At 41.4% G+C, this 72,089-nt stretch overlaps 2 protein-coding genes across 2 annotated transcripts; both read right to left on the bottom strand.

Annotated features, from left to right (window-relative positions):
* Positions 1–47,609: 47,609 nt before the first annotated feature.
* LOC137806749 (uncharacterized) lies at positions 47,610–48,131 on the bottom strand. The gene is made up of 2 exons (XM_068607017.1): positions 48,024–48,131; positions 47,610–47,936 (listed from the first exon to the last, which is right to left on the bottom strand). The coding sequence occupies exons 1-2, from the start codon at positions 48,129–48,131 to the stop codon at positions 47,610–47,612; spliced, it is 435 nt and encodes a 144-aa protein (XP_068463118.1).
* Positions 48,132–48,563, bottom strand: LOC137806742 (uncharacterized). The gene has a single exon (XM_068607006.1). It carries the CDS (start codon positions 48,561–48,563, stop codon positions 48,132–48,134), a length of 432 nt encoding a protein of 143 aa, XP_068463107.1.
* Positions 48,564–72,089: the final 23,526 nt, after the last annotated feature.

The following is a 72,089-nucleotide window of genomic DNA, read 5'->3' as shown; positions in this document are numbered from 1 at the left end:
AAAAGTGTTTTCAGTTATGGGGTTCTAATGATATTGAATGGGTCGAAATCGGCTCTATCAATAATGCATGAGGGTTAATTACGATGTGGAGAAGGAATTGCTTTCATTTATCTAAATCCTACAATAGGAGTAGTTTTTCTGTTATTGAATGGGGATGGAAGATTGGCGGTGGGATACAAGTTACCATAGTAAATGTTTATTGTTGTGGCTCGTTGAGAGAAATAAAGCGTATTTGGGATGAGATTAGAGAAATCAGGAAGTCTCAACTGATTAGGGCTTGATGTGTCCTAGGGGATTTTAACGCTATCAGAAGAAAGGAGAGAAAAAGTTTAACTTTTATGTCAGATTATAGCAGAGAAATAAGTGGGTTTAAAAATTTTATTGAACAATCAAATTTGTTGGATATTTCGATGATTGGTAGAAAGTTTACTTGGTATAAACTGAATGGGTCTGTTAAAAGTATAATTGATAGGGTTTTGGTTTCAAAGGAATAGTTGCTTTTAAGCAAGAAGTTGTTTTTCATCAAAAAACGTGCCTCAAATGGTTGAAATAAGGTGATTTAAACACTACGTACTTTCATTTGACTGTAAAGTGGAGGAGGGTGAAGAATAGTCTTAACGGTTTATTTGTTAATGGTGTGTGGTGTGAGGATAAGGAAGTAACTAAGGATAAGGTTAGAGATTTTTTCAAGACCAGGTTCGACCGAGTCGATGGGCCTCAGGTTAGGTTGGATAATGTTCAGTTTAATTCTATTTCTATGGTTGAAAACATTATGTTGGTAGAATCTTTTTCGGAGGAAGAAGTTAAGAATGTGGTTTGGAGCTGTGATAGTTCGGAAAGTCCTGGTCCGAACGACTTTAATTTTGATTTTATTGAATTTAACTGGGATGTTATCAAGAAGGATATCCTATTGGCTGTAAATGATTTTGCGGATTATGGTAAGTGGCAAAGGGGCACAAATTCTTTGTTTATTTTTTTAGTTTCTAACTTAGATAATCCTCAACAGCTTGGTGACTTTAGACCCATTTTTCTAGTCGGTTGCTTGTATAAAATTGTTTCAAAGCTTCTTTCTTTGAGGCTGAAAAAGGTAATCAATAAAGTTATTGACTTAAGACAGTCTGTTTTTCTTGAAGGAAGGGGGTTAATGGATAGTGTCCTTGTGGCCAATGAGGTACTAGAGGAAGTAAAGAGGAAGAAGAAGTCTTGCGTTTTCTTCAAGGTGGACTATGAGAAGGCTTTAGATTCTGTAAAGTGGGAATTTATTTATTAGATGTTAGGTAGGTTGGGATTTTGTGATAAGTAGATTCATTGGATTAAAGCTTGTATGGAATCTGCTACAGTTTTTGTTCTTTTTAATGGGAGCCCGACTAAGGAATTATCTCCTTTGAAGGGTTTGAGGCAAGGTGATCCTCTAGCCTCATTTTTTGTTTCTTATAGCGGTTGAAGGTTTGACGGGAGTCTTTAGGAATGCTGATGAGATTGGTCATTTAGAGACTTTAGACATTACAAGAAGGTCAGGGTTAATATGCTTCAGTATGCAGATGATACGTTGTTTTTTTGTTAGGCGAATACTAAAAGTGTGTTTATCATTAAGGTTATTTTAAGTTGTTTTGAGTTGGCATCTGATTCAAAGGTGAATTTCTTGAAAAGTTGTATTTGAGGAGTGAGGGTTGACCCGCTTGAGATTCGAGGTTTTGCGGCTATTCTTAATTGTGACGTGATGAAAACACCTTTTGAATACATGGTATGCCGGTAGGGGGTGTTAGAAGAGGGAAGCCTTTTGGGATGGCGTAGTTGAAAGAGTTAAATCTAGACTGGGACAATGGAAAGGAAGATTTAATTATATGGCTGGGAGAATCTTCTTGATCAAGTCGGTTTTATTGTTTATCTCGTTGTTTTATCTGTCAATGTTTAAGCTTCCTTCAGTAGTGCTGAAAAAGATTGTGAATCTTCAGAGGAATTTCTTATGGAGTTGGGGTTCGGAAGGGAGGAAGATCGCGTGGGCCTCTTGGGATAAGGTTTGTGAGTCTCGGGAAGCTAGCGAACTTGGTATTATTAATATCAAATTGTGTTGTTTGGCCTTGTTGAGTAATTGATTTGGCAGTTGGGTACTAACAAGGGTGGTTTGTGGAAGGAGGTTTTACAGTCTAAATATGGTGGTTGGAGAAGCTTGAAAAAGGTTGGGCTACACAACAAAGATTCCCTTTGGTGGAGAGATTTGAAGGGGATTTGGAAGTTGGAGGACTGGGGTAGGAATTTTGAAGATTGTTTTGTTTGGGATGTTGGCAATGGGAAGTCTAAGGACAAGTGGGTGGGTAATGAAGCCTTAAAGAGTATATTTTCAAGGCTATTCTCTCTTAGTGTATCAAAAGAAGCTTCGTTGGAATGTTGTGGGACTTGGGTCAACAATGGGTAAGAGTGGCGTTTGGATTGGAGAAGAAACCTATTTGTGTGGGAGAAGAACCAAGTCAATTAACTTATGGAGGTGGTGATTGCCTTTGTGCTTGATTTGGAAAAAGTTGATAAGGGGACCTGGAATGAAGACACAAGTTCCAAGTTTTCGGTAAAGTCAGCTTATGGTTTTCTCAATGGAGATTCTGAAGGGGAGCATTTACAAATATTTAAGGCCTTTTGGAGGGTTAAAGCCTTGCCTTCGGCTTATTTCGTTGCTTGAAGGGTATTGGAAAACAAGATTGCAACCAAAGTTAATTTGGTCAGGCGTGGGATTGTGAAGGAAAGTATTATGTGTAGCTTGTGTGGGGAAGAAGAGGAAAACTCTTTCCATTTGTGTTTTGGTTGTCATTTTGGTTGGTTAGTGTGGAGTCTCTACTACGCGTGGTTAGGGCTAAAGTCGGTTGACTTTATTAACCCTCACTCACATTTCTTACAGTTTAACATATGCAGTGCTTCTAATTCTGTTAATTTGGCCTTGGGGAATGTCTGAATTGCGGTGGTTAGTGAGATATGGTGCGTTAGGAACAAGGTCATTTTTAAAGGAAGTGTGGCAAACCATTTAGAGACTTTCTCTTTGGTTCAATGAAGGTTTGGTCTTGGATTTCCTATAAAATTCCATCTGCTTGCTTTTCTTATTTAGATTGGTGTTTGAACCTATGATTTGTCTAAACTCGATTTAGTTCTTACTTTAGTTTATTAGTTTTTAGTTTTGGGGTTTCTTGTTTTAGAGTAGGTTGGATGACTTTTGTGTAGTTTGGTTAGTATTTTGTTGGTTGATTGTTTTTGGTAAGTTGTATAAGGGTTGGATCACCCCTGAAGTGATCCATATTTATTTATTCATTATTGTTGATAAAAGAAAAGTCACAGCAAACAGAGTTATCCAGACAAAAATTCTAAAAACTGGGTAAGCCTAACTAGAAATGCACACAAACATTTTCACCTACCTTACACAAAAACTTTTCACCTACCTTACACAGCCGCACACTTCATTGTATAACATTTGCTCGCAGCACGCAGGTAGAAAAAAACCCTAAACCTGGGAAACTTAGTAAACCTAATTATGTATCCACACTAACATACCTACCTTACATAGAAAGTTCAACTACTTTAACCTACCTTCGACGACGCCATCCACTTTATTGCAAAGTTTTTCACAGGTTCAACTATTTTAATATACCTTCCATGGTGTCATATGTAAGAATTACTGGCTTAAACAAAAGGGGTGTGAATTGTTTATCAAAAGATTTTCACAAAGAATGAATAAGAATGTAGCTTTATCACAATTCACAGATTAAGCAATCAAACAATGAAAGAAAAACTGTTTGCAGAATTTCAATCGGTTGAAACTTCGTTTTAACCGATTGTTTATGCCAGCAGGAAAAGCAGAATTAAAACAAATAGTTTATAAGGAGTGAGAGAGAGAGAGAGATTTACTTAGCCAATTTTATACTGGTTCACTCAACCTTGAGCTACATCTAGTTCCCAGAACAACCACTGGGTTCCACTAGTAACCAATCACATATTACAATCCACACAACTACAAAGAGATGATCTTGAAACCACAAGAACCACTTACCCTCTTTGCTACACATACCTCTAGTCAGAACACCCTTTGACTTTACAAAATTTCAACACACTTTACAAATTTATGAAAGAAAAAATACAAGAATCATGAAAGGAACAGATTACACCTGAGTTTACAAGAATAAAAAAGCTCATATGACCAGACCTTGAACCACTTACACAACTATTCAACAATCTTGCAAACTTTTGAAAAACTTCTTTCAAAATCAATCTCAATCTCACTGTATTTGATCTAACTTGTGTTTTTGGTTTAAAACAAAAGTCATATTTATAACCCTCAAAACTAGTCGTTCTTGTTGAAGATGGTTGTTGCCCCTTCAAGACATGTGTTTGATGAAGCCATTTGAGTACATTTCATGTATATTTACATTTGCTTTAAGAATGTCTTAGGTAGAGTTTAGAGGTTGTTTAAGAGTAGGCTTTTTGCTGAGTAACTCACCTCTTAACCCCTGGCCATGTGATAAGAGCAAGCACAAAATTTCTTAAACTGGTTTTCACATGTTTTGCAAAAAACACCTTTACTGCATAAAAATAAATCTGTTCTTTTCTAAATAAACAGATTTTTTTTTTAAATTGATGCTTTGGCTAAGTCTTGTGAAAATCAGATTTTGGGCATCAAGTATTTTGACTAAGTGTTCTCCCTTTCAAAATGATCGTGTTTCAATAGTTAAGTTTTTTATGTTATCGTTTTGAAAAATAAATCTGTTCATCTGTAAATGAATAGATTCTTTTTAGTCTGGTGCAATGTTTATCTTAAACGGTTTTTCATTTTATCCCTGCACCAGAATGGTTGACTGAGTCTCCTTCACATAACAGAATTCTCTAACTGCTTTTGAAAATAAATCTGTTCATTTTATTTTCAATCTGTTCTTTTTATAACAGCTTTAACTGTTTTTTGAAAATTTGTTATAAGTTGTTTTTCTATAAAAAGAAAACTTGTTCCTGCGTTTAAACATCGATCATACAATTGAGAAAACAAGTTTTGCATCAGAGAATTAAGGATTTACAAAGAATTAGCATGTGTTCTTGAAAGATTTCAAAAATCAAAAGTGTGTTTGTTCTTGTTTGGTTCCAAAGCTTGGTGAGAGGTGCTGCTACTGTTCAAGCGATCTGTTCTACTGGTTTAAGGCAGATTTCTGCATCCTCTATCAGGTGTATTCGTTTCTCATTTCATTTCTTGTAAAAGTGTGGTTGTAAACTCTTCTTGATAGGGTTTCTTGAAGAGTGTGTGTGCTGAAATAGTGTTTTTCAGCAAGTGTACCAAAGTTCTTGTAGGGTTCAAGAACAGTGGTGTTTGTGGTTGTTTGAATTGTGATTTAGTGAATTTCACCTTGGATTAGGTGAAAACTGGATGTAGCTCATTGAAGTGAACCAGTATAATTGTCTTGTTTTCATTCTCCCTTAATCCCTGCACTCAAATTCACGCTTATCTGTTAATGTGCCAGAAATTGAATCGGTTCAATTAAAAATAAATCTGTTCTTTCTGGGCTTGTTCATACTGTTCTTATTTTCTGGGAAAACAGTTTGATTATGAAAAGAAGATATATAATCTGTTAAATACCACTGAACAGGTTGATTGTGATAGGTTACCCAATTGATTGTCAAGCTAATAATTGAACCTTAACCACTTGCTTAAAATTGAAGGTTGATGTTTTTGTGATTCACTATTTTGCTCTTAAATATCAGTGTGTGTGGCTTGAAAATCAATATGTATAATCATGAGAATAACTTGGTTGATATAAACGTTTTCAAACATTAACAGTGCCAAAATAAATCTGTTCATTTACAAATAAACCGATTTATTTTCTGTATACTGTGATAAATACTGGTTCTGCGAAAAAGTTTTAAAAGGTCAATTCACACCCCTCTTGAACTTTGACACTATTAAACCCAATAGTTCTAGGAAACATTTATGAGCCAAAACAGATTAACAGGTTTTCAAAAAGTTGTTATGAAATGTTACAATCAACCGGTTGAAAATTCGTTTTAATCGGTTGAATTGGTTAGGCAAATATTTAACCAAATCAAAAACAATTTTAAAACCTTCAAACAAGAAAAGTGACAAACAACCGATTATTTTGAGGTTTCAACCGGTTGTTTTTCTCTTTTCTTAGGAAAACACTTTTCTCTTTTAAAACAGATTGTGCAAGCTTGTGCAAAGAACTACGAATGATCTTTTCAAATATTCTAAACAACCTAGACTAAACCCAAACTAAAAGTAGCATTGCTTCAACCTTCATCATAGATTTGAAACATCAAAGCTCCCATGTTCTACAATCTTCGCCTATTTGATGGAGACAAATCCTTGGGATACTTTTTGGAATGTTCTTTTTTAGAATCTTGTATAACCTGCATTCACATGAAAACATAGACATACAAGATAATCTATTCCAATCAAACAGGCACCACAAGCCAATTCCCGCTAGGTGATTTCAAAAGAGGAACATCAACCAAATCAATGTGCGAAACCAGTCAAACATACAAAGGTGCAGTACAGATAAACAATTGGTTATTTCGCATGAATAACCGGTTGAAATTTTGTATCTGAATTTCAATTTTCAATCATAAACCAGTTATAGCAGTTTATAGCATAGATAGCAATTTTCAAAAGAAGAAATAAGTGTAGATATTAGAACATTACATATCCCAAACACTTCTCCCCCTATTTGTCTTCACAAATAGACAAAAAGAAGGATAAAAAACAGCATCAAATGAAAAGAGAAATTGTTCAAAAACATTAACCAACAATTAAAATGAAGGACTGTTATCCCCTCAAACTTTAGTTCCAGAAGCTGATTGTGAACATCTTCTATCTAATCATCCAGGGTTTGAAACCTTGAGTCCATATGATTAAACCTTGACTCACACAGATCATGGAGATTTCTCTGATTTTTAGCAAAGGTGTCCATGCGGTTTATCATTAGCCTTTCAAAAGGAGACATTGAAGTCATCCTTTCTCCCATGTAACCATCATTAGGACCAGCTTCATGAGTCTCAACAGTAGGTTCCTCTTGAGTTGATGCAGCTTCAGGTTCATCACCATCATTGGTTCCACTACGGTTAGCTGGTCACCATCCTTGCTAACCCATCTCCCACCAATCTTAGTAAATCCCATCTTGCTTAGGGATCCACTTTTAATCTCACTTGAAGGCCTGATAATTTCAGCCAGCTCTTCTTCAATATCCACTTCAAAATAGTGTAGAAATTTAGAAATCAATATTGCATAGGGATAGTGGAAGTCACTTAACCTTATGGATTTTTGCATATGATCCTTGATGATGTGAATCCAGTTGAGCTTCAGTTTGTTCATGATGCAGTAGATTAACAAGTCTTCTTCAGAGAGAGTAGAGTGATTCCTCCCCTTTGGTGTGATAATCCATGACATAATGAAGGCAATGAGCCTTTCATCAAGTTTCAGCCCTCCAACAGACAAGTTTATTACCTTTGAGAGGGGGTTCTTGACACAACTCTTGTAAAATTACATCTTGTTGAACTCTTTTATCACTCCTAGGTTGCCTTTGTTAATCCTTACTCCAGAGAACTTCAGCCTACACATCATTGTTGTTAAGTCCTTTGATTCTGAAATGGTAGTGACATTTGGCTACCATGTCCTATGAAGACACTTCAAGATCTTGATGTTTAGCTCCTCTTTATCAAATGACTTTCCAAGGCTCATCAAATGATTCACAATATGAGAGAACTGTTTCTACACATCACATATGGTCTCCCCTTTCTACATTCTGAAAAGCTCATACTCTTGAATGAGAGCATGCTTTCTTGCCCTCTTAACATCATTTGTTCCTTCATGTGTGACTTCAAGAATGTCCCACATCTCCTTTGTTGAATTGCATTGTGATACCCTGAAAAAATCATCACAACTCAAAGCAGAGGTTATTATGTTTTTAGCAATCCAATCAAATTTTGCTTTCTTGCTTTCAGCCTCAGTCCATTCGGATGAAGGTTTATCAATTAAAATATCATCTCTTTTAACTTGAGGAATAAAGGGACCATTTTCAATTGTTTCCCAAATACCCTTATCTGTGGAATGCATAAAGATCTTTATCCTTACCTTCCAAAACTGGTAATTTACACCACAAAACAGTGGTGGTCTGTTTATGGAAGCACCTTCCCCAAAAGGCAACTTGTCAGCCAATTAAAATTGTTTTCAGAAAAACAGAACTTGAATATTTTTCAAGAACCTAGCTCTTGATTCCAATTGTAAGAATTAAAGGCTTAAACAAGAGGGAGGTGAATTGTTTATCAAAAGATTTTCGCAAAGAATGAATAAGATTTTCTCTTTTAAAACAGATTGAGCAAGCTTGTGCAAGGGACTAGGAATGATCCTTTCAAAGATTCTAAACAACCTATGCTAAGCCCAAACAAAAAGCAGCACAACTTCAACCTTCATCATAGATTTGAAACATCAAAGCTCCTATGTTCTACAATCTCCCACTATTTGATGGAGACAAATCCTTGGGATGCTTTTTGGATGTTCTTGTTTAGAATCTTGTATAACTTGCATTCACAAGAAAACATTGATGTACAGGATAATCTATTTCAATCAAACGGGCACCACAAGCCAGTTCCCACTAGGTGATTTCAAAAGAGGAACATCAACCAAATCAATGTGAGAAACCAGTCAAAGATACAAAGGTGCAACACAGATAAACAATCGGTTATTTCGCAGGAATAACCGATTGAAATTTTGTATCAGAGTTTCAATTTTGAATCATAAACCAGTTATACCAGTTCATAGCAGAAATAACAATGTACAAAAGCATAAATAGGTGTAGATATTAGAACATTACATATCCCAAACACTTCTCCCCCTATTTGTCTTCACAAATAGACAAAAAGAAAGATAAAAAACAGCATCAAATGAAAAGAGAAATTGTTCAGAAACATTAACCAGCAATTAAAATGAAGGACTGTTATCCCCTCAAACTTTAGTTCCAGAAGCTGATTGTAAACATCTTCTATCTAATCATCCAGGGTTTGAAACCTTGAGTCCATATGATTAAACCTTGCCTCACGCATATCATGGATATTTCTCTGATTTTCAGCAAAGGTCTCCATGCGGTTTATCATTAGCCTTTCAAAAGGAGACATTGAAGTCATCCTTTCTCCCATGTAACCATCATTAGGACCAGCTTCATGAGTCTCAACAGTAGGTTCCTCTTGAGTTGATGCAGCTTCAGGTTCATCACCATCATTGGTTCCACCAGGGTTAGCTTGGTCACCATCCTTGCTAACCCATCTCCCACCAATCTTAGTAAATCCCATCTTGCTTAGGGATCCACTTTTAATCTCACTTGAAGGCCTGATAATTTCAGCCAGCCCTTCTTCAATATCCACTTCAAAATAGTGTAGAAATTTAGAAATCAATATTGCATAGGGATAGTGGAAGTCACTTAACCTTATGGCTTTTTGCATATGATCCTTGATGATGTGAATCCAGTTGAGCTTCAGTTTGTTCATGATGCAGTAGATTAACAAGTCTTCTTCAGAGAGAGTAGAGTGATTCCTCCCCCTTGGTGTGATAATCCATGACATAATGAAGGCAATGAGCCTTTCATCAAGTTTCAGCCCTCCAACAGAAAAGTTTATTACCTTTGAGAGGGGGTTCTTGACACAACTCTTGTAAAATTACATCTTGCTGAACTCTTTTATCACTCCTAGGTTGCCTTTGTTAATCCTTACTCCAGAGAACTTCAACCTACACATCATTGGTGATCACAATGTCTACCCCTTCACATGAGAGTTAAGAGTGTCACCATTGAATTGAATGTTAGTATAAAATACCTTTTACCAAGTTTGAATAGATGTTTCCAGAAAGCTCAAGAAATCATTTCAGCCTTTGCTCCATGAGAAGGCTTCTCACAACAATCAAGTTTTGTTGCTTCATCCATGTGAAAGAGACAAGCTTGGGTCTGTTAAAAATCTTCCTACTTGTTTCATGTAGGTACTTGTCAATGAGTTTTGATTCTTATGAGAACCAGCCTTCCAGCTTCCCTCCACTCTTTACAAATCTTGTTTTCATTCTCTTAGAGGATGGAGGAGTTGCAGCCATAGCTCATATTAGAGAAGGATAAGCACAATGCAGAAAAAGACTTAGAGTAGAGAGAGAAAAAAAATGAAGAAAAACAGATTTTTCTTTGTGAAAATAACAACTAATAGCTTCACTTATATAACCACAACATATGGTCAAAGTTGCCCTTTAGTAGGTTGTTTTCAAAACAGAAAAGAGAATCAAATCAGAACCATAAAGCAGTTTTTGTCAGTCATAACAGAAAGTACAGAAAAACACATGCTGATTTGACCAGACTCTAAAAGCAATTTTAAATTTCCAAGATTTAGAGAAATCAAATTCATAAAGAGCAGTTATTACAGAGCTACTTTGTATTCAAGAAAGTAATTAAAGCATTGTTGACCACAACCATCATTGGGTTTGAATAGAAAAACATATTAAAGCACTTTGAATCAAAGATAGATTTGACCAGTGCAAACAGAATGAAATCAATCGGTTGAAAAGTTACAATCAACCGGTAGAAAATTCGTTTTAAGCGGTTAAATTGGTTAGACAGTTATTTAAAGTTAAAAACAGTTTTAAAACCTTCAAACAAGCCAAGTGACAAACAACCGATTATTTCGATGTTTTAACCGATTGTTTTTCTCTTTGCTTAGAAAAACACTTTTCTCTTTTAAAATAGATTGAGCAAGCTTGTGCAAAGGACTAGGAATGATCTTTACAAAGATTCTAAACAACCTAGACTAAGCCCAACAAAAAGCAGCACAACTTCAACCTTCATCATAGATTTGAATCAAAACTCTCATGTTCTACATCGTACACTTTACTGCAGAGCTTTTCACAAATTCAACTATTTTAACATACTTTCCACAACGTCGTATACTTCCGTTAAGAGCTTTTCACTCACAACACAGATAATTATCTGTATCTTCTTTTTGTACTTTCATAATTTTTTATAAAAAGTTTAATTTATCATTTTTAATTATAAAGTTTAAAAAAATATTTTCGAATCTAAAAATATAATTTTATATTTTAAGTTATAAAAATCAAAAGATATTTTTAACCTAAAAATAATTTTCAAACTCTATAATTTAAAATACAAAATTAAATACCGATTATAGAATTTGAAAAATATTTTCTTCATTCAAAAATATTTTCTAAACTCTGCAATTCAGACTACAAAATTATATTATAAATCATCTCCAAACTCAGAAATTTATAATATAATTTTATATTTTATATTTTTGAGTTTGGAGATTGGACACAATTGAAAATTTGACCAAGCTGAAAGTAGTTTTGGCATTAAAAGAATTAATGAGGTGCGGAAAGAAATTATGAAATTGCAAGAAGAAAACACCAAACTTGGATTGCAAAAGTCCAATATCTAGGCATTCATTAGCCTATTTTTATGAATTCTATCCTAGTTCTAGTTCTAAGGTTCATATTATAATTTTATATTTTAAATTCTAGAATTTGAAATATCTACCAGTTTACAATTCACAAATCGAAAAAAATAAACCCAACACCTCTTTTTTCATAAGGGTAACTTTAGAATTAAAAGAATTATTGAGATGCAGAAAAAAGTTATGAAAGTGGAAGCCCAACTTGGTTTGCAAAAGTCCAATATCACAATGTATTAGTCATTATCTTCCTACCTTCTTGTGCCACCTCTATATGTTTTTTATATTCCAAAAATACCATTTTTTAATATTCTGGATTACATAATCCAAATGTTTTTTCTATACATAAGATTAGCTTCCGGATTATGTAATTTGGAAGTCTTTTTTTCATATGTGTGATTAGCTTCTGGATTACATAATCCAGAAGTGTTTTCTAAATATGAGATTGACTTTCGGATTATGTAATCCGGAATATATCCAAATTACATAATCCATAGGCCTATTTCAAATGCAAAAGAGTTCTGGATTTTATAAATCTCAAGAATACTTCCAGATCGAAAAACAACTTCTGGATTATGTATGAAAGTGGCACAAAAAAGGAGAAAATGGTATTTTTACATTTAGTATGGGGTGACAGAAGAAGGTATGGAGGTGTAGGAAAAAAAGAGTCCAGCCATTATTTACTTGACTTTGGGGTGGTCCACAGCCCGAACTGAACTTTTGATAAAAAAAAACAGTATGTTTTAAATCACATAACTTTAAATTTTTATAATAAAATAAAATTGATTTACTTATTAACATTATTAATTAACTTGATGCTTTATTACTTGCATACAACCTTTTTTCTATTAATTTTTCATATAAAATAATATACATTAATTAGTTTTAACTTTATATATTATAGAAAAATGTTAAAAGTTTTAAAATGTTACAAACAAATATAATTTTAACATGAACCAACACTTAATTATTATGAAACATCAAATATTTTTTCTTAAGAAATAATAATTTAAAAAAATATATCAAGTGGATCATATATTAGTGAAAATCTCTAAACTCATTTTAATCCCACACTAACAAACCTTACCTACACTCTAATTAGTCATACACACTTAAAAACCCTACACTTATTTTAATTACACATTATAAAATCTAAATACATTTGTGCACAAACATTGATGGTAAATAAACAAATAAATCCTACACATATTCTAATCGGTCAAGAATAATTTAAAAATCCTAATTTAATTTTAACTACACATTAAATATCTAATTACATCTGACACAAACATTCAACGACTTTGACCTATTTTACACATAAACCTCAATGATTTTCACCAACCTTACACATATATCGTACACTATATTAAGAGCATTTTTCAATCACAGCAAGCAGATAGTTATCCATACAAAAACCCTGAAAACTGGATGAAAATTAGTAAACCTAACAACATATGCACACAAACACTTTCACCTACCTTACACAGAAACCTCAATGACTTTCACCTACCTTACACAACCACACACTTTATTGTAGAGCCTTTTCAATTGCAGCAGACAGGTAGTTATCTAGACAAAACTCCTAAAAACTTGATAAAAATTAATAAATTTAACTACATATGCACACAAACAATTTCACCTACCTTACACAAAAAGCTCAAAGACTTTCACCTGCCTTACACATAGTCGTACACTTCATTGTTGAGTCTTTTCAGTTAGAACAGACAAATGGTTATTTAGAAAGAAACCCTAAAAATTGAGTAAAAATTAGTTAACAAAACCACTAAGTAATGTGAGTTGTACACCCATTTATATTGAATTTACTGTCATAGATACTTTTATAATTTCTTTTCCATGGACAAAAAAAAATAACTAAACCCAAAGACAATAGTCTCAAGGGAAAATCTTAGAAATTTCCATTTCATGTAAAAAGGTGCTCACAAAAAGGTAACATCAAAACTTTTCAAACTAAATTTGGACCACAAGAACACAAACATTAAAAAAAAATATCATTTAATGTTAATCAATCAAATTAATTAAAGAAAATGTTGTTTCAATTTTCATTTTAAGAAGTCATATTACAATTAATATAATATATTAATGATAAATTGAATGATTGATCCAAAATATCAATTATTACATATAAAAAAATATGTTATTTCAAAACAAAATTATACGACCATGTGAAATATTGACCTATATTTTTAATTAACTAGAGTAGTAAATAAATTATTCATGTTTTTTTGTGTTGAATCAAGTGTGTTCAAGCTTTGAAGAATCCAAATCCTTTGAGTTTGATGGAAGGCTGGATTTGCTTGCTGTTGCTGAGGTGCTTTAGAATAGGATGGGAGGTAGATTATCTGTGTAAATCCACTCTTGATTGAATCCAAAGCTTAAGTATCTTCAAACCTTTTTGAATTGAAAGTTTTTTTCAAACTAAGTGAAAAATTACCTGTTGTCGAAACAACTGATTGTTTTACTCTTAGGTGTTTTGAGAAAGGTTGAAAACTGTTTTTGGTGGTTGACTTGCTGTCAAACCAAAACAACCGATTTATTCGCACATTCAACCGATTGTTTGTTTTCAAATCATAACAGAAAACTATTTTGTGTGTTGACTAAGCTTTAAATGATTTTATAACTAATGCGCTCCTATTTTAAATGCTTTGACCATTTTTTGAAAGCTGTAAAGAGTTTGTTCAGCTTTTGTAACAAACAAGAACTAAGATTTAATCATAGAAAAACATATTTGAGTTTTTCACTGATTTTGCTTTCAAGAGTTAAAAGTTTGCTTTGAGATTGCTTTGATTAAGAGAGAGTGGAATAGGATTTTCATTTTGTATTGATTTCAGATCATTTTGTAACAAGTGTAATCCTTTTGTACTTTGTGTAAACTCTGGTGTGATAGGCCAAGAAGTGTTGTGTGCTCTTGAGGTTGTCAAGATCAACATTCTTTGAGGTGTATGTGTTGAGCTAAAGGAAGTGTGTGTCTTGAGGGGATCAAGGTCACTTCTTTGGTGGTGTGTGTAAGTAATCTAGGTTTGGTTACTTAGTGGATTCCCCAGTGGTTTCTGGGAAGACTGAATGTAACTCTTGGTTTAAGAGTGAACCAGTATAAATTGTGTTTGCAATCTCTCTCTCCCTTAAACTCTTTAATTTCAGTTTGTATATTTTTAACTGGTATAAACAACCGATTATTTTTCTGATGCTATGTTAAATTGCTTTGTGTTTTTGGCAAACTGAATTTTGAATCAAGTTTTCTCAAAGAAATTTCATTCTAGACTAAAAAGTTTGCGAAAATACTCTTTAAACCATTCACCCCTCTAGTTTAAAGGCATACATTCTAACATTTTGAAAACTAATATGTAAATAAATGTTTTACAATGTGGAAACTTTAAAATTAATCAAATTACTAGCTAGTCTTTATTTATAGAGACATGTTAGGATTTAAAAAAAAATCTTAAATACATTTAGTTTAAAAATAATTTTCTCATGCAAATAAAATATATTTATTTTCTAGGAAATTATTTATCCACATGTGTACACATTATGTATTATATTTAAACAATAAGTTTACTGCTTGTGAACATTTTATTAAAGTTTTTTATTTTTCTTGAAGTAGGATTAATTAGACTATTTAATAAATCATTCTTAGTAGAACGGAGTCGTTATAATACTCTCTCAAATATTATATTTTTTAAAATTAGTTATAGTATTAGTTGTTATTTATGAAAAGGTTTTAAATTTTGTGGTTTATTTTATTAGATAATTTGAAAATTTAATCTTCTTATTTATTCTTCAAAATTCACAATTTTAGATCAATTGTTAAATTATATATATATTATTTACAACACCTTAAAAACTCTAATATTATTTAAACAACACACTGCAAAATCTAACTAAAGATGATACAATCACTCAATAACTTTCATCTATCTTACACAAAAACTTCAATGACTTTCACCTACATTACATAAAACTAGTACACTCTATTAAGAGTTTTCTAAGTCACACAAGATAGAGTTATCCAGACAAAAATCCTACAACCTGGGTGAAAATAGTAAACCTAACTACATATGCACACAAACACTTTCATACCTTACACAACCACACACTTAATTGTAAAACATTTTAAGTCACAACAGACATGTAAACAAACCCTAAAACTGAGCAAAAGTTATTAAGCCTAACTATGTTACACAGAAAGTTCAACTACTTTAACATTCCAAAACGTTGTACACTTTACTGCATAATTTTTCACAAGTTCAACTACTTTACCTTTCATGGCGTCGTACACTTCATTGCAGAACTTTTCACAAATTCAACTATTTTAATCTATCTTCCACGATATCATACATTGCAGAGTTTTTCACTCACAACACATATATAGTTATCCAGACAAAAATCTGAGAAAAGATTAATTCGAAAGAAAATAAGGTGAGATGAGTATTGTACCAATTTATTTTAAATTTATTCTCATAAATATTTTTATAATATATTTTCCTCACGTCTCCGTCAAAAACTATAGTTTGAAAAGTGACCTTGAAATAACCTCAGCTGGTTCCTCACATGTCCTTACAGAGAAAATCGAGTGTAATAAAACATGGGTTCTTCTTCTCTTATGGATTATTCAGAACCAGGTCTTGAACCATATTATTGTTGTCCTTAATATTCTTATAAATTTCTTTTAGCACCTCAGTAATTCTTTTAATGCCAAAACTACTTTGTAAATCTAATATTCAATTTTATTTAAATTGAAGCTTTGGGAACTTTAATTAAAAAGACACTAACAATCGAATGAATAAATTTAATGGACAACTTAAACAAACAAAAAAAGTCCATTCAATTTAGGTAAATCTAAAAAAAAGTCAATGTTGGAGTTTGCACAACAGGGAAGTGGAGAAAGGCGTATTTAACGATGTGGGCATGCAGGGAGTGAACAGCGCATGAGTCCGGGCATGCTTTGAGAGCGCGGGGGAAGACGAACTGGTTGGGGCGGGTGCTGTAGGAGCGTAGCATGTGGCGGAAGAGGATGAGGACGGAGGGGTGGTTGGTGGGGTTTAGGGCATAGATGAGGTGGGTGTTGGGTGGTGGAAGATGAGGTGTGCATAGGAGAGGTTGGAGCGAGTGAGGGCGCAGAAGCCAAGGAGATTAAAGGCGTAGAAGTGGGTGTGTGCGTGGCCTGAGAGTGGTGAAGTTGTTTCAGGTGGTTCACATGATTGCACTTGCTCAGTGTTTCCAACACATGTTCTTTCAGGTTTCGCTTCATTTGCTTTTTTCTTTTCTAAGACCAAGAACGTCAAATTCTTATAAACCAGTTGGTCACGCCGTTTCATCAACAGCAATCTCATTTTAACATTTTTACAATTCCATTCAATTTCACATATTAATTATTAAAATTATCAATATTTTAAAATATTATTAAAAGTATCTAAATTGTTACTTTAGTATCTAAATTGGAATTTTTAAAAATACTTTTGTAAACTAAAAGAATAGTAAGTAATTAAGTTAAGTCTCACTAAGTTATCACTAAGTAATGAAGTTCCAAATTTAAATGATCTGGATAAGGATCGAGAATTTTATGCAGGTTTACAAGTATGTGTATTATTTGGTATAAGTAATAAATGAATGGGTTTAAATAGATAATGGAAATTAGATAGTTAATTTTTTGCTTTAACTAAACTTTTAGTTAGTTTTAAAAAAATGGAATGAGAATAAAAAATATGAGTGGGGCTATGATAAATTAATTGGGTATGAGGTTAAACAAAACCTACTCTTATATTAAAATCTTAACAAATAAGGAAATGTAAATAGAAATTTGAAATTTTCCTTCCTTCACATATTTTCAAATTATCTTCTTTTACATTTCTTTTGCATCTTTTAAAATTATAATCTAAATATTTTTTTTATTTTCTTTGATAATTTTTAAATATAGAATCTAACACGATCCTAAATAAGTCGTGTTCCATGGATTGTATTTTTTGTCTCATAATTTTAAATAGAGTTTGATAGAAGAAGTATGACTTTATGATATAGGCTTCCTGATTATCGACATTTGTAGATGATTATTTCGGTTTATATATGTTTATAATTAGAATTAATACTTTTATGTTGGAATCTTAATATGAAATTTTAAATTTAAAAGGAATTGAAGTAATTTGGATTTAATTGATAGGAGATTTTGTAGAAATTGAAATTACATATGGACAAAAAATTGAATTCTATTTGGATATGAGATTTAACAAAAATGTTTCAAAATGGTTTTGATTTTGAATTGAAAATGATAGAGTGGTATGTGGGAGTGAAAAATGAAAAGTTTTGTAATTCAAATTTTTACATAAGGGGCTATGGAAAGAAAAACTAAAGGACTTGCCTTGAAAACAAGTGTACATAATGATAGCAGTGAGGAAGCGGAGAATGTTGAACATGATGAAACATTAAGTCTACTCACAAGAAAGTTCATCATATTTTTAAAGAAGAAAGACAGAGATAAGACTCAACAAAAGAAGAGGTATCCTAAACCGAATGAATCTAATTCTTCTAACTACACTTGTTTTGGTGGTGGTAAAACAGGTCACATAAAGATTGATTGTCCAAACAATCAAACAAAAAAAGAACCAGCCAACAAGAAGGTTCAAAGAAGTAAGGGTAGAAGAGCCTCCTATATTTCTTGGGAAGAAAATGAAGTTTCTTCAACAAACAACTCCTCAATAGAAAGTGAAGAAACAAACCTGTGTTTCATGATGAAAGATGAAGGATCAATATCTGATTCAGTTAGTGACTTCTCTATAGAGTCTGACAATTATGATCAATTGTTAGTTGCTTTCAAAGAAACTCATGATGAGGCAAATAGGCTGGCTGTCATATGCAGTAAACTGCAAAAAATAAATAATTTTCTTGCACCTAAGGTAAAATATCTTGAGGAAGAACTCCATAAGGCTAAAACCGATATTGTAAGTCTTGAATTGACATGTTTGCATGCTTCTATAAAGACTTGTGAAAACTGTAAAAAGCTGGAAAAACAAGTTGAGTATTTGCAAAACACATTATCTAATTTCACTAAGGGAAGAGATAATCTTGAGACTCTTTTAGGGTCACAAAATGTTGTTTTCAACAAAAATGGAATTGGTTATAATCCTGGAAAAGAAAACAATGTTAAAAAGCTGTCAAGTTTCTTTGTTCCTTCAAAAACAAGTTTTTCCTGTTACTTGTTTTTATTGTATGAAATCTGGACATACTTCTAGAACATGCATTTCTAGAAAATACATTGTTCCTAAAAGCTTGGCCAAATGCCTTCCAAAGGAAAGGTATTAATCACTGCTGGACTCTAGACTAAAAAGGGTACCATGTGTATTATTTTTGTTTTGTTTTGCAGAAAAACAGCAAGAGGAACTGTTGGAACTGGTAGTTCAACCACCATTGAAAATGTTTTATATGTGGAAGGACTAGGACACAGTCTTCTAAGTATCATTCAATTGTGTGACAAAGGGTACAAGGTAAATTTCAAATCAAATGGGTGCACAATCTACCATGGCTTTTCTGGTAAGGTGTTGTTTACAGGTAAAAGAATAAACAATATATATATATATATATATATCTTAGATATCTTGGAAAATGATTATGAAAATGAATGCCTTTTGTCAAAAAGTGATGAGTCTTGATTGTGGCATATAAGGTTAGGTCACATTCATACAAATCATTTGAATAAATTGAAATCCAAGGATCTTGTTTCAGGTTTGCCTAATATCAAATTTCAGGATAATAGACTATGTGATGCATGTGTAAAAGGTAAACAAATCAGAACTTGTTTTAAATCAAAAGACATGGTCTCTACTAAGAAACCCTTGGATGTGCTATATATGGATTGTTCGAACCTTCTAGAATTGCTAGTCTGGCTAGAAATCTCTATGCATTGGTTATTGTTGATGATTATTCTAAATATACATGGACTCTCTTTCTTGCTTACAAAAATGATGCTTGTAATGCTTTTAAGAAATTGGCAAAAGTTCTGCAAAATGAAAATGGATGTTGTATAAAATCTATTCGTAGAAGCCTCAAAATAATTTTTGTGAGACAATGGCTTTTATTTCACAAGTGGAGCCTAAAAATCTGAATGAAGCTTTACAGGACAACAACTAGATATTGGTTATGCAGGAAGAACTGAATCAGTTTGCCCTGAATGAAGTATGGTCACTTGTTGATGAGACTAAGTACAGAGGTGTAATTGGTTCTTTATTGTATCTTACTGCCAACACACCTGACATAATGTTTGTTGTATACATGTGTGCTCGTTTTCAATCTGCTCCAAAAGAATCACATTTCAATGCAGCCAAAATAATTCTAAAATATCTACAAGGAACAAAAGATATTTATGGTATCCAGGTAATGTTTCACTAAGTCTAACTGGTTACTCTGATTCAGATTTTGCAGGCTGCAAGATTGATAGAAAAAGCACTAGTGGCACCTATCACTTGCTTGGATCAAGTTTAATCTCCTGAAAATGCAAAAAGCAAGCATGTGTTGCTCTCCTTACTGTTGAAGCAGATTATATTGCAATAGGGAGTTGCAGTTCTCAAACTCTATGGTTAAGGCAGCAACTAAATGATTTTGGTATCTTGCTAAATAAAATACCTATTCTGTGTGATAATACTAGTGCCATCAATTTAACAAAAAATTCCATTATGCATTCAAGAACTAAATATTGAAATAAGACATCACTTTCTAAGAGAACATATATCAAATGGAACATGTGAAATTAAATTCATTGGTACTGATTTGCAACTTGCTGACTTGTTTACTAAACCTTTGGACAAAGATAGATTTAATTTGCTACTGAATGAATTAGGTATTATAAATGTTAATTGTCCACTGTAGTGAAAAATAAATTTGTTGTTTATCAGTTGAACATGTTTATTTTTCCTGATATTGGTATGCATTTATGACTAGGAAAGAGAAACATTAATATTTTTTTTGTTGACTTTTGACTGACATTGTGGTTATTAACCAACAGGTTTTTGATGGTTTTTGTCTTGATATTGTAACTGATTTGATGCATTGATTACACAATTGGAAAGTTTAATGTGTGAACCGTGACTTTAAAATATTTTTTGCTCCTTTCCAAAGATATTTTGCACATACACAGGGAATCAAATATGCACATATCTCTGCTATTAATGGCTTGTTAATTCTCACCATTCACTCTTGGCCTGAACCTGGTAAGGTAACTGTGTTCTTTTTTCTGTTTCTTGTTGTGTGCCTTTCCCTCCACATGTTGATTAACATGCAGACTTGAGGCTGTTTCAACAATAGCATCCTCCTCACGTCAGAAAAAGAAGAACCAAGAGAAGCATAACAACTCTCAAGGGTTCTGAAAAATTGGTTCGCTGGAGATGAAGAGGCCATAACTGCCTATATACATGAGATGAGTCGAAAACAGATCAACATACCCAAGGTCTTGGAGTTCTCCTGGCTAAAAACTGAAAAACTGATTGAAACCAGATCTGCACTGAAGCATAAAAAACTAAAGCAGTTTATAGAGATGACTAGGAATGTGTATCCAGATCTCGTGAAGGTCTTCTACACCAACCTAACACTGGATGGGAAGAACCTTGTGTCGTATATGAAAGGTATTAAGTTGAAAATATCAAATCATGTGTGGAACTCTGTGGCTGGAATCAAGTACTCTGGATTGAAGGTTGAAAAATGAAGCACAAATGGAATTCAGGAGTTTAATAAAATCCAATATTATAGGAGTTGTGTAAGGAATCCAACTCAAAGTGTCAACCGGTTCCATGCAGGTAATCTGAATTTAACTCCAAGATTAATTGCCTACATTATTGCATGACAACTTATTCCTAGAGGCACTAACCATGTTGTTCCGCATGAGGAAGATCTAATCCTCCTTTACTGCATTTTGAATCTGATAAAATTTATCTGGGTATACATCATAATGGAACATATGTTGAAATTAAAAAGGTTAGCTGATTACAGATTTCCTTATGTTATTCTTGTATCAAAATTAATTGATCACTTTGGTGTTGATACTACTAATGAGAGGAATGAGACTATCAAAGTTGTGAGTGAGATTGACAATTCCACTCTCATCAAGATGGGTTTTCACAAAGTGGAAAACAGTTGGGTGTTTCACAAGAGCAGGACTCACAAGGGGGAACATGGAGGCTCAAATCTCAACAATGAAGAGAGAGATGATGCAGTGCCTATGGAAGATGATATGGTTCAAGCAACAGAACAATCTTGCTATGAAGTCCCTCATTCATCATCTCATAGAATGGAATCCCCTGCTCAACCTTCAATGAGTCAAAGAATGATATCTCCATCTATGGAACACATGTACAAAGGAGATTCACCAGCACCACCATCAATGAATGAAGATGTTGCTGCAACTAACTACAATGCTCTTGTTGCCTATCAAGCTCCAGAATATAGAGGAGAACCAATGTCTATGTTTGAAATACAAGTTTACAATGCTTTACTGCACAAAAAATGAATTTGTTGTTTCTCAAATGAATAGATTCTTTTTAACTAGTACCTTGTTTTTAAAAAAGTTTTGATAACTTTGTTTTGTGCACCAAGTAACTTGGCTCAGCCTTTTATGCTATCAAAACGTCTGAGTTGCAACAGTTTAAAATGTCTCTTTGTCTTTTTGAAAATAATTCTATTTATTATAATTTCAATATGTTCTTTTTATAACAACATTTTAAATTGTTTTTTGAAAATTTGTTATAAATAATTTTCCTATATAAAGAGAGTCATATCTCACTTAAATGGTTGTTAACAAAACAAGTTTGAAACAAAGATTAAGAGTTTTCAGAGAATTCAAAAAGAATTTGCACGTGTTCTTGGAAGAGTTTTTTTCAAAAGAAAATTGTGTGCTTGTTCTTGAGAGACCTAAGTTTGGTAGGAGGTGCTGTCACAGGTTTTCCAAGCTGTTCTACAGATCCTTTTTGTATTCTACATTCTCCTTCCAGGTGTATTCTATTTCATCTTTGTATACTTTGTAATTGTGGTTGTAACACTCTTCTTGATAGGGTTTCTTGAAGAGTTGGGTGTGCTGAAATAGGGTTTTCAGCTAGGTGTTCCTTGTTCTTGTGGGTTCAAGAACATTAGGTTGTGTAATTGTCTTGTACTGTTTTTCAGTGGATTTCACCTTGGGAAAGGTGAGACTGGATGTAGCTCATTTAAGTGAACCAATATAATCTTGTGGTGTTCAATCTTCCTTAATCTCTGCACTCATTTACTGTTTCATGTGTTAATCTGACAGAAAATAAACCTGTTCAATTAAAATTGAATCTGTTCTTTCTGGGTCTGTTCATACTGTTCTTGATTTCTGGAAAATCAATATGAATATCTTGTTGAAATCTGTGTTTCTAATTTGGTGATAATTGAAGTATATTGTTATGTGAAAATCAAGTATATCAGTTGTCACGGTTCATTCAAGTGTGAAGTTTAATATTCAAAGATTGTATCTTGATTCAACTATCTGTTCTTCTTCTGTTCATATTAATGTGAAACATTGCTTGCTGATCAATTCTCTCAATATCTAGAAATCATATAATTGAAATATTGTTATGTTAAAGTAAGCAGAAAAATAAATCTGTTTTTTCCAAAATAAATCAATTCTTTTACTTTGTTTTGAGAAAAGACTGAATTTGTTTGAAAATTTTAAAAGCTCAATTCTAATCTATGTAAAACAAACTTTATATACTCCAATCCGTTGGTCAAAGCATTTATTACAAGAACCAAAATCAATTAGAATCAGTTAAAACAAATTAAAACCACTTAACAAAATTATGTTAATGTTTTTAAGAAAAACAATCGATTGAAAACACAAAACAATCGATTTAATTTGTTTGACAACAAAGTCAAACAATGTCAAGCTTTTCAAAACCTTTTCAAAATCTACTAAGTGTAAAACAATCGGTTGAATCAAAATTTCAAGAGGTTTATTTTTCACTTTCCTTTGAAAACACATATTTTTTAAAAGAATTAAAATCAAATAACCTTAGATCATCTCTTAGAGTGGATTAACAAATTCAACTACTCTAAACAAACACACACAACCAACAACAAGGCTCTTTATGCAATCCACTTGGATCTGGAGACATCAAAACACCTTGTTCAACAATAATGTTCTACCTGTAATCATAAAAAAAGGAAAATATTAACAGAGTATCTCTAATGTTTGTTAAGCTCCTGTAGGGACTTGAGACCCTGAGCATAGGTAAGTTGAAATTTGGAGAGCCTACACTCATACAATTATTTTGCATACAGTTTCTGATAGTTATATGCTCTAACTGACTTTATCGTCGAAGTGTAATCAACAGGTGGAACTCCTTTCACTGTGAATTATTAGCATCTCAAAGTAACAAAAAGAAGAAGAAGAAGAGAAGTCAGCCTGACATCCACTACCAAGGACCGGATCAGGTCATTCGACGAGAACAACCATATATGCAGAATTAATGAAATACATTAAGATAAAAATGTTTTAATATATTAAAATTTAGAGAGTAGAAAATTATTTAAAAAAAAAAAGATAAAGGTGAAACTATAAAAAAAATAACACTGAGAGTGAAAACCTATGGAAAATCCCCATTGAACATTAACTTAACCAAGTGGTTAAGTAGATGTGAAAGTTCATTTCACAAAGGAAAAAGGAAAACACAATTATAAGGTGAATATGATGACAAGATATGGTGCAAATTTAAACAATGAAAACAATAACAAAAGGAAATGATCGAATAGAAACAAGAAAGCAAAACAAGAATATATTTATGAATTCAATGGAATGACAATAAAAGGAAAAGATGAAGGAAAAGGAAGCTTATGAGAAATGGAGTTTGAGATGATGAACACGCCACTTAGATGATGAAATGACTCCAAGATAAGTGTAGGAAGCCGCCACTTGAGAGCTCTCAAATTCTCTCAAGATAAGACTAAAGACTAAGAGGAACAAGCCTCACTAGCATCTCGCACATGTGCAGAGTAAATTTTCTCTATTTCATTTAACTTGTAAAATACACTAGGTAGGCCTCCTTTCTATAGGTGAAGGAGCCTTGGAGAACAAGCTAAAGGGGTAGGATGTGAAAAAGGAAAAAATGGGCAGTCTTAGGGTTTGACTAAGTCAAACCCACATCTTAGGCTTGTCCTTCTAGAAACTAGGTCAAAATGTATCCCAAAAGGGCTAGGAACAAGGTAAAATGCTTCCTGCATCCCGTATTATGCTAAAAGTACCTTATTCTAGCCTATATTTGCTATTTGGACTCCCAAAGTGAGCCCAAAATATTTACAACATTTTCTAAACATTAAGAAGACTAGCAGGAAGAACTTTAGGTGCTTTGGAGCCTTGTCCAATTCTCCCTCTAGTGAGGTCTGTACTTTGAGATGACTTCTCATTAACATCCTTGGACATCTCCTTAGATCACTTCCAATAGGAAGATACTAAATAAAGGTGTTATTATATGATAAAATATTATTATATATATATATATATATATATATATATATATAAACTGAGAATAAATATTGCGAAAATTTTAATTTAAAACTACTATAAATTTGAATAAAATCAATCGGAATATACTAACTTTCCAATTAAAAAGTATATCACGCAATATCAATTAGAATTAGAATGTTCAAAATCACTAAATATCATAAATAAATACATTATTTTATTAACGTGATAATTAATTGTGGTAATTATAAATTGATTTCAAAAATTTTAATAAATTAATTGCTATACAATTTGAAATAAAAAATTATATATAAGATAATGATTTAATAAATGTAGTTAATTTTGAAAATTATATGTTTTTATAAAAAAGTTAAATGAACAAGTTCAGTCACATATTATTACATAATTACAAATATTTTTTTTAATGTAATATTATTAATAAATTAATAATTAATATATTAATATATCTTTATATTATTTTGTTCATTAATTATAAAGAGATGATACGTGGATACATATTTTGTCTGATAGAGGATAGTGCACTAAATAATCACACATGTTATATTGAATCATTTCTCATTTAAAATGATTATTATATAATTAGAGACAAAATCAAGCATTAACTGCATATTATTATACAAAAAGAATAATAAGTTTTCCTCTCATAATAATCATTAACTGCATGCATGCACTACATTGATTCCCTCTTCACCTCTCTTCTCTTATTCTAACATATAATAAATAAACAAAATATGCAACTCTTTTCTATCACAACTAACTCTTTCATTAGCATTTTTCTATGGTGTTCAAAGTTAATTCTTCCAACAAAATCTTCTCCATACAAAATGATGTGGACAAAGCCACTTATCAAGAGCATGTGGATTCTCTTTTTGTTCTCAATACTAGTTTTGGAAGCCACTGACATGGGTGATGGGTACTACCCTAATCTTCTTTCGGATGATGTCCCCAATGTTCCTTTTGTCCCTAATGTTCCTTTTGCCCCTAATGTTCCAAATGTCCTTGATGTTCCAGTGTCCCTAATGTTCCCGAGGAATATTTCAAAAAAATTGGCAATCATAAATCCAAAACAATTGTCCTTTTTTGTTACATTACCATCCTTGTGTTTTTGTTCATTTGCACTGTATTCACTTTCATCTTATTCATTGTCATGTTTTGCTGCCCTTACTTCAAAAAGGACAAACCTTCCTCATAACCACAAAAACCACAAGAGTGATGCACTGCATCAAAATATAAGTGCACGTTCAATAAATATATTTAGGACCATTAGATTATTGTTTTGATATGGGGTTTAGGATTAGTGAGATTAGTTTTCTACTTATTTGGTCATGATTGTGTAACACTCTCTGTTACTAAAGAAATAATACTTTCAGTTCTTTTTTATCATTCCAAACTCTTGCGAACAAAATATACACAGTAATGACTAGGTAATCAATATATAATTATGCATATTTATAAATTAAAGAAACAAAATAATCTCAACTTTATAACTGTAGGAACATACTAACTAAATAAAGGTGTTATTATGTAGTAATTTTTTTATTTATTATATATATTGAGAATAAATCTTCGAAAATTTTAATTTAAATCTATTATAAACTTGAATGAAATATATCATATTTCACTAACTTTCCAATTGAAAAAAAAGTATATTATTGGCCTATCAAGCCCAAATAACTAAATATATCATAAATAAATACATTATTTTATTTACGTATAATTGATTACGGTAATTATAAAAAATGATTTAAATTTTTTTAATAAATTAATTTCTGTAAAATTTAAAATAAAAAATTATATATAAAATAATGATTTAATAAATCTAGTTATTTTTTATAATTATATGTTTTTTATAAAAAAAAGTTAAATAAACAAGTTCACTCAAGAATAAAAAATCAATAATATATATTGATTGATAATTTGCTTCTGTCACAAATTTTTGACATTTTAAAGAAAAAAAAAATCAATAATAATATATTGATTGATAATTTGATTATGTCACATATTTTTTTTCTTATATTAATCTCACATTTGAAAGAAAAAAAATTAATAATATACATTGATTCAAAATTTGCTTATTTCACAAGTTTTTGTTATTATAATAATTGAACATATGTAGTTGATTCCTACATAATTATAAATAAAATCTTTTAAAAAATGTAATATTATTAATATTTTTCGTATTATAAAAAAAAATAAATAAGATGTTCATATATTTTTCTAATAGGATTTTAAATAATTACACATGTTGTATGTTGTGCTGAATATTTTTCATTTAAAATGATTATCTTGTAACTAGGGATAAAATCAAGCGTGCAACAAAAACAACAATAATAATATTTTATGCTCAAAATGATCATTGAATGCATGTACTATATTGATTCCCTCTTCACCTTTCTTCTCTTAAAGTGATATATAATTAAATTGATTATGCAACTTTCTTTCATCACATTTAACTGTCTGGTAACATTTTTTTGCAGTCTTTAGAGTTAACTCTTTCAACAAAATCTTTTCTATACAAAATGATGTGGACAAAGCCACCCACCAAGAGCATGTGTATTCTCTTTTTGTTCTCAACAGTAATTTTGGCAACCATTGACTTGGTTTACGGGCACCATCGTAGACTTCTTTAGTATTGTAGTGATGTCCCTCAGGAACATCACAAGTACATATCTGATTTCTTCAAAAAAATTGACAGCGATATATCTTATATATTCAAAAGTTTTGGCAGTGATATATCTTATACATTCAAAAGATTTGACATTCTTAGTTACATTATTATCTCTTTGTTTTTGGTCATTGTCACTTTATTGTTTGTCTTTTTTTGTATACGTTGCTCCAAAAAGGATGAACCTTCCTCACGACCATAACAACAGCAACAGTGATGCACTGTATCAAAGTGTAAGTACACACATTCAATAAATACATTTATGACCATTAGGTTATTGTCTTGATATGATTTATGTTTGTTCCTCCTAGGGAGATGGGACCTAGAGAACTATTGAAGTCTTCTTCTTCTTCCTTCGGTCGGTCAGATGATGGGGTGATAAACTGGGATTCTTCTCGTCCTCCTGCTTCTTCTTCGGCACTCGGCCTCGGTCAACATCGGATGGTGGGGGTACCTGCGAAGGCACTCTGACGCTCAAGTCAGTGAAGCGGGTGGTCAACTCTCAGATAGGTGAACAGTAATTGTACCGCCCTGGTAGTCGGGAGTGATGACGTGGCATCCTGCTACAGTATAGGCGTGTTGACAAGGCGCCAGGTTGGCAGAAGGGAAGGAAGTCGGGGGGCTCGCGTAGTCGCCAGTTGTTAAATTGGCGTGTTCCGATCTCTAGCTTACCAGAATCGGCGATCACCAGGTTAAAGATGAAGTCGCCAGATGTAGATTCAGACGACCTAGTCATTGGAGATCGCCAGAGCAAGCACATCGCCGAAGATGAGGGAGAAGCAGATTATGAAGGCGGCCGGCGAGACCACAGGGAAGGTGTATGAAGGCCCCTAACTCGCCAGTTCCAGTAGAGATCGCACTCCCAAGTTAGCTATGCACTGGGCAGTACCATGCATAGGTAACTTAGCCAAAATGAGAGTAGAAGCAGCGCCAAGTCAGGGAGCCTCCAGATGATGGCACGTGTACAGTTGGATGCGAGCCACGTGTCCAAGTCTGTAACTGCCAGGAGAGAGAAAGCTACCAGGTATATAAGAGTTCTTAACGAACTTTCTGAGGTACGCACGTTCAGATTATACTCTTTACGCTTGCGAGTTATAGAGCTTACTGTGAGAGAGGATTTGCACGGTTCTTGTTCTCTTAGTATTTGGAAATACCGTCACTGACTTGGGCGTTGGAGTGCGATCGGCCGCAGCGGCGCCGCTCTGTTTCTTTACAGGTTCTTGAGGTGGATCTCGAAGAGGAACGGAGGTTCGAAGCGGTGCACACGTCGATCCTTTGACGAGGCAGCTTCCAGCGTTCCGGTCAACAGGCAGGATCATCCCGCTAGGCCACGCGCCCAGACCAGAATCCAGCCGCAAAGGGTGCTGGAAACAGCGGCGGCGGCCAGGAAGGACCAGAGGACTCGCCATCCTTACGATAGGAGGAACAAGGGAAGGAGCCAAGCACGCCAGCAACCAGCACGCTGGGAATACAATCGCCCGCCTAAGCACAAGTTTGTCATGGGACTGGCGGATCTGATCGCCATTCCTAACATATCTGCTAGGTTGAAAGCGCCTGAGAAGGTGGGCGACAAGGTGCTGGGGTCAAAGCCAAACGCCTGGTGTGAGTTTCGTGTTTGTCTTTGGGATATAAGCTCGACGATCTGGTTAAGAGCGGGTTCCTAAATGACTATCTGCTGGACAGGAGGACGGGGGGAGCGTCGAGTTCCCAGCCAGCAGGTGGAGAAGCCCAGCAACACGAGATGCCTATCCACGGGGAGATCCACACCATTGCAGGGGGCTTCTCAGGTGGTGGATGCACCGCATCGCAGAGGAAGAAGTACGCGCGATCGGTGATGACAGTGGATATGTTTGAAGATCACTCGCCGGAGGTGGACATTACGTTCACCAAGCAGGATCTTCGGGACGTTGTGCCTCATGACAACGATCCCATAGTCATTTCGTTGGTTACGGCGGGAAGGAAGGTCCACAGAGTTCTGGTGGACCAAGGAAGCTCGGCAGACGTGATGTTCTGGCCGACTTTCACGCAGCTGGAGTTGCCCCTTGACCAGCTAAGGCCCTATGGAGGGTGCCTATATGGGTTCGCTGGTGACCAGGTGGAGGTCAGGGGGTACATAGAGCTGAGAACCACGTTTACAGATGAGGCTGGGTCGAGGACGGAGAAAATCAAGTACCTCATTGTGAACGCTCCTTCAGCATACAACATCCTGTTGGGAAGGCCCACGCTTAACAGGATAGGCGCAATCCCGTCGACCCGGCACGTGAAGGTAAAGTTGCCGTCTATGGAGGGGGTGGTGATCACGATCAAGTCTGACCAGAAAGAAGCGAAAAAGTGCTATGAGAATAGCCTGAAAAACAAGAGGTCGGTGAGTTATGTGACAACCACCCCACCTCCCGGTGTGAAGCCCAGATCGACGGTGACAGAGGAGGCCACCGGAAGAGATGTGGAGATGGTGGACGCTGAGCTGGGCGAGAGGAATGCTAGTCCGGAGGAGGAAGAGGCGCGGAATCGCCCTGAGGAAGCGAGAGAACAGGGAATCGCCAGGGCGGTGATCGCCAGAGAATCCAGGCCAAAACCTGTCGAGCAGTGGCTCGAAAAGGAGATCGGAGGAAAGATCTTCAAGCTGGGAAGATCTCTGGAGGTCGAGCTCCAGGACCAGATCGCCAAGGTGATTGAGCGGCATCTGGACGCGTTTGCATGGTCCGCTTCGGACATGCCCGGGATTGATCCTGACTTCTTGTGCCATCATCTGGCGATGGACAACTTGGTGAGACCAGTGCGACAAAGGAGAAGAAAGTTCAACGAGGAGAGGAGGCAGGCGATCAGGGACGAAACACAGAAACTCCTCGCTGCAGGCCACATCAGGGAAGTCCAGTACCCTGAATGGCTGGCAAATGTCGTGCTGGTAAAGAAGAGTAATGGGAAATGGCGCATGTGCGTCGATTTCACCGACCTGAACAAAGCTTGCCCAAAGGATTCGTATCCTTTACCAAGCATTGATGCCCTGGTCGATAGTGCTGCAGGGTGCAAGTTGCTGAGTTTCCTGGATGCCTTCTCGGGATACAATCAGATCAAGATGCATCCCATGGATGAAGAGAAGACAACCTTCATGACGGAGAGATCGTGCTACTGCTATAAGGTGATGTCGTTTGGGCTGAAGAACGTGGGGGCCACGTACCAGAGGCTGATGGATCGAGTACTTGCACCAATGCTGGGAAGGAACGTGCAAGCTTACGTCGATGACATGGTCGTGACCTCGTCGGAAAAAAGCAAGCACGTTGCAGACTTGGAAGAGTTGTTCACGATGATCGCCAAGTTCAGATTGAAGCTGAATCCGGAGAAATGTATTTTCGGCGTGGAGGCTGGAAAGTTTTTGGGTTTCCTCTTGACTGAAAGAGGAATAGAAGCCAACCCGGACAAGTGTGCCGCCATCTTGGCGATGAGGAGCCCAGCTACGGTGAAAGAAGTCCAGCAGCTAACAGGTCGGATGGCAGCCCTATCTCGCTTCGTGTCAGCTAGCGGAGAAAAGGGGCATCCCTATTTTCAGTGTCTGCGGCGAAATAATAAGTTCGTTTGGACGAAAGAGTGCAAGGAAGCTTTCGTCAAGCTGAAGGAGTATCTGGCGAGCCTGCCGGTTCTGTGCAAACCGCTGGTGGGAATCCCTCTCAGGTTGTATTTTGCTGTAACTGAGAGGGCGGTGAGTGCGGTGCTCGCCCAGGATCAAGATCAGGCTCAGAAGCCTATTTATTTTGTGAGCAAGGTGTTGCAGGGCCCCGAAACGAGATATCAGGCCCTGGAGAAGGCTGCGCTGGCTGTGGTGTTTTCGGCGAGGAGGTTGCGCCACTACTTCCATAGTTTCACAATACTGGTGATGACCGACCTGCCCATCCAGAAGGTCTTGAAGAAACCCGACGTTGCGGGAAGGATGGTGAAGTGGGCAGTAGAGTTGTCAGAGTTTGATATTAAATATGAGCCCCGAGGCCCGATCAAGGGGCAAATCTTTGCAGATTTCGTGGTTGAGCTCTCATCAGAGGCGACGCGGGTTGAAGGAGACGATTTCCGTTGGGTACTTTCAGTGGATGGATCGTCGAACCAGCAGGGCAGCGGTGCTGGAGTCATATTGGAGGGACCCAACGGCGTGCTGATCGAACAATCTCTGAGGTTCGCCTTCAAAGCCAGTAACAATCAAGCAGAGTATGAGGCGCTGATCGCCGGAATTTTGCTGGCCAAGGAGATGGGAGCTAGGGTGCTGATGGCTAAGAGTGACTCGCTGCTGGTCACGGGGCAAGTAACAGGCGAGTTCCAGGCTAAAGATCCACAAATGGCGGCTTACCTGGAGTATGTGCAGGAATTGAAGAGTTCCTTTGCCTCCTTTGAAGCAGTACATGTGCCCAGAGAGCAGAATGCCCGAGCTGACTTGCTTGCTAAGCTCGCCAGCTCAGGCAAGGGGGGTAGGCAGAGGACGGTGATTCAAGAAACTCTGAAGACGCCAAGGGCATTTGTAGCAGATCATCTGGTCCTTCAGATAAGCAAGTCGACGAAGAAAGCAGCGAGAAGCCATAAGTCCCTGACGCAAGAAACTCTGAGATCGCCGAGAATTAGAGCATGTCGAGGTGAGAAGGTGAATATGGCGCAGGTATGTGCCATCCATGAGCCGGACACCTAGATAACCCAGTACAAGCGGTGCCTGGCAGATGGCCTCCTCCCACTGGATCCGACAGAAGCTAGGAAGGTAAAGAAAAATTCCAGCAAGTACACATTGATTGATGGCGATCTGTACAGGTTTGGGTTCACTCACCCACTCCTGGAATGCGTACACGGAGAAAAGTGCACGAGGATCATGGCAGAGCTCCACGAGGGTATATGCGGAAGCCACGTTGGGGGTCGAGCTCTGGCCGCGAGGACTCTCCGTGCAGGCTACTACTGGCCATCGATGAGAGAAGATTGCAAGAAGTATGCCCAGTGTTGCAAACAATGTCAACAGCACGCCGATTGGCACAAGGCACCTCCCGAGGAGTTGAAGTCGATCTATAGCCCTTGGCCGTTTCATACCTGGGGAATCGACATCCTGGGACCTTTCCCGCTGGCGATCAGGCAGATGAAGTACCTGGTGGTGGCGATTGAATATTTCACCAAGTGGATCGAAGCAGAACCAATGGCCCAGATCACCGCACACAAGATCGAAGGTTTCGTGTGGAAGAACATCGTGTGCTGGTTTGGAGTACCTAAACGCCTGGTGTCGGATAATGGGACTCAGTTTGCAAGCTACCTGTTGAAGAAGCTTTGCGAAGGAGTGGGAATTCAACAAGTGTTTGCATCCGTCGAGCACCCTCAGACAAATGGCCAGGTGGAGTCAGCTAATCGGGTGTTGTTGAGGGGTTTGAAGAGAAGGCTTGAGAAAGCCAAAGGAAGTTGGGCTGAGGAGGTGCCCCGTATAGTCTGGGCGTACCACACCACCGAGCAGTCAGGAACCCATGAGACCCCGTTCAGCTTGGTCTATGGGTGTGATGCCATGATTCCAGTGGAGATCCAGGAGAGCTCGCCGAGATTCCAGAACTTCGTAGAGGAAGACTCGAATGAAGAGAGAAGGCTGAACCTGGATCTACTGGATGAGGTCAGGGAAGAGGCGAGGTTGAAGGCTGAAGCCGTGAAGAGGAGGATCGAACGAAGATACAACTCGAAGGTGATGCCAAGGCAGTTTAGAGAAGGCGATCTGGTGATGAGGAAGGCCCACCAGTACGAGATGGAGAATAAACTGTCACCCAAGTGGACTGGACCGTTCAGAATAACCGAGGCGCTCGGGAACGGCGCCTACCGCTTAGAGACGTTGGAAGGAGGGGCGATTCCTCGCACCTGGAACGCCACACACCTGAAGTTGTACTATAGCTAAGAGCTTTGTAAGTAAAGACAAACACAAAGTCATATTACAATGTCTCTGATGAAACAGTTTGAAGGGGGCACTCTTTTTTCCCTAAGGAGGGTTTTTAACGAGGCCACCCAATAAAAGAAGAGTTTTCGAAGTATAAGGCGTTTTCAGATTGCATGTGTGCTACTTTCCAAAAGTTTTGAAGAAAGACCTTGTCACTTGTACGTGATTCAAGGCAAGTAAAGATACATCGCGTGCTTTCTAAAAAGTTTTAAGTCCTCATCGTTTTTCGGCGATTGGAGGCACCAGTTAAAGTTTTTAAGTCCTCATCGTTTTTCGGCGATTGGAGGCATCAATTAAAGTTTTAAAGTCCTCATCGTCTTTCGGCGATCGGAGGCACCAGTTAAAAGACCTCAACGCCCTCGCGCGTCCTGAGGCAAGTTAAAGACCTCCTCGCCGTCGAGCGAGTGCAGGCGAGAAAGAGTAAAAAGTCCTCCGTGTTTCTGGGGGCGAGGAGATGTAACCCCTGGGGCAATGTAGAGGCACCAGTAAAAAGTCCTCCATGTTTCTGGGGGCGAGAAGATGTAACCCCTGGGGCAATGTAGAGGCACCAGTAAAAAGTCCTCCGTGTTTCTGGGGGCGAGAAGATGTAACCCCTGGGGCAATGTAGAGGCGAGTTAAAGACCTTCTCGCCGATGAGCGAGTTCAGGCGAGTTAAAGACCTTCTCGCCGATGAGCGAGTTCAGGCGAGTTAAAGACCTTCTCGCCGATGAGCGAGTTCAGGCGAGTTAAAGACCTTCTCGCCTACATGCGAGCTTAGGCAAGATAAAATCCTTCTCGTCTCGAACGAGTTCAGGTATGGTGCAGAGGGTGGAAGAAGTTTGGAAGGGGGCTAAGGTAGGTTCGAAGAGAACGCCTGGTCACCCGGTCTTTCGTTCTAAAGTTCAGGGAGGCAAAGAAGGATCCCAAAAGGCGTTTCTACTCCCAGATGAAGAAACAATGGTCAAAGCATGAGGCTAGAAAGAAGCTGATATCACCAAGAATCTTTGGCGATCAGGAAGAGTTCGAACAGCGGCGGGAAGGTCAAAAGACCTGTTTGATGAAGCAGGTCGAGTGGAGCGGTGTTTAAGCCAGCAACTGAGTTGCAGTTCATTGCTTGAGGGATATTTTTATGATAAGGTTAATTGCCTTAAGGTTACGAATTGTTAAGTGCTTAAGGCTGAAGTGATCCGAAGCAGTTAAGTCAAAGGTTGTACCTACAGTTTTCCTAAGTCATTTCTTTGAAATTAAACAAGCAAGGAAAGTTGAAGAGAGTGGAGAAGTTATAAAAGGGAAAACGTAGCCTTTGTCATTAACAGTTAATAGTTCAGAGCATATACACGAAGGGACATAAAGTTTATTACAAGTTATAATACAAGGGAAAGCACGAAGGTAGTGGATGAAGAAGGGTTGATTAATCTTCAGCAGGAACGACTTTTCCATCCACCACTTCATTGTTCAGCGACACCATGCTGAGATCCAGGTCGGGGAATAGGCAAGCAAATTGCTCCCGCGCAGCTTCGAATCCAGCAGCCAGAATTTGAGCAGAGTTTAGCTTGAGTTCTTCAATTTGCTTCTGAAGTTCCTCAATACGCTTCTTGAGGTCTTCAGTTTGCTCTTTCAGCTCTTTATTCTGTTGCTCCAGCTCTTCAACCTGTTTTTTGAGTTGTTCGTTGATCTCTTGAGCCTGGAGAAGGTCTTCAGTAACCTTCTTGGATTTCGCTTGTGCTTGGGCCAATTCAGCAGCCACCTTTCCCTTCTCTTTGTTGGCCTTGGCAAGATCAGCTATGGCGTCGTCCCTCGCCTTTTCCACTTGCCCAAGTAATTTCTCTCGGTCGACTGACCTCTGCTCCAATTTTTGCACCTAGGCGGCGTCAGCTTTCATGAGAGCCTCCAGGTCAACCACCCTGACGCGAAGAGGCACGATCTTGCTCTCCAGTTCGACCTTCTCTTGAGCAAGTTGATGCACCTTGTGGCGAAGGTCAGTGGCCTCCTGGCGCGCCAATCTGAGCTCGGTGCTCATTGCGTCTTCTACTCGGGAGTGTTCCATCTCCGCGAGTGTCAGATTGGCGGACAACTTCTCCACCTCGACTCTGATGGTGCTGTTCTCGGTTTTGAGGTTGAAGAGGTCATCTTGGAGCCTCCTGGTTGAGCTCTCCACAGCTCTGGTTATGATCGCCGGGATATCTTCTGCTATGGTCTTCAGTTTAGCAGATAGAGGCTCCCACATCCTTGTGACCTCCAAAGGGAGGTTTGCTGCTTGGAGAGGTACCAGGGGAGCCTGTTGTTGGTTCTCGTCGCCACCTTCCTTAGCAGGTTCGTCAGTAGGCGCTTCTTGGCGTGGCGACGGAATCGGGGATTCGGTGATCAGAATCGGAGAGGTATGAGCAACCTCATCCCCGATTGGAGCAGCTTCTGCAGCTGAGGCGTTTGAAGGGGGACCCCCTCCAGCCGACACATATGGTGTAGAGGCGTTTGGGGGGTCCTCCATGAAGTTTGGCTCTTGGGCCTCAGCTGCAGGTGGCGCAGTGGCCAGTGGGACCGCTTGGACTGGTGAGGCAGGAGCCTGTGGGGGTGGTGATGATGGAGAAGGAGCAGGCGTCGATGGTGGTGTTGAGGTTGGAAGAGGGGGTGGAGCAGTTGGTGAAGAAGGTTCCACCCTCTTCCTCTTTGTAACGAGGCCATCCTCGGTGACCTCGTCATCCTCTTCTTCCTCCTCATGGATGACTTGAGGGGCTTTCCTTTTAGGTCTCTTGAGGACCAATTTCTTGCGTTGGGCGGTGGGTTGGACCTCGGAGGGAGCTGTTTCCTTAGGTGGCGATCGTCCGTGAACGATGGCTTTCTCCACCACCGAGTTGGGCACCGTTTGCGAGCCCGTCGCCAACCCGTGGTTTCGGGCGAGCGCCTTCAATTCGGCGAGCATGCCCTTACCCAACATGTTATCTGCATGGAACGAAAATGCATTGGTTAACTCAGGGAAAAAACAAATGCATAAGGTAGTACACAGCAAAGCAGATGATATGTGCAGGAAAGATAAAACCAAAGTCTTGCGCATAACGCACAAGACGCCCAGAAACAGCTAAGCAGAAACAGTATTAAAACAACAGTTTTTAATGTTCTAACCTATTCGAATTTCTAGCTGGTCTTCGTAGAATTCGAAGCTGATCAAGGTGGTGGTGAGGAAAGTAATGTTGGCGTCCGCCACCCTTTTCCAGAAGAGACAGAGATCTCTGTCCAATGCTCCCATGCTGTCAGGACTTCTGGGCCTCCTGAAACAGCTCTTGGATTCTTTCTTCCCCTTATCCACCCAGTATAAGGGAAAGCCGTCGAGTAGGGAGTCGTCCTTGTCGTTGGCGCGCACTTGGACGAACTTCCCCTTCCAGTCCTTGTAGGATTGCTGGAAGATAGCAAAGATGGACCTCCCAGCAATCGCGTTCAAGCTAACCCACAGGCGGTCTCCTGGGTGCTTGGCTTCGAAGAGAAACAGGAATACATCGACGGATGCGGGCAACCCCAGGTGGTCGCACATCACTTGAAAAGCTCGAACAAACGCCCAGCTGTTGGGGTGAAGCTGGGCGGCGGCAATGTTGAGCTCGGTAAGGAGTTCCCTCTCGAATCGGGTGAAAGGGAACTTGAGCTTCACCTTCTTGAATAAGGTCGTGTAGACGAAGCAGAAGGGCCCGTCGGCGCTCACCTTGTCATCAGCACAAACAGGCAGATCGGGGGGGCAAGGTAGCACTATCATTTTCTCATCGTGCTCCTTATGAAACGTCTGGTTAGGCTCATCCCCCTTCGTCAGCCGCAAAACTGCTCCAGCAGTGTTCACCGACGATGTCTCCTTCAGAAGGGTCGAGTTGGCCCAAGGATACAGGGTTTTGAAGTCTGGCAAGGGAACAGGGGCTCCTCCGGCGATAGGTGGAGTCGCCTGGGCCAGGTTAGAGCGTTTGTAAGCACGAAGAAAGTGATGGAATAGTGTTGAGTGAAAATGGGTTTAAGGGTTTTTTTTCGAAATGGGTTTAGGAAGCGTAAACGGCAACTGAAGAGAGCCGTTGATGAAGCCACGTGTCGAGCGATGAGTGAGGAGTTTGGTGGAGCGTCAGAGCAGCAGAAGGTACAACCGCTTGGAATTCTGCGTCAGTGCCACGTAGACCGGTGTTGACGTGGCTCTTTCAGTCTTTTCGCTAGACAAGTCTTCGCTTAAGACTGGGGGGCTTGTGTACCGCCCTGGTAGTCGGGAGTGATGACGTGGCATCCTGCTACAGTATAGGCGTGTTGACAAGGCGCCAGGTTGGCAGAAGGGAAGGAAGTCGGGGGGCTCGCGTAGTCGCCAGTTGTTAAATTGGCGTGTTCCGATCTCTAGCTTACCAGAATCGGCGATCACCAGGTTAAAGATGAAGTCGCCAGATGTAGATTCAGACGACCTAGTCATTGGAGATCGCCAGAGCAAGCACATCGCCGAAGATGAGGGAGAAGCAGATTATGAAGGCGGCCGGCGAGACCACAGGGAAGGTGTATGAAGGCCCCTAACTCGCCAGTTCCAGTAGAGATCGCACTCCCAAGTTAGCTATGCACTGGGCAGTACCATGCATAGGTAACTTAGCCAAAATGAGAGTAGAAGCAGCGCCAAGTCAGGGAGCCTCCAGATGATGGCACGTGTACAGTTGGATGCGAGCCACGTGTCCAAGTCTGTAATTGCCAGGAGAGAGAAAGCTACCAGGTATATAAGAGTTCTTAACGAACTTTCTGAGGTACGCACGTTCAGATTATACTCTTTACGCTTGCGAGTTATAGAGCTTACTGTGAGAGAGGATTTGCACGGTTCTTGTTCTCTTAGTATTTAGTGATACCGTCACTGACTTGGGCGTTGGAGTGCGATCGGCCGCAGCGGCGCCGCTCTGTTTCTTTACAGGTTCTTGAGGTGGATCTCGAAGAGGAACGGAGGCTCGAAGCGGTGCACACGTCGATCCTTTGACGATAAAACTGAAATGAACCGATCAAAATGAAACAAAAGGAAAGAAAACTGAATAGAAATGCTGGAAAATTAAAAGCACCGAACAGAATCAAGAACAAAGGAAGAACAGCCAGCTGAAAATTAAGATTGCCGAACCAAAACACAAGGAACACAAGCTAAGACATGAATATGAAAAGAGAAGGAAGGAAGGAGAAGAGAGAGCTCATGAAGATGGAGGAATGGTTGGATGATCACGCCACTAGGAGGATGGAGACTCCAAGATAAGTGTGCAAGCCGCCACTTGAGGTAACCATTGAACCATCAAGATAAGACTAGTGAAGAAGGCACAAAGCTCTCCAATGCTCTCTCAAAAATTGAGTATAGTTTCTCTAATTAAAATTCAAATATGCAATGTACAAGGGCAACACCTATATTTATAGCCTAAGGGTGCTGAAAAACAAAGCTAAGAGAATTCAAAATTCCCTCCTAAAGCTATTAGAACCGGCACCTAAACCAAGCATGAGGAAGGTGTGACCTCTTCCTTCACTTTGGCACCTCCTTTTCTACTCCTACACCTATCTACTAACACCCCCCCCCCCCCCCCTCCTAAAGCTCCTAACTAAAGACTAAAAGATGCTATAACAATAGAGGTTTCTAATGTTTCCCTCTAAGCACCTTCAACCAAAGAAATTACAAAAGGAGAAAATAATTGTCCCCTAGCTCCTAAAGCTTTGAACATGCTTCTTGTAAGCCTTTGAGGTGGGCTTTGACCTCCATGGGCGTCCTCTATTTGTGCCTCTACCTCTTCTTGATCTTGTTGATTGGCCTCCATGTCCACTTGAGCTTCATCTCCATCAACTTGGCTCTACACTGCTCCAAACGTCCTTACTGCCCGACGCCCACGCTCGAAGGAAACACCCCCCCTGCCATTCCCTTGCGAGGTGTCTAAACACCGGACACTGGGGCTAGCCTTTCTCACCCGGGGAGGGGGCATCCCGAAGGAATTCGTTAACCCCTGCCCAGGGACTAAACGCCCGGATTTTTTAACTTTACTTTACGTACCTTGCTAACGTGTCTCCCACGCCCGGAAAGTGTGCTCCCGCCGCTCCTTTTGGGGTGGCGACACGTCCAAATCAGTTTGCGCGTTTTGGCGTCCTCGCTTACACTTGTCGACGTCTACACCTGGCGACGCCCAAAGCGTTTCCTTTATATTATAAGAAAAAGGCAAAGGAAAATGAGACAAGGCATTCTTGAACTTCTTTTTTTACTTGGGTTACCTCGTTAAAAAACCCCCGAGAGGGAAAAAGAGTGTCCCCTTCAAAACTGTGTGCTACATAATGTTTTCAACTGAAATAAAACATTAAATTGGCTGCGTTCCAGCTGAGTGGGATGGGGCCCCCTTCCAGAGTCTCGAGCTTGTACGAACCATTCCCCTTGGCTTCGGTCACTCTAAAGGGTCCAGTCCACTTGGGAGACAACTTGTTCTCCAACTCGTAAGGATGAGCCTTCCGCATCACCAGGACAGCTACTTGGAACTGCTGCAACTTCACCTTAGAGCTGTACTGATGCTCCACTTTTCTCTTCACAACTTCAGCCTTTCTTCTTGTCTCTTCTCTGGCCTCGTCCAACAGGTCCAGATTCACCTTTCTTTCCTCGTTGGACTCCTCTGCCACAAAGCTTTGAAAACGGGGCGAGCTTTCGTGAATCTCCACCGGGATCATGGCGTCTGACCCATATACCAAGCTGAACGGCGTCTCCATGGTGGAAGATTGAGCTGTGGTGTGGTAAGCCCACACGATCCTTGGTACTTCTTCTGCCCACGCCCCTTTAGCTTTTTCCAATCTTCGCTTCAATCCCCTCAACAAAATTTTGTTCGCAGACTCCACCTGTCCGTTCGTCTGGGGATGTTCAACAGATGTGAATACCTGTTTGATGCCTACTTCTGCGCACAACTTACTCATTTGCAGGTTGGCAAACTGAGTGCCATTGTCTGAGATGAGACGCCTCGGCACACCGAAACGGCATACAATATTCTTCCAAACGAAGTGTTGTACCTTATGTGCAGTGATTTGTGCCACTGGTTCTGCCTCTATCCACTTCGTGAAGTACTCGATGGCGACTATCAAGTACTTCATCTGCCTTATCGCCAAGGGGAAGGGCCCCAGAATGTCGATTCCCCACGTGTGGAAGGGCCACGGGCTATAAATCGACCTCAGCTCTTTTGTGGGCGCCTTGTGCCAATCAGCATGCATCTGACACTGCTTACACCGCTGGGCGTATCTCACACAATCTTCCCTCACAGACGGCCAATAAAACCCTGCACGAACCACCTTGGAAGCTAACGATCTTCCCCCTACGTGGCTTCCACAAATCCCCTCGTGAAGCTCTGACATGATCCTCGTACACTTGTCGCGACTCATACATCTCAGAATAGGATGCATGAACCCATGCCTAAAAAGCACTCCATCGAGGAGGACGTACCTTGTGGAGTTTCTCTTTATCCTCTTGCCCTCTCCAGGCTCCGCTGGGAGGATCCCATCTGCAATATGTCGCCTATAAGGCGTCATCCATGTATCGCCTTCTTCCAAAGCACACACCTGTGCACGATTCTCTTCTTCGGGCGAGGCAGCATAAGCACTTACGCGGGGTGCCCTCGCCGTGTCCTGGATCAACGACCGATGACTCCTCGGATTTCCTCTCGAAGTACTGATGTGGAGGACGTCCACCCTATTATCTGCCACAAACTTTCGCGGCGCCTTGAGGGTCTCCTAGATGACTGTCCTCTGCCTTTCCCCCTTGCCTGAGCTGGCCAGCTTGGCTAACAGGTCAGCTCTGGCATTCTACTCTCTTGGGACATGCACCAGCTCAAAAGCGGCGAAAGCTCCCTTCAACACTTCGACGTACTTCAGATACGCAGCCATTTGTGGGTCATTTGCTTGGTACTCCCCGGTCACCTGCCCTGTGACCAACTGGGAGTCACTCTTCGCCAAGAGACTTTGTGCACCCATCTCCTTGGCTAAGAGCATTCCTGCAATTAACGCCTTGTACTCAGCCTGATTGTTGCTTGCCTTGAAGGCGAATCGTAGGGCTTGCTCAATTAACACCCCATTGGGCCCCTCCAAGACTATCCCGACACCGCTTCCCTGCTGATTGGACGATCCATCCACTGAAAGCATCCACTGTGAACCCAACTCTACTTCCTGGGGGACGCCCCCCGGGGATAGCTTTGCGACAAAGTCTGCGTAGACTTGTCCCTTGATGACTGTCCTCTGCCTTTCCCCCTTGCCTGAGCTGGCCAGCTTGGCGAACAGGTCAGCTCTGGCATTCTACTCTCTTGGGACATGCACCAGCTCAAAAGCGGCGAAAGCTCCCTTCAACACTTCGACGTACTTCAGATACGCAGCCAATTGTGGGTCATTTGCTTGGTACTCCCCGGTCACCTGCCCTGTGACCAACTGGGAGTCACTCTTCGCCAAGAGACTTTGCGCACCCATCTCCTTGGCTAAGAGCATTCCTGCAATTAACGCCTTGTACTCAGCCTGATTGTTGCTTGCCTTGAAGGCGAATCGTAGGGCTTGCTCAATTAACACCCCATTGGGCCCCTCCAAGACTATCCCGACACCGCTTCCCTGCTGATTGGACGATCCATCCACTGAAAGCATCCACTGCGAACCCAACTCTACTTCCTGGGGGACGCCCCCCGGGGATAGCTTTGCGACAAAGTCTGCGTAGACTTGTCCCTTGATGACTGTCCTCTGCCTTTCCCCCTTGCCTGAGCTGGCCAGCTTGGCGAACAGGTCAGCTCTGGCATTCTACTCTCTTGGGACATGCACCAGCTCAAAAGCGGCGAAAGCTCCCTTCAACACTTCGACGTACTTCAGATACGCAGCCATTTGTGGGTCATTTGCTTGGTACTCCCCGGTCACCTGCCCTGTGACCAACTGGGAGTACTTGGCTATCGTGGCGAACAGCTCTTCCAGATCAGCTGTGTGTCGCCCTCTTTCTTGGGAGGTCACCACCATATCATCAATATAGGCCTGGACATTTCTTCCCAACATAGGTGCGAGGACCCTATCCATCAGTCTCTGGTAGGTGGCGCCTGCGTTCTTCAGTCCAAACGGCATGACCTTGTAGCAGTAGCTGCACATCTCGGTCATGAAAGCCGTTTTGCTCTCATCGCGTGGATGCATCTTAATCTGATTGTACCCCGAAAACGCGTCCAAGAAACTCAGCATCTTGCAGCCTGAGGCGCTGTCCACCAACGCGTCGATGTTGGGCAATGGATACGAGTCTTTGGGGCACGCCTTGTTCACATCCGTGAAGTCGACGCACATTCTCCAGTTTCCATTTGCCTTCTTTACCAACACAACATTGGCCAGCCACTCAGGGTACTGGATCTCCCTGATGTGTCCAACGCTCAACAATTTCTTCGTTTCTTCCTGCACGACGAGGCGCCTCTCCTCGTTGAACTTCCTCCTCCTCTGCCGCACAGGATGGACCTTGGGGTCCATGGCGAGGTGGTGGCACAGAAAATCTGAGTCGATGCCTGGCATGTCCGAGGCGGACCATGCAATTGCGTCTAGGTGGCGCGAGATTACCGCCGCCACTTCATCTTGCTCTTCCTGGCTCAACAATCGCCCTAACTTGAATACCTTGCCACCAATTTGCCTTTCGACCACATTGTCTACTGGTTGGGGTTGCCTATCTCGCGCGCTATCTGCGCGAGACTCGCTTCTGCGGTCTTCTCTTATAGGCGTCGCCTCATCGAGAACTTCAGGCGAGGCCTCATTCGATACTTCCTCCATAGGCGAGGCCCCCTCGGATACCCCTTCCATTGGCGAGGCCTCCCCATGTGTTTCTTCTACGTGCGTGTCTTCCCTAGGCGTCTCCTCCGCGGGTGAGGCCTCGACAGGCGTCGACCCCGCGGGCATCGCCTCTTCCAAGGGTTCTACTTCCATTGGCGTATCTGAGACGGGCGGGCGTTCAATCACCATGACCACGCCCCTCTTTGTCTTTAAGCTATTTTCATAGCATTTTCGGGCTTCCTCTTGATCTGATTTGATCACAATCACCCTACCAGTAAGATCTGGCAACTTCATCTTCATGTGGCGCGTGGAGGACACTGCTCTTAGCCTATTCAACACTGGCCTTCCCAACAAGATGTTGTAGGCTGAATTGGCATTCACGACTAAGTATCGAATGCTCTCGGTCCGCGACGCCGTTCCATCAGTAAACGTCGTCCTCAGCTCCAGGTAGCCACATACCTCAACTTGGTCCCCTGCGAACCCATACAAGCATCCAGTGTAGGGCCTCAGCAGGTCAGGGGACAACTGCAGCTTGTTGAAGGTCGACCAGAACATGACGTCTGCAGAACTGCCTTGGTCGACGAGAACTCGGTGCACCTTTCTTCCAGTGGTGACGACCGAAATGACCACGGGGTCATTGTCATGAGGCACCACATCACGTAGGTCAGCCCTCGTGAACACGAGATCCGACTCCCACGGATCATCCGAACTCTCCTCAGCAACTGAATTTACTGCCCTCACATACCTCTTCCACTGAGAGGCAGTGGGTCCTCCTCCAGAGAAGCCACCGGAGATGGTGTGTACTTCTCCGTGGATCGGCATTTCATGCGCCTGATCCTCTTCTAGTACCGTTAGGGCGACGGCCGTAGCAGACCCAGCAAGGTAATCCTTCAAAAACCTATTCTTCACCAGCTCATCCAACTGATGGCCCAGCGCCAAGCTGTTGTTGATGTGGTGCCCAAACGCCTCGTGGAACTCACACCACGAGTCTTTGTAAGGTCCCAGCACCTCACTGGTGGCCTCAGCCTGTCAGCTATGTTGGGCACGACAATAAGATCCTTCAGCTCCACCACGAAATTGTGCCTCAATGGCCTATTCCCTTCCCTCGCCGGCCTGTTACCCTCTGCTCGACCTCTAGCCTGGGGCCTCCTCGCCTTGTACGGGCGCTTCCTATCCTAGCTCTTTCTTCCTGTCGCGGCCTCGTTAACCCGAGCAGGTTGTGCGCGTGACGGCGCTCTTGGGCGTGCGGGTGCAACAGTTGTGCGCTTCTCGCACACCTTGCCCTCGGTGAAGATGTGTTCCACAGCGCGACACCTGATCTCAGCAAAGGTTTTGGGATGACTTCGTATGATTGACTCACACAAAGGTCCAGGGCACATTCCCTTCCTGAACGCGTAGACAATCATAGGCTCCTCTGTGGTGCCAACCTTCACCACTTGCGCCCCAAAGCGATTGATGTATTACTTCAAGGTTTCGCCTTGATACTGCTTTACGTCAAACAGGTCGTACGAAACTAGTGGCGGAGCCTTGTTTGCTAGGTACTGCTCCCTGAACAACTGTGAAAGCTGCACGAAAGAGGTGATGTGGCCATTTGGGAGGTTGATAAACCAATCCATGGCCATCCCAGTTAACGTGTTCATGAAGAGCTTGCATCTTACAGCGTCGGAGCCGCCTACCAACATCATCTGCGTGTGGAACGCAGTAAGATGTGCTTCGGGGTCCTCCATTCCCGTGAAAGTCACCTTAGGTCCCACAAACGTGTTAGGGATCACTGCCTCCAGAATTGAATGTGAGAACGGCGTAGAGAACTCCCTTGGTGGAGTGAAACACTCGTGCTCATCTGCATCACGTAGCCCTGAGTTGTTGCGCATCCCGCGGCGCAACTCCTCATTCGTAACCCTGACCTCTTCTGCAATAGCCGCAGAGCTCTTCATTTCTCGCCTGCGACGTCGCGAGATCCGCCTGCATGCGTTCTTGCTCAACCTTCGATGCTGCCATCAAGCCTTGCATCATGTCCATGACCTGTTCCATGGTCATGTCTTCGCTCTCAGCGCGCGTCGAACTTTGTCTCGTTGTCCTCATCTTCAGCGGTTTCTTCAAATCCTTCCAACTATTACGGCGGTTCCGACAAACTCTCCGGTGGAATCGAACGAAAACGCGTACGAACGGTGAACTCTAGGTGAAACTGAAGAACGAACGGTTGAAACTCCAAGAAAATGAAGAAAACGGTGGGAACTTGAACTGGACTGACGAACAACTGGTGAAAACTGAGCCGCAACGAGAAACGATCGGTGGAAGAGGAAACTACAAGCAAACCACGAACAGCGATGGATCTTCAGCAAACTGTAGCGAACCTCGAACATAGGTGGAAACCGAACAAACTCCGCGATGAACGATGAACTGCACTGAACTTCAACAACGAGTAACGAAAACTTGAACTGGACCAAAAACGATCGGCGAAAACTGCATAATCTTGACAAAGAACGGTGGATCTTTGAGAAATCTTGAAGAAACTAACTCGAACACTGCGACTGAAGAACTAAACACTTGCGATGGGACTGATGTTTTAGATCGGCCCCACGGTCGGCGCCAAATGTTCCTGCCAGTTGACCGACAAAATCTTCGTGCGTGGCTTTAACTCGCGAACTGGGACTCCTTCGTCTTCAACTCAGATCTCCGCCTTCCTCCGCCGTGAGCACCTGAAATGAAGTGAACAAAGGGGCGTCCTCGCGGCCGTTTTCACTCCGACGATCAAGTCAGTAAGCAAGAAACATCAAACACCTCCGTATCGGAGCACCGTAACTGAATGCTCTGAAGGTGTGTAACTAACTCGTAACTAACTTTTCTATCTCTCTAATCACTTGTGCATACAACGAGTACGCGAGCAAGTAACTAGAGTTTGTGTGAAATGAGTAAAACGTACCTCACTAAGCTTTCAGAAAAGCTTATATACCATGGGTTTATGTGCTTGCTACCACGTGGCTTCCTCTGACTTAAGCGCACCTCCACGTGGAAGGCCTTACGACGCTGTAACCCAGCTTAGGGAAATCTCAGCGTGTAAGTCTTCCTTCATCAAAGTGCCTTCCACGAAGAGGGTGACTCTCTGGGTGCTAACTCATGCGCCCCATCCTCTACTCACTCGCCCTGGGAATGTATCTGCCTTCATCTTGTACCACGCACTTGGTTCACCCCTGGGCGTGGCCCTATCCTGGGTTGTACCTGTCCTAGGGATTCTCCAGAGGGGGCGTGGATACTTCACGAGTCAGGTTACTCCCTACTGGTACTGGGAATATGGCCTTGAAGCCACCTTTCTCTTCTTTTGTCACTGTTCTGGGGTATCGGGGCCCGAGGCCTCCTCGTCCATACTGTGGCCTCTTGTGGTGTCGCTCCCTCCACGGTCTTTACTACCCGTGGGTATCGGGGGGTCACACCATCGATTCCTCAACCCGGTGACGCCTCAACCTGGCGACCCTTCAAGCGGTCAACCCATTGACTATTTTCCTTGGGGCCCCTTGATGGGTCCCACCATATATTTGACTTTGACCTTGGTCAACGCCTGGGGACGGGACGGTACACCTTCTTGCGCTTAGAGTATCTGACTTGGGTGTCGGCTCACACACCATGTCTACTTTTTTAATGAATTTTTTTGGAGTATCTGACTTGGGTGTTGGCTTTCACGCCAAGTCTACTTTTCAACACCAAGGTAGGTTAGCTTACCTGCCTTCGGGCAAATAATCTTAAATCAATTCGAGGTACCCGGACTTAGAATCTTACTGAGAAAAAGTTTCCCAATCTAAATTGTATGAGCGTCGAGTCACCTAGGCTTGGAATCTTACCAAGGGAATAGGTCGCCTCATTTTAAAAATCAATCATGCACACGTGGCGCTTACTCAGATAACTCATCGGTCAAGTCGCCTTATTGTGTGTTAACAAAGAATCCTGACAAGTCACCTTTCAAGAACAACTTTTCATTGGGCGACCTCATTAAAAACCCTCATAAGGGAAAAAAAGTGTCCCCTTAATTATTTGAATTGTTCATAAAACATTTGACAAAACATATCAACTGAAATAAAACTTGAGGTTAGTCCCATTCCATGTTCGGGGTATGGCTCCGCCTTCCAGAGTCTCGAGTATGTAGGCTCCGTTTCTGAGCACCTCTACCACGCGAATGGGTCAGTCCATTTGGGAGACAACTTATTCTCCAATTGGTAAGGGTGAGCCTTTCACAATACTAAGTTGGCGATCTGGAACTGCCGAGATCTCAGCTTGGACCTTTGCTTCTTCTCCACCCCTCTCTTCAAAGCTTTAGCTTTGACGCGTGCTTGCTTTCACACCTCGTCGAGTATGTCTAGGTTCACCTTCCTCCCTTCGTTAGATTCTTCTACCACGAAGTTTTGGAATCGCGGCGAGCTCTCTTGGATCTCTACAAGGACCATGACGTCTGACCCATACACCAAACTGAAGGGCATTTCCTTCGTGGTGGATTGAGGAATAGTGTGGTAGGCCCACAAAATTAGAGGCACCTCTTCTGGCCAGGTCCCTTTAGCCTTCTTCAACCTCCTCTTCAAGCCCCTGATCAAGACTCTATTGGAGGAATTGACCTGACCGTTCGTCTGAGGATGCTCTACTGAGGTGAACACCTGCTTGATTCTGAACTATGTGCACAAATTGCACAACTGCTAACTTGCAAATTGGGTGTCGGTTTCAGACACTAAGTGTCTTGGGATCCCAAAATGACTAACGATGTTCCTCCATACGAAGTGCTCAACCCTGTGGGCAATTATCTGGGCAACTGGTTCGGCTTCTATCCACTTGGTGAAGTACTCAATGGCCACCACTAGGTACTTCATCTAGCGGATCGCCAGGGGAAATCGACCTAAGAAGTCTATTCCCCAAGTATGGAAAGGCCAGGGGCTATGTATCAATCGCAACTCCTCTGGGGGTGCATGATGCCAATCAGCATGCTTTTGACATTGCTCGCACCGTTGTGCATAACTCATGCAGTCCTCCATCATGGTCGGCCAGTAGTACCCAACTCGAATGACCTTCAAAGAGAGAGCTCGCCCTCTAACTTGACTCCCACAAATGCCTTCATGGAGCTTTGCCATGATACGGGTACACTGATCCCCACTTACACAAGTGAGGATAGGATGAGTGTAGCCATGTCGGAACAGCTTTCCATCCACCGGGGTATACCTTCCCGTGTTCCTCTTGACCACTCTTGCCTCTGTGGGCTCTACCAGAAGCATACCATCAGCGAGGTAGTACTGGTATGGCGTCATTCAGGTCTCTTCCACGGCAAGTTGTAAGACCTCTAACAACTCTTCTCCCAACAAGACATAAGTGCTTATCTTGGGCCCCCTCAACGTCTCTTGCGTCATTGATCGGTGCCCCCTACCTTTTGCCCCCTACCTTTTACCGAGCTGATCCCCAAGGTTTCCACATGGTTGACCTCTGCTGCTCCATCTGTAGTGGTCCTGGGAAATTTTGGTTCTCCTGGATAACTGACCTTTGTCCACCTCCTTTACCTGAGCTTGCCACTTTGGCCAGTAGGTCTCGGGCATTCTGCTCCCTTGGGACATGGACAAGTTCGAACGTGGAAAAAGATTCCTAACATACCTCAGGTACGAGGCCATTTGTGGATCTTTGGCCTGGTACTCACATGTGACCTGCCCGGTTACCAGCAGTGAGTCACTTTTTACCAGCAAACTTTGAGTGCCAAACTCTTTGGCAATCAACATCCCACCTACCAACGCTTCGTACTTAGCATGGCTATTTTTGGCCTTAAAAGGGAATCTAAGGGCCTACTCAATCAACAGTCCATTTGGTCCCTCCAAATGATTCTCGCATCGCTACCTTGCTGATTAGAGGATCCGTCCACGGAGATGACCCACTGAAACTCTCCACCGTCTACCTACGTGGCTTCTGAGGATAGCTTTACCATGGAATCAGCATATACCTGGCCCTTAACAGGCCCCATGGGTTTGTACTGTACATCGAACTCAGATAGCTCGACTGCCAGCATACCATCTGCTATATCGGGCTTCTAGAGAACCTTACGAATTGGAAGATCGATCATGACAAATCACAGTGAAACTTTGGAAGTAGTGACGGAGTTGCCGAGCTGTGAACACTACTACCAAGGCTGCCTTCTCGATGGCCTGATATCGTACCTTGCTCACGAAGTATATGGGCCTCTCAACCTGATCTTGTTCTTGCACAATGACCGAGTTGATTGCTCGATTTGTAACTGCAAAGTAGAGACGAAGGGGAGTACCTGGTAGCGGCTTACAAAGTACAGGCGGGCTAGCCAAGTACTCCTTCAGCTTGAGGAACGCCTCTTCACATTCGTGAGTCCACGTGAAGCGACTATTCTTCTTCAAACATTGGAAGTAAGGGTACCCCTTATCTCCTCTTGCTAATAAGAACCGGGACAGGGCGCCATCCGTCCAGTCAATTATTGCACTTCCTTCATAGTGGCAGGGCTCCTCATTCCTATGATTGTTGCGTACTTGTCTGGCTTCACTTCTATCCCCCATTCACTGAGCAGGAATCCTAGGAACTTCCCTGCCTCTACCCCAAATACACACTTTTCTGGGTTCAATTTCATATCATACTTAGCTATAGTAGTGAATAGCTCCTCCAAGTCGGTGACGTGCTGGTCTTTCTCTTCCGAGGTGACGACCATGTCATCCACATATGCTTGCACATTTCGCCCTATCATGGGGGCGAGGATCCTATCCATCAACCTCTGATAGGTAGCGTCGACGTTCTTCATCCCAAAGGGAATAACTTTAAAACAATAGCTAGAAAGTTCCGTCATGAACGCGGTCTTGCTCTCATCACAGGGGTGCATTTGAATCTGATTGTACCTCGAAAATGCGTCTAGAAAGCTCAGAAGTCGGCAACCTGTACGTTGTCCACCAAGGAATCAATGTTGGGCAGCGACTATGAGTCCTTAGGACAAGCTTTATTCAAGTTCGTGAAGTCAACACACATTCTCCACTTTCCATTGGCCTTCTTTACCAACACTACATTTGCTAGCCACTCAGGGTATTGGATTTCCCTTATGTGGCCAACACTCAAAAGTTTCTGTGTCTCTTCCTTGATGACCAGACGTCTCTCTTCATTAAACTTCCTTCTCCTCTGTATTACTTGTCTGACCTTCTCGTCCATAGTGAGTCTGTGGCACAAGAAATCAGGGTCGATTTCGGGCATGTCTGAGGCAGTCCATGCAAAAGCGTTCAAGTGTCTTGCTATGACTTCGGCGATCTGATCTTGGATCTCCTGGCCCAGTGATGAGCCGAGCTTGAACTTCTTCCCTTTAATCTTTTTCTTCTGAACTTCACCAAATTTATTCCCCTTTTGTTTTTTAGGCTATTTTCATAGCATTTCCTCGTCGTCTTCTGGTCAGACTTGATGACAATTACCCCTCCCTCAAGGGAGGGCAACTTCATCTTCATGTGCCTTATCAAGGTCACTGCGCCTAACCTTTTCAAGGAAGGTCTTCCCAAAAGCATATTATAAGCCGAAACTGCATTAACAACCAAATACCTGATACTGATTGTGCGAGATGAGGTGTCGTCTGAGAAAGTCGTCCTCAACTCCACATGCCCCCTTACCTCCACCTAATCTCCAGCAAAACCAAACAAGCAGCCGTCATATGGTCTCAGCTAGTCTGGTGACAACTGCAACTTACTAAATGTTACCCAAAACATTACGTCGGCCAAGCTCCCCTGGTCAATGAGAACCCTGTGCACTCTTCTTCCCACAGTGACGACCGAGATCACTATTGGATCATCTTCGTGTGGAACTACGTCTCCCAGATTAGCCTTTGTAAAGCAAAGGTCGGGCTCGAATGGCTGGTCAGTCCCCCGCACCTCTACTGTCATCACCTCCTTCGCATACTTCTTACGTTTGTAGGCGGAACAATCCCCCTCTTGAAAATCTTCCTGAGATACTATTGATCTTGTCGTGGACAGGTACCTCGTGCCCTTGGTCCGCTAGAGGAATCTCCTCCTTCGACCCTTCCTAACTCCCCTCTAGATACTCTTTGAAAAACCCATCCTTTATCAAGCCCGCTAACTGGTAGCCTAGGGTTATACAGTGTCGCACATCATGCCCGAACGCTTTGTGGAACTTGCACCAGACCGCCAAATTCCTATTAGATTTCGGGGGGGGGGGGGGGGATCTCAGCTTATCTACCATACCCGGCATAGCAACAGCTCCTTGTAAATCATTCTAAACTTGGGTCAGAAAGGCAGGTCGTCTTTCGCGTTCGACCCGGGTTGGCTCTTTCTTGGCGCAAAAGGTGCTCGTCGTGTGTCTGACCTCTTCTCGGTCACAACTTCATGTACTCTCATTGGTTGAGCTCGACTGCCTTCTTTAGGCTTGGCCTGCTCTAGGTACGTGCTACCGCGCTTTACTGTTACAACCTCTTCCACGATGATGTGGGCAACAACTCGTTGTCGGATCTCCGTGAATGTCCTTGTCCGATTTCTGATCAGCGAGTCGCTGAATGGCCATGACATGATCCCCTGCCTAAAGGCATGGACCATCAAGGCCTCCTCCTAAGTTTGGATCTTTACTACGAATGCCCCAAACCTATTCAAAAAATCCTTCAAAGGTTCTCCCTGTCTCTGCTTTACACCGAAGAGGTCGAAAGGGACAGACGATTGACCTTGGTTGACGATGAATTGTTCCCTGAACCATCCAGAAAATTGATCAAACGAGGTGATGTGGTCGTCTGGGAGGCCAACAAACCATTGTAGCGTTGTGCCTGTGAGCGTGCCCATAAGCATCTTGCAATGCATAACATCCATTCCTCCCGAGATCATCATCTGAGCATTAAATGTTGTGAGATGGGCCTCCAGGTCTTCTGCACCTGTAAAAACAATCTTGGGCGTTATGAAACTAGCTAGTATAACAACGTCCATAATCGCTTGTGAGAATCGCCTGGGGCGAGCCCTTGGTTGAATAGTCGGGCCTCGCTCCCCTGTGGAGCGTTCGCCAAGCTGTTTTAAGTCCTTACGCAATTCCTTGTTGGCTTTGCAGAACTTCTCATTATTCGTCCGTGACGCATCTTGTTCTGCCACAAACTGTTATGCCTGAACACCTGCTCGGCTCGAACCTCCACCATGAGCCTCTCCTAGTCAGCCCTGGATGCCGCTACCGCCTCCTAGAGAGCACTCATAGTCTTCATAAGTTGTTGTATGGTGGGGTTGTCACTCCCTTTATATCTTAGCGGACCTTGCCTTGTATTCCTCATCACGCCTAAAAGCTTGAGTACAACTGCAGGTGGGACCTGGTTTTATCGGGTCCCACGGTGGGCGCCAAATGTTCTTGTTGGTTGACCTACTCGTCGATTGACTCTGATGACAAGCTCTGGCTCCGTCTGTCTCTTCTGGAATATGTTCTGCGTCTTGTTGTACTGGATCGTTGCTAAGTTGAAACAGAGGGGCCCTACCTTATGATTGCACTCCAACGATCAAGTCAACACAGGGCTTATAAGAATCAAGAAGTAACAAGTTTCAGTCTTAGAAACAGCATACCTTAACCTGGGATCTCAAGTCCCTTTTATCGTTTACCTCTTGTAAAAACTTTCTATCACGAGAATATAATCTCAACTGAAAGCTTACTCAACAAGAAAATATTTTGTTCAAGGACACACTCTCACGGTGCTGCAACAAAACGAAATCTTTCCTCCACGGAGTGCATAACAGAATAGCCACCAGGGTACCAACTCATGTACCAGCATCAGGGATCCAATCTATTTTCGTAGGCGCCCTCAGTGTGGCGCTACGTATCATACATGCAACCTAAACTTTTCATGCCCTAGCACACATGGGCTTAGGTTTAAAAAAAACGTTTTACTTATACTAGACCTCATGCGCACTAAGCGCACTCCTAGGTCCATTACTACCCCTTGTTGACCACCTAGGCCTTACACAGGAAGGGTTACGTTAAACATACAAAAAAGGGTTAATACACATGTCTGTAACCCAATCACATGGCCCACCAACTTGGCCCAAAAGCCGAGCTGACCTATCTATGGCAGATGCTGAGGTCCGACCACCAAACGCTAAGCTCTAAGTGCTCTGGTCCAGTACACTAATATGCTTCTTTTGTTGGAGACCCATGCATATTTTAATTTGGTTATTAAACTGACAAAGGGAATTTGTTTTTCAAATTGGCAATCTACTTTTGACACCGTATATTTTGTTAGTTCAAATGGTGTAAGTAATTTGATACTTGTTTGTTTTCTCTAATTCATGACTTTAGGTTATTCTTCTTTTGTGACCATCAACTAGCCAAAGTCCATCCTTATTTGTTGAAAAAATGAATGTTCTTTTAGGTTTGTCTGTCTTAAATGTAAATATGGATACCAAAAATCACATGATAAAATGCTTAATGATTCCCAATCCTGGATTCTCAATCAACAGTAGTTACTCACACATGAACATAGATTCTAATACTAATGGAAGTGCCTTTCCAGTGTAGAGTCTACTATGGTACCACTTGTTAGAATTGATGGCTTAAACAAGAGGGGGGGTGAATTGTTTTATGAAAGATTTTCGCAAAGAGTTGATTTAGAATGAATATTTAACAATCAAACTAGATAAGCACTTAAGGAAAGCAATCAAACAATTAAACTGAAATAGTTATCAGAATTTTAACCGGTTAAACCTTCGTTTTAATCGGTTGTTTAGACCAGCAACAGAAATGAAATTATCAAACAGTTATGGAGAGTTTGAGAGAAGGAGAGATTTACACAATAGGTTTATACTAGTTCACTCACATATGAGCTACATCCAGTGCTTAGAAGAACCTCTGAGTTCCACTAGTAATCAAAACCAAATTACAACACAAACACAAAGAGGTAACCTTGCAACCCACAAGATTCACTCACACTCTTTGAAACACGAAACACCTCAAGACAGAACAACCTCTTTCTTTACAAGATTTCGAACACACACATCAGTTAAAGAAAGTTCTATTACAAGTATCTAGACAAGGATAGAAAACACCTTAATTTGCACAATACAGGAAACCCCTATGATCATAACTTGTTACCACAACAAAACTTGAACAACAATCTTGCACTTTGAAAAACTCCTTTAAAAAACAAATCTCTTTCTTGGATCTCAAATCTGTAACAATACTTGTTGTATTTGAATGTATATATTTTGCTTTGAAAGAGAGGCTATATTTATAGCATTAGAATTGTAGTCGTTTATGGCAGTTTTAATCACTGAATCAGTTAAAACAAGATTTCAAAAAGCTGTTATGAAAACACAAATTTAACCGGTTGAAACTACGATTTAACCTGTTGAATGAGTCAAACAGTTGCATAACTAATTCAAAAAGCAGTTTCAAAAACCTCAAGCCAACTAAGTGACAAACAACTGATTATCTCGATGATTGAACCAATTGTTTTCCCTTTGCTTGGAAAAACACTTTGTTTCATTTAAAACTGTTTGATCAAGCTTTGTGTAGCAATAAGAACTGATTTTAACAAAGATTCTAAACAACCTAATCTAAACCCGAACCAAAAAGCAGCACAGCTTCAGGCTTCATGTGGATTTGAAACATCAAAGCTCCCATGTTCAACAATCTCCCCCTATTTGATGGAGACAAATCCTTGGGATGCTTTTAGGAATGTTCTTTGTTTAGAATCTGTTGAACTTGCACTCATGAGCAAACACAGAAACACAAGGTAATTTATTCCAAATCAAATAAGCACCAGAAACCAATTCTCTCTTAGCGATTTCCAAAACAGGAACATCAACCAAATGAGATGAGAACCCAGCAAACATACATAGGTGTTAAACAAATAAACAATCGGTTATTTCACAGGAATAACCGGATGAAATTTGTATAACAGAGTTTAACAATTTTTAACAATATTCAAATTTAAACCCGTTAAAGCAGTTCATAGCAACAATGTTCAAAGCAATAAAGAAAGCAGTTAATAAGAACATTACACAACCAACTTTTCACCCTATTTGTCTCATCAAATAGACAAAAGGCAGGATTAAAAACAACTATAAGACAAGGCATGCATATCAATTATACCCAATTCATTCCTTAGAGAATAGAACCTATCTTTGGATAGAGGCTTGGTAAAGATGTCTGCAAACTGACTTTCTCTTGAGACAAACTTAATTTCACAATCTCCATTGTTGATATGATCACAGATGAAGTGATGCGTAATCTCAATATGCTCCTTGAGTGTTGAACCTGATTTTTCGTCAGATTTATGGCACTCGTGTTGTCACACAGCAAAGGAACTTTGTTAAGCTTTAATCCAAAGTCTTCAAGTTGTTGCTTGATCCATAAAATATGTGCACAGCAGCTTCCTAAAACTATATATTCAACTTCAGCTGTTGATAAAGCTACACGTGCTTGCTTTTTACTGTGCCATGAAATGAGGCTAGATCCAAGTAGGTGGCATGTTCCACTCGTACTCTTCCTGTCTAATTTGCAACCTGCAAAGGCAGAGTCAAAGTATCCTACTAGATGAATATGAGAATGCGAAGGATACCATAACCCCATGGATGTTGTGCCTTTTAGATACTTCAGGATCCTCTTGGCAGCTTTGAGATGTGATTCCTTGGGACAAGATTGAAATCATGCACAAAGGTAGGCAACGAACATTATATCTGGTCTGCTTGTTGTCCAGTGCTCATCCTTGAGTGCATCACCGATTGATGTTGGTTTAATCTTGGAAACAAACGTTGTATGATTGCAGAAGTTTGCAATGCTCCTTCTCGTGGATACACCTTTGTTCATCTGGCCAATGATATTGTCAACAGGTAGGTCTCTTCAGATCCTCCACTCCTTTGGTAGATCATCCTGCTGCAGATTTTCAATCGGTTGTTTCGCAGAATCAACCGATTGAATTTTTGTGTCGTTGTCAAGATTCTTCAGGAAGATGTTTTGTTCATCTTCTTCTGTGTTGATCTTTACTAAACCTTGTTCAGACTTGTTAGATTCATCAAAGACAACATGTATAGATTCTTCAACGGTCATAAGCTTTTTATTATAGACCCTTCTTAACATGCTATAACTGTTCTGGGATTGTTTATGTTTTCTACACTTTATGATTCATGCTCTTCGTTTTTCGCGTCTCTTTGCCTTTTGAATTTCTGAAACGCTCCAACTATCCCTTCTGAACTCTTCCCTTTTCTCTCTTTTTTCCTTCTCCTTCCATTAGCTTTTCTCCTTGAGATGGCTCGAACGAAAACCACTCCAAACCCTTCTCCTTCCATCAACTACCAAACTCTATATCGTTGGGCTCCTAACATCCTTATAGCTAAAACTTCAAAAATCACCTTCTTTAAGGAGATAGAGGCGTATAAGGAGAGCGAGTCCAATGAAAAATTCTGCATTTTTGGGAAGGAGCACGACAGGTTCGTGAAGGTCCTGCCTTACAAGGAAGGCATACCTGTGTGCGATGATGACCGCGTGGACCCATAAGAACCCTTCTCCTTCGCGTACTCCATTATCTTCAAAAGGCTCAAGCTCCGCTTGCCATTCACGGGGTTCGAAAGCGCGCTTCTCACCAAGGTCAACGTGGCCCTTGCCCAACTACATTCTAACAGCTGGGCGTTCGTCAGGGCCTTTTCTATACTCTGTAGCCACTTTGGCCATACACCATTAGTGGACGTCTTCCTGTACTTCGTCGAGTCCAAGAACCCAGGGAAGAAGTTGTGGATGAGCTTCAACGGGGTCGCTGAAAGAGTCTTGATGTCGCTCTTCCAACAATCATATAAGGGCTTCAAAGGGAAGTTCTTCAAGATATGTTGTAGCAAGTTCAACCCTACCCTGTTGGACTTGGCCCTAGGTTCCTTGAGGACTTGGCCCTGCAAGATCGGGAGGTATGCGAGTTCTTTTCCAACTTGGGGGCAGTGTTTAGCACCGTGGAGCTTATCAAACTCAAGTACATCCCCAAGGCTCTTAATTGCTACATTGGGACCCTCCCTTTCTTCCTCTGTTTCTGCTTTATGTATTACTCTTAACTTGTGTGCTTTGTGGGTTTGGACTCTTATGCATTGTTGTTTTCTTATGCAGGCATGGTGCTTAATGCTGAAAAGAGGAGGCAACTAGCTGAAGTGGCCCTCCAACGCAAGGCTGCTCCTAGCCCTTCTAATGTCGATGCCTCGACTCCTATTGCTTCTGCCCCAGGCCCTTTTGCTCCAACCCCTATAGATCATAGGCAGAAGGGGGTAGCTGATGCCACTACCTCTGAGGACGAGGACACCTGTTCAGGCCTCGTCTTTAAAAGGAAAAGGAAAGTCGATGCTACAGTGCATGCGAACTCAGCTTCAGATGATCGCACCCCGTCCTACAGGGAAATCCCCCAAGTGCCTCTTCCCCTCGTGCCCTTGTGGTACAAGAAGGTGGGGGGGAGAGCGCTTCTGGGGGCGACCACGGTGCGCCCCTTGCTGATCTGCCTGCTTTCCTCCAGCAGGCCCTGCAATATTTCCAAGATCAAGAGAGGATAGAGAGCATGAAGAAGGACATCCTGCAAGAGCACGCATCAAAGTTCCTTGGGGACTTTCTTGTTGCATCCAACCTCAACTTGACCAAGATGCAGAAGCTAAAGGAGGTAGCTAGCCAAGACGCCCTTCAGATCAAGGAGCTCAAACACCGCGAAACGGCCCTATACTTGGAGGCGGCGGATCTTCGCAAATCTGAGATAGCAGTTAAGAAGCTCCTTTTCGAGAAGTCCTAGGAAGCCTTGGGAGCCCACACCAAGGTTTTGTCCCTCTGCACCGAAATTACTGGCTTGACGGAGAAGGCAGAAGAGTCGAAAGAAAAAATGGCTAGGCTCGAAGAGAAGTCATCTCAATAGGAGGAGCGGCTTGCCAAACTGGATGAAGAGCTTGCCTGCAAGGATGAACTCTTCAATCAGACTAAAGAGGAGCTTACCAATGATGTTCTTGATGCCTATGCCACGGGGTTTGTGGATGCCATGGCCCAGGTTGCCTGCATGCACCCTAGGGTGGATCTTTCTCAAACTGGTTTGTCCAAGAAGATTGTTGGCGGGCAGTTCGTCAATGCTAAGGAGTGACTCCTTCTGTTGTAATTATTTGTCTGCCTGATAAAAAATTGACTAGTTGCGTAGATATGTGTACATTTCTATTTATAAAATGATCTTTTACTTTAAACTGCTCCTTTTTGTTGTTAGCTGCTTTGCCTGTCTTGCTTAGTCTAACAATGCTTTAGGGCCTTTCTGACTTAGGTAGCACGCTTCTTTATCGCTCACTTGACCTTAACCTTTCTTCGTCGTCTTAGGGTAAAGGCGGTGCATATTCAAACTCTTACTTCGCCCTATGCTTTGCCAAACAAAGGTAAGGGAGATGTTACTCTCGACCTTGGCTCATAAGGGCAAGGGAGATCTTTAACTAGGAACCACGCTGTTCTTGACCTTGTCTTACAAGTCAAGGGAGAGGTTCACTTAGCTGGTCTCGACCTTTTGCACATAAGGGTAAGGGAGATGTATAACTGGGAACCATACTGACCTTGCCTTACGAGACAAGGAAGAGGTTCCTCTTTCTGACTTCACCCTAGCCGTATAGAAGAAGGGGAGGGTTTTTACTGATAATTGTTCTGTTCTCGATCTTGGCGTTCCCACACAAGAGGGAGGTTCACTAAGAACCATGTTATTCCCAATCTTTGTGTTTCTAACCCAAGGGAGATGTTTTCTTAGTTTACTGAACTCGTCCTTCTCGTATAGAGGTAAGGGAGGATTTTAACTAGGGGAACCATACTCTTCTCGACATTTTGGCGATCCCACGCAAGAGGGAGGCTCACTAGAAACCATATTATTCCTAGTCTTGGTGTTTCTAACCCAAGGGAGAGGTTCATTAACTGACCTCGTCCTCGCCGTATAGAGGAAAAGGAGGATTTTAACTGGGAACCATACTGTTCTCGGCCTTGGTGAACTCAATAAGAGGGAGGCTCACTAAGAACCTTACTATTCCCGATCTTGGCGTATGAAACCAAGGGAGGGGTTTACTCTTCGCACTATACAAAATACTTGCAAATATATCTCTATCGGAATAATTGAAATTTTATTGGGTAACCTCGTTAAAAAACCCATATAAGGGAAAAAGAGTGTCCCCTAAAAACTATGTACAATGTAATAACTTAATTGAAATAAAACTTAAGGTTGGTTGCGTTCCATGTACGAGGGATTGCTCCACCTTCTAAGGTCTCGAGCCTGTATGCTCCATTCCCACGGAAGGGACCAGTCCACTTGGGAGACAACTTGTTTTCTAGCTGGTATGGGTGGGCCTTTTGCATCACCAGGTCGGCGACTTGGAATTGCCGAGGTCTCAACTTGGAGTTGTACTTGTACTTCACCCTTCTCTTCAAGGCTTCAACCTTGATTCTTGCTTCTTCCCTGACTTCATCCAGTAGATCTAGGTTCACCTTTCTTTCTTCGTTGGATTCTTCAGCCACGAAGTTCTGGAAACGACGTGAGTTCTCCTGGATTTCTACAGGAATCATCGCGTCCGAACCATATACCAAGCTAAAGTGTGTTTCCTTGGTAGTGGACTGGGGAGTGGTGTGGTAAGCCCACACAATTCTAGGAACCTCTTCTGGCCAGGTCCCCTTGGCTTTCTCCAGCCTTCTCTTCAGACCTCTGAGCAGAACTTGGTTGGCAGACTCGACCTCCCGTTTGTTTGGGAGTGTTCGACTGATGCAAACACCTACTTTATTCCAAGCTCTGTACGCAGCTTTCCCAATTGTTGGCTTGCAAACTGGGTGCCATTATCGGACACCAACCGTTTTGGAACTCCAAAGCGGCATACTATGTTCTTCCACACAAAGTGTTGGACCTTGTGGGTTGTGATCTGCGCTACTGGCTCAGCCTCTATCCAATTTGTGAAGTACTCGATGGCAACCAAAAGGTACTTCATCTGTCGAACTGCTAGAGGGAATGGTCCTATAATGTCGATCTCCGAGGTATGAAATAGCCATGGGCTATGAATCAACCTCAACTCTTCTGGGGGCGCCTTGTGCCAGTCAGCATGTTGTTGACACTACTTGCACCATTGTGCATACCTCGTGCAGTCTTCTCTCATGGTTGGCCAGTAATATCCTGTGCGAACGACCTTCGATGAGAGAGCTCGGCCACCGATGTGACTCCCACATATCCCTTCGTGAAGTTCTGCCATAATGCGCGTGCATTGCTCACCACTTACACATATCAAGGTAGGGTGAGTATGCCCGTGTCTGAACAAATCCCCGTCGATCAAGGTGTACTTGCTCGAATTCTTCTTGACTACTCTGGCCTCTGTGGGTTCCAACGGGAGTATCCCATTAGCCAAGTAGCGTCGGTAGGGTGTCATCCAGTTTTCGCCTCCTTCAACTAGGCAAACGTGCATTTACTCTTCCCCTGATAACGCGTATGTGCTTATTCTGGGTGTTTTCAGGGTTTCTTGAGTCAATGACCGATGACTTCTCTTAACACCTTCTGAGGTGCTTAATTGTTGGATTTCTGTTGTGTTGTCTGTGGTAGTTCGAGGTGTCCTCTAGGTCTCCTGTATGACTGTCCTTAGCCTGCCCCATTGCCTGAACTAGCGAGCTTTGCTAGCAAGTCAGCTCGGGCATTCTGTTCTCGAGGGACATGTACTAACTCGAACACCGCAAAAGTCTCCTTGAGAATCTAGACATACTGTAGGTATGCGACAATCTGGGGGTCCTTGGCCTAGTATTCTCCTATAACCTACCCTGTTACTAACAGGGAGTCACTCTTCGCCATCAAACTCTTTGCCTCCATCTCTTTGGCTAGCAGCATTCCAGCTATCAAGGCCTCATACTTCGCCTAGTTGTTACTGGCCTTGAAAGCAAACCGTAGGCTTGCTCGATCAGTAACCCATTTGGTCCTTCCAAAATGACGCCACCTCACTCCCCTATTGGTTAGAGGACCCATATGAAATCTGCTCCTTCTTGGTGTGTGGATTTCGAGGAAAGCTCTACTACGAAGTCAGCATAAACCAGGCCTTTGATAGGTCCTCTAGGTTCATACTGCACATCAAACTCTGGTAGCTCCACCGCCCAACGCACCATTCGTCCCGCCACATCAGGTTTTTGTAGGACCTTGCGAATGGGAAGGTCCGTCATTACTATCATGGTGAAGCTCTGGAAGTAGTGGCGAAGTCTTCGTACTGAAAATAATACCGCCAAATTTGCCTCTCTATGGCTTGGTACCTCACCTCAGGCCCTTGCAAAACTTTGCTTACGAAATATATTGGCCTTTGTACCTGAACCTGCTCCTGGACCAGGATCGAACTGATCGCTCGATCTGTGACTGCGAAGTACAAGTGAAACGGGGTGCCTAGTTGTGGCTTGCACAATACTGGTGGGCTGGCCAAGTATTCCTTCAAGTTGAGGAAGGATTCTTCACACTCCTTGGTCCAGAAGAACCTACTATTTCTCTTGAGGCACTAGAAATAGGGATGCCCCTTATCTCCCCCTTATCCGCCCTATTAATTGTTGCACCTCCTTCACTGAGATTGGGTTGTACATGGCTATGATTGTAGCACATGTTCGCCTCTATCCCACACTCAGTGAGTAGGAACCCTAAGAACTTGCCTGCCCCTACCCAAAACACACATTTTTCAGGGTTCAACTTTAATTTGTACTTAGCTATTGTAGTAAATAGCTCTTCCAAGTCAGTGACGTGTTGGTCCTTCACCTGGGAGGTGACCACCATGTCATCCACATACGTCTGGACATTTTTCCCTATCATGGGCGCAAGTACTCTGTCCATCAACCTCTGGTAGGTTGCCCCTGCGTTCTTGAGCCCAAAAGGCATCACTTTGTAACAGTAACAGGAGAGCTTCGTCATGAATGTTGTCTTGCATTCATCCCTGGGATGCATTCAGATCTGGTTGTATCTAGAGAAAGCATTTAGGAAGCTAAGAAGTCTACAACCTGAGGCACTATCTAGCAGAGCGTCGATGCTAGGCAGTGGGTAGGAGTCCTTTGGATAGGCTTTATTGAGATATGTGAAGTCCACGCACATCCTCCACTTCCTGCTAGCCTTCTTGACAAACACCACGTTTGCCAACCACTCTGGGTATTGGATCTCTCTGATGTGGCAACCGCTCAGCAGTTTTTAGGTCTCTTCTATGATGACCTGACACCTATCGCCATTGAAGTTTCTCCTTCTCTGGTGGACAGGTTGGACTTGTAGGTCCATGGTGAGGTGATGACACAGGAAATCGGGGTCGATATCAGACATGTCTGAAACTAACCATGCGAAGGCATCCATGTGTCGTGCTATGACCTCGGCAATCTGGCCTTGTGCCTCTTGGCCCAAGGACTTGCCAAGCTTGAACTTCTTACCCCCGATCTCCCTTTCCAACAATTCTTCTACAGGCTTGGGTCGTCTCTCCCAGGCGATCTCGATGCGAGTGACCCCTTCTTCCCTTGGAGGTTGGGTGGTGACAGCACACACTCCTCTTTTTGTCTTGAGTCTGTTCTCGTAGCACCTTTTGGCCTCCTTTTGATCAGAATTCATGGTGATCACGGCTCCTTCAAGGGAAGGCAACTTCATCTTCAAGGGAAGGCTACTGCTCCAATCCTGTTCAAAGCAAGCCTGCCCAAAAAGATGTTATAGGCTGAGGGAGCATTAACAACAAGGTTCCTGATGTTGGTAGTTCGGGAAGTCGTGCCGTCAGTGAAGGTTGTCCTCAACTCTACGTGTCCCCGCACTTCTACTTGGTCTCCCACGAAACCATACAAACAGCTATCGTAAGGCCTCAACTGGTCGGGAGACAGCTGCAGTTTGTTGAAGGTCGACCAGAACATCACGTCGGCCGAACTTCCCTGGTGAACAAGGACCCGGTGTACCTTTCTGCCCACTGTCACAATTGAGATCACCACTGGGTCATTGTCTTGGTGAAGACAAGGTCGGGCTGGGGCGTCTGGTTCGACTTCTGCACTTCTACTGTCATCACTCCCCTAGCGTACTTCTTACGCTGGGAGGCAGTACACCCTTCTCCTGAGAATCCTCCGGCGATGGTGCTGATCTCTCTATGAATGGGCACCTCATTCCCCTGGTCACCCGCTGGGGCCGCTGACGTTAGGGCCCCCTGCGGCTCTTGTAGGTAGTCTTTTAAGAAACCGCTCCTTACCAGTTCATCTAACTGGAATCCCAATGCCACACAGTTGTGCAGGTTGTGGCTAAAGGTTTGATTGAACTCACACCAAGTGTTTTCGCTGGGCCCTAACCTCTTATCAGTCTTCGATGGAGACTTTAATTTGTCGGCCACATTGGAGATGGCGATCAGCTCCTTAGGGTCCACCTGAAAACTGTGTTTGATAGGGGCATTTTCTCTCGTGCATGCCCTGGTCTGGGGCTTCCTTGCTTCGTACGGTGGTTGTGCTCTCGGGCCTTTCTGTTGAACCAAGTGGTGTTCAAGCTTTGAATAATCCAAACCCTTTGAAGGATGTTGAAGCCTTGGATGTGCTTGGTGTTGCTGTGCTGGTTTAGTTTAGTTTTGGGGTAGTTTGAGTGTTGTAATCCACCCTTTGATTAAATCTAAAGCATAGGCATTCTCAATCTTTGTGAAAATAAAATGTTTTCAAACTAAGTTAAAACAACCGATTCTTTTGTCGAAACAACCGATTGTTTACACTTAAGTGTTTTGAGAAAAAGATTGAAAACTGTTTTTCAATGGTTGAACTGTTAAGAACCAAAACAACTGATTGATTCGAGGAAACAACCGATTGTTTGTTTTGGGACCATAACAGAAAAACTGTTTTATCTTTGACTGAGCTTTAAATGATTTAACTGCTTACGCTCCAGTCATTAAATGCTTTGACCAATCTTTTAATGCAATTTAAGAGTTTGTTAAGATTTGATAACAAACTACATCTTTGAATATATTCAGAATAACAGATTTGAAAAACAATCTTTCACAAGTTTTTGCTAAGAGTTTTTGAGTTTTTCAAAGAGCTGAGATTGCTAAGAGTTTGTGATTGATCAAAGTTTGTGGAATAGGATTCTGCTTGTATTGACTTCAGATTATCTTCTGTAACAAGTGTAATCCTTGTACTCTGTGAAACAAGTTTCGTTTCTGTGTTTGCTAAGGTTGGCTGGGTGTTCTTGAGGGGATCAAGATCAGCAATCTTGGTGTAGGTGTGTTGACCAAGGAGAGTGTGTTTCTTGAGGTGTTCAAGGTTATTCTCTTGGTTGTTGTGTAAGTGATCAAGTTGTGATTGCTTAGTGGATTTCCTCAGGGTTTCTGAGAAGACTGGATGTAGCTCAGGGTTTGGAGTGAACCAGTATAAACATCTGTGTACATTTTCTCTATCCCTATCTCTTTAAAATTCAGTTTTGTTATATGATAACTGGTATAAACAACCGATTGTTTCGGTAAAACAACCGATTGTTTTTCCAGTATTGTGCCTTTGCTTTATGTTTTGAAAAACTAATTTCTTAATCAAGATTTTCTTGAAGTATTTTCATTCTAGGCTTAAAAGTTTACGAAAATCCCTCTTAAACAATTCACCCCCCCCCTTCTCGTTTAAGGCCATATATTCTAACACTTTCTTCTCCGTCGTGGCCTCGTGTACCCTCATTAGTTGAGGACGATTGGTTCCCTGAGGTCGGACAGGGCCAACGCTACGGCGCTTTTATGTGACTTCTCCTTCTGCGACGATGTGGGCCACAGCTCGACGTCTGATCTCGCAAAACGTCCTTGGGCGACATCTTATCAGTGAATCACTGAAGGGTCCTGACAGCACTCCCTTCCTGAAGGCATGCATCGTCATGTCTTCGTCCTTGGTGTGCAGCTTCACCACCTGTGCCCCGAATTTGTTCAAGAAATCTTTCAATGACTCTCCCTGGTATTGCTTTACATCAAAAAAATTGTAAGAGATTGGAGGGGGAGCCCGGTTGACAATGTATTGTTCTCTTAACAGTGTTAAGAATTGATCGAACGAGGTAATGTGTCCGTCAGGAAGACTGACGAACCAATCCAACGTTGTGCCTAACAGCATACTCATGAACAGCTTACAGTGCATGGCGTCGGAGCCTCCTGAAGCATCATCTGGGTGTGAAAAACTGTGGGCCTCTGGGTCCTCTACACCTGTAAAGGTGACCTTCGGACCCATGAATGTGGCTGGTATCATAGTGTCCATGATTGCCTTAGAGAATAGCATAGGGCGAGCCCTAACCGGTGTGGGAGGGGCTCGCTCATCCACCGGACGTTCCCCTACGTGCTCCTCATTGGTTCTGCGCAACTCTTCATTGCTTGCATGTGACGCGGTCAGGTCGACCTGGAAATGATCTTGATCGACTCTGGACGCTGCTACCGCCTGCTGAAGGGCACGTATGGTCTCCATGATTTGTTGCATGGTGATGTTGTCCCCTCCTTTTGGCGCAGCTGATCCTTGCCTCGTGTTCCTCATGTTGTTGGGTGGCTCTCAACACGATTGTGAATGGGACCTAGGTTTATCGGCCCCACGGTGGGCGCCAAATGTTCTTACAGGTTGACTCAACTGTCGTTGACCTCAAGGGCAAATGGTAGCTCCTCTTATCTCTTGGTGGTTTCTGCTCTCTCCTTGGGTAGCTGAGAATGGCTCTGTTGAAACAGAGGGGGCCCTACCTGTTGATTACACTCCGACGATCAAGTCAGTACTAGGCTAAGAAACAGTAAGTATGTAAAGCAGTTTCAGTCTTAGAAATGGCGTACCTTTTCTAGGGTTCTTACCACCCTTTATATAGGCTGTAATTAGGTCAACTTCCCTGTCCCACAAGGATCTTTCCTTAAGTGGAATTAGGGTTACTGGTGAGGCATCATGTGACGCGTCGCACAAGCTAAGTGCAACCGCGACACAGGAGTTGCCTCTTCTGGAGTGCAATCTTTCTAACAGCATGGCCGCCAGGGTACCGACTCATGTACCAGCACTGCGACACCATCTGTTATGTGGGTGCCCTTATTATTCACGTGTCATGCATGTAGTCTTTTCCTTGGAAACCCTAACCCTTACGGGCCTTACCGCTTCCAAGGAACACTTGTATGTGTTGTACCTGAATGTACTATACACACTCCATGCATGATCCTCTCATGATTTTGGTCTTTCTGGTATCTGGGTGTTAACTAATGTTAACTCAAACTGTTCATGGGGCTCAGCTTATGTGGCCCACCATTACTATCAGGCCACCGATGTCCGATGTCTTTCTCTGACGTCGATGACCAAGGTCTGGCCAGCACAATAATTGTATTTCTGTAATGGTGTTACCCAGAAGTGTTGTGTGTTCTTGAGGGGATCAAGATCATCACTCTTGGTGTGTGTAGCTTATAATTTAGGGTTGATTACATAGTGAATTCTCAGTGGTTTCTGAGGACTAGATGTACCTCAGGTGTTGAGTGAACCAGTATAAACATTTTGTGTGAATCTCTCTATCCTTACACTCTTTAAATTGCTTTAAATCTGTTTTTATAAACTGTTGATAAAAACAACCGATTGTTTCGTAAAAACAACCAGTTGATTTTCTGCATCAAGCTTAAAAATAGTTTTATATTTTGTTGGACAGATTTTCCATTGATTAATTCTTCATAGCCTTTCACTCTACCTTTAGTACTTGCGAAAATCATTCAAAAGCCATTCAGCCCCTCTTATTTTAGCCCTATAATTTTAACAACCATTTTCAACTTTCCATCCCATATCACCCACACACTGTTATCAACACACAATGTCTTCACAAGGGTTTGATAATTCATCTCACAACAACGGACCACAACATAGTGTCAATAGTCCATCACCATCAGCTCCTCCAACCGAACATGAGCCACAATGATGACATCAAAGACAATAAAAAGCCCACCATGTGACACATAGTCTCACAAACAATTTATTTTTATTTATGTAATAAAAACAATATTATTATTTCTTTAAAAAATTAATTTATCTTACGTAAGAATATTCTTCTTATTTTACTTTATTTCATCCTACATTCTTTTCCAAAGTAAAACCCTTAAATAATAGAAACCCTAATCATACATTTGTTTTTCAAGTAAAACACTAAAACAATATAAACCCTAATCATAATTTTTTTCAAACAAACCCTAAAACAGTTAGCAAGCAAAGTCATACATGAATGACACGATTTCAATTGACCCTAATTTCAATTTTTATCAAATTCGTACAATTTACTCACAAATTCAGTGTAAAAAACTCAACAAAATTGTAAAACCATGACCCAACTTTAATTTAGAGCCATGTCATTATTGATGTCATGTTCCTTTGAAATTACTCTTTAGAATAAAGTCGTACCACTACAACACAACCTATCATAAATATCCATTTACACAATTTAGTAAATGATTATTATCATAACTATCATAAATATTTAGAAAAACATATTATCTTCATCAAATATTTAGAAAAAATATTAGTAACAAATCAAAGCAATGATTAATAAATTAAATATATATATATAATAAGAATTAGTCTTTTAATAGATTAATAATATAAAAATTATTATCTTTTTATATATTACTACTAGATTAATTCTATGATTTCTATTACGAAGTACCCAACAAACACTCCTAGGATAAGTTTTAAATGGCTCTGATACCATATTACGAAGTGGACCAAACCATTGTTAAAGTTCCAGCCACCAGCCACAGAGCATGATATTGCTTTTGGAGCCATGCCAAGAGTCTAACAATGGCACACAAAATCCTTTTCAGACCAACTTTCATTCTCACTCTCACATTCCACAAAATGCCCATTTAAGTTTCATACCATTCATTTCACCGCTCACAACAACAAACTTTTTCCTTCCTTAACACTCACTCAATCCCACTCCCAACTCCATCCAACAACAAGAACAACCAGCAACACTCACACCCACTTATGGTGCTCTAATTTCAGCACCACCACCACAATTGAGGGTTCAGAAAAATGTTACCTTTACCTCACGGACGAGGAATTGATGCGACTGTGCGAGATGGACACCTTCAAGTCCTCAGGACCAGGTGGTCAGCACCGTAACAAGTGTGAGTCTGCAGTGCTCCTAAAAAACCTCCCTACAAGAATCATTGCTCAGGTTTTTCCCCTTTCCACTCTCAAAATCTTGTTGAATAAACTTTAAATGTAATTTGTGGGTTTTATAATTAGAAGTTACTAGAAAATAGTAGAATGAGAGTTTGGATATGTGAAAGGTCAAAAGTTGTGAGTGAGATTTTAATTATGTTGTTAGTGGGGTTTTAAGGCCATAATGAAGATTTTTCTAGAAGAGCTTCGTAAAGCCTATAAATAGGATGCTCTCTCATTTGTAATATGCACCACAGAAAGAAATACAAAGAAAAGTGTTTTCTTTAGAGAAAATTCAAGTGTGAGTGATTGCTTGTTTTATAATTTGGTATCAAGAGCCAATGGTGAATGTGATGGGTCAAATACCGCTACCATGGTTATCGAAGGTGACCACATATGAGAATTGGAGCATTCAAATGAAAGCTCTTCTCGATTCTCAAGATGCATGGTGGGTGGTCGAAGAAGGTTTCGAAGAACCAACAAATACCACGGGTTATACGGCGGCTCAAACCAAGGTGTTGAAAGAGATGCGATCAAAGGATAAGGCGACACAATACATGTTGTTCTGAGCGGTTGATGAGTCGGGCTTTGAGAAGATTGCCAGTGCAACTACTTCAAAAGAAGCGTGGGACATCTTAAAAAAGGTGTTCAAAGGAGGCGACCGAGTTAAGCAAGTGCTTCTACAAACTCTTCGTGGCGAGTTGGAGAGCATGAAGATGATGGAGTCGGAAAGTGTATCTGACTACATTACGCGTGTACAGACTGTGGTGAATCAACTCAACCGAAACGGTGAAACGTTGACCAATGCACAAGTTCTAGAGAAGATTTTGAGAATATTAACCGACAATTTTGAGAATATTGTGTGCGTAATAGAAGAGTCAAAGACCTAGCAGCGATGCTCATAGTCGACGAGCTTGCCGGTTCTCTCGAGGCACACGAGCAACGGAAAAAGAAGAAGAAGGAGAAAACACTCAAGCAAGCACTTCAAACAAAGGCGTCAATCAAAGACGAAAAGGTACTCTATCATCAAAATTCTCGAATATAGAGGGCGTGGTCGTGGAAGTCGTGGAAACGGTTGTGGTGGAAAAGGCAGCAATAATGAAGGGTACTATAAGGAGAAGGAAGAGTCGAGCCAACGAAATTGGTGTGGAAGAGGACGTGGTCGAGGAAGAGGAGGCCGATCGAATTATTCCAACATCGAGTGCTACAAATGTCATAAATATGGTCACTATGCGAAGGATTGCAGCTCTGACAAATGTATAATTGTGGTAAAGTGAGGCATTTTGCGAAAGATTGTCGAACTGATATAAAGATAGAAGAAACAACCAACCTAGCCTTGGAAAACGAAACAAATGAAGGTGTTCTCTTGATGGCTCCAAATGAAGTCAACATTAACAGTGACACTTTGTGGTACCTTGACTCAAGAGCAAGCAACCATATGTGCAGTCACGAGTACCTATTCAAATATATGCAAAAGATTGAAGATGGTCATGTGTCATTTGGAGATGCATCAAAAGTGGAGGTCAAAGGGCGAGGTACGGTTTGCTACTTACAAAAGAATGGTTTAATTGGGTCACTCCAAGATGTTTATTACGTACCAGACCTTAAAACCAACATTTTGAGTATGGGGCAACTCACGGAGAAAGGTTACTCGATATTTTTGAAAGACCGGTTACTACACTTGAAGAACAAGCAAGGACGTTTGGTTGCTCGAATCAAGATGGCAAGAAATTGGATGTACAAGCTGAATTTGAGAAGTATACGAGAAAAATGTTTGCAAGTCAACATAGAAGATAAGGCATCGCTGTGGCATCTCCTTTGTGGTCACCTACATCATGGTGGCCTAAAAGAGTTATCGAAGAAGAATATGGTGCACGGGCTACCCAACATGGACTACGAGGGAAAATTTTGTGAAGAATGTGTGCTCAGCAAGCATGTGAGAACCTCGTTTCCAAAGAAGGATGAATATTGGGCTAAGAAACCTCTCGAATTGATTCATACAGACATATGTGGGCCAATTACTCCAGAATCTTTCAGCGATAAAAGGTATTTCATTACCTTTATCGATGATTTCTCACGAAAGACTTGGGTTTATTTTCTGAAGGAAAAATCTGAGGCATTTGAGGTGTTCAAAAAGTTCAAGGTGATGGTGGAGAAGGCAACTAATAGATAGATCAAAGTTGTACGATCTGATAGAGGTGGCGAGTATACTTCAACGGCTTTCATGGAGTATTGCGAGGAGCAAGGCATAAGAAGATTTCTAACTGCACCATACACTCCTCAACAAAATGATGTGGCCGAGAGGAAGAACCAGACCATTCTCGACATGGTTCGATCAATGCTTAAGAGCAATAAGATGCCAAAGGAATTTTGGGCGGAAGCTGTGCAATGCGCCATCTATGTGCAAAATCGATGTCCACATGTGAAGTTAGATGATCAAACACAACAAGAGGCATGGAGCGGACAAAAGGCAACAGTTTCTCATCTCAAAGTGTTTGGTAGTGTGGCTTATGCACACGTACCAGATCAACAAAGAACGAAGCTCAAAGACAAAAGAAAAAGGTATGCTTTTATTGGGTATGATGAGAAGACAAAAGAATACAAGCTCCTTGACCCGATAAGCAAGAAGGTGATGGTGAGTCGTGATGTGCGAATAAATGAAACAAGAGAGTGGGATTGGAACAATTCTTCAGAGGTTATGATTGAAGATGGAGAATCATCAGTTGTTGCACCGACAAGTATAAATTTCGAAACAACCGACAAGTCAACCCATTGGTGTGAAGTGGGTATTTAAGAAAAAGATGAATGTTCAAGGCGAGATAGAGAGGTACACGGCGCGACTCGTTGCGAAGGGATACAAACAAAAGGAGGGAATTGACTACGATGAGGTGTTTGCTCCTGTTATAAGAATGGAGACAATTCGATTGCTCTTTTCCTAAGCGGCTCAATTTAAATGGCCGATATTTCAAATGGATGTCAAGTCGACATTCTTGAATGGTGTGCTTGAACAAGAAATCTACATCAAACAACCACCTGGGTACATGAAAATCGGAGAGGAGAAGAAGGTGCTAAAATTGAAGAAGGCACTTTACGGGTTGAAGCAAGCACTGCGGGCATGGAATACTCATATCGATACATACTTCAAGGAGAACGGGTTCATGCAATGTCCTTACAAGCATGCTCTTTACGCAAAGAATAGTGGAGGTAACATGATATTTGTTTCTCTTTATGTTGATGATCTCATTTTTATGGGTAACAATATTGAGATGATAGAAGAGTTTAAGGGCACAATGAAACAAGAATTTGAGATGACAAATTTGGGATTGATGAAGTTTTTCCTTGGTTTAAGGTTAGACAAAAAGATACGAGTATTTTTGTATCACAGAAGACATATGCAAAGGAGATTTTGAAGAAGTACAAGATGGAAAATTGCAACCCAGTATCAATACCAATGGAACCAGGTGCAAAAATCTCAAAGTTCAATGGAGGAGAACGTGTCGATGCAAGTAGATATCGCAGTTTGGTAGGAAGCCTTCGTTATCTCACATGCACGAGGTCGGATCTTTCGTTAAGTGTCGGCATCATAAGTCGATTCGTGGAGGAACCGGTTTACTCACATTGGAAGGCGTTGAAGCGAGTCCTACGGTACATCAAGGTACTGTATCACTCGGATTATTCTACTCAAAAGCAGAAGATTACAAGTTGGTGGGTTACTCTGACAGCGATTGGTGCGGAGA

This window comes from Phaseolus vulgaris, chromosome 11 (genome assembly GCF_051622355.1).
Source record: "Phaseolus vulgaris cultivar YP4 chromosome 11, ASM5162235v1, whole genome shotgun sequence".
In the NCBI taxonomy this organism is placed as follows: domain Eukaryota; kingdom Viridiplantae; phylum Streptophyta; class Magnoliopsida; order Fabales; family Fabaceae; genus Phaseolus; species Phaseolus vulgaris.
Note: the sequence above shows the minus strand (reverse complement) of the source record. Positions and strands in the feature narration are given on the sequence as shown.

What these genes read in the sequence shown, in the direction of transcription:
- LOC137806749 (XM_068607017.1), bottom strand. Translation starts at nt 48,131, where the DNA reads ATGAAGTACCTAGTGGTGGCCATTGAGTACTTCACCAAGTGGATAGAA. An exon ending in ACTTCGTATGGAGGAACATC is followed by an intron (nt 47,937 to 48,023) that starts GTTAGTCATTTT and finishes TTGTGCACATAG; the next exon opens with TTCAGAATCAAGCAGGTGTT.
- LOC137806742 (XM_068607006.1), bottom strand. Translation starts at nt 48,563, where the DNA reads ATGACGCCATACCAGTACTACCTCGCTGATGGTATGCTTCTGGTAGAG.